Source organism: Dasypus novemcinctus, chromosome 13, assembly GCF_030445035.2.
Source record: "Dasypus novemcinctus isolate mDasNov1 chromosome 13, mDasNov1.1.hap2, whole genome shotgun sequence".
NCBI classification, from domain to species: Eukaryota; Metazoa; Chordata; class Mammalia; order Cingulata; family Dasypodidae; genus Dasypus; species Dasypus novemcinctus.
Window position 1 is genome coordinate 34,813,934 of NC_080685.1, and position 72,089 is coordinate 34,886,022.

The 72,089-nt window shown below is 39.0% G+C and overlaps 1 protein-coding gene and 1 pseudogene across 1 annotated transcript; both read right to left on the reverse strand.

Annotated features, from left to right (window-relative positions):
* Window positions 1–1,244: 1,244 nt before the first annotated feature.
* LOC105745464 (olfactory receptor 6P1) lies at window positions 1,245–9,973 on the reverse strand. Its single transcript, XM_071207294.1, is given in 3 exon segments — window positions 1,245–1,276; window positions 1,710–2,563; window positions 9,921–9,973. Coding segments are annotated over 3 exon segments (939 nt in total).
* A 6,377-nt stretch (window positions 9,974–16,350) lies between these two features.
* On the reverse strand, window positions 16,351–27,617 carry LOC139436214 (zinc finger protein 181 pseudogene; annotated as a pseudogene).
* Between the last annotated feature and the right edge of the window lie 44,472 nt (window positions 27,618–72,089).

The window sequence follows — 72,089 nt, forward strand, 5'->3', positions numbered from 1 at the left end:
TATATGTGAGGTCCCATTCAACCCCACCCCCCCACCCCCCCTCTCCCCCCCCCCAACAACACTCGTTCCCATCATCATGACACATCCATTGGATTTGGTAAGTACATCTTTGGGCACCTCTGCACCTCATATACATTGGTTCACATCATGGCCCATACTCTCCTCTATTCCATCAAGTGGGCCCTGTGAGGATTTACAATGTCCGGTGATTACCTCTGAAGCACCATCCAGGGCAGCTCCATGTCCCGAAGACGCCTCCACCTCTCATCTCTTCCTGCCTTTCCCCATACCCTTTGTCCATTATGTCCACTTTTCCCAATCCAATGCCACCTCTTCTATGTGGACATTGGATTGGTTGTGTCCATTGCACCTCTATGTCAAGAGGAGGCTCAGATTCCACCTGGATGCTGGATGCAATCCTCCCATTTTCAGTTGTAATCACTCTAGGCTCCATGGTGTGGTGGTTGTCCTTCTTCAACTCCATCTTAGCTGAGTGTGGTAAGTCCAATAAATCAGATTGTAGGTGCTGGAGTCTGTTGAGGCTCAGGACCTGGCTATCACATTGTCAGTCCAGAGATTCAAATCCCCTAAATATATCTTAAACCCCAACATTAACTGCACCTCCAGCACATTGGCATGAAAGTCTTATGAAGGGAGATCCCATCTGAGTCCAGATTCATCACACATAAACACCATTTCCAAAGAGGGGCCATCTGCCCTGGTAGTTAACCCCATCGGCCATGACCATAACTCCCATGGGTCTCTTTAGCCCTCAAAGGAACCAATATCTGGGGGTTGTATCTGCTTTATCTGTCTCTCTGACTCTGCTCAGTTGTGCATGAGGGCAAACCTTCTGCCAGCCTCCAGACTCTTTTTTAGAAACTCGTAGCCATATAAACTCATTTCTCCTTTCCATTTCCCCCTTACTTTAGGTCAAACAGCATTTTAAAGTCATGGTATTTTATGTAGACATGGATATTCTGCTGATCCGCATTGAACCTTCCGTATAAGGTCATTTTCCAGTTGCATCATCAGTTGGTAGTTGATAGTGGTCCCTCGTTGCCAGGGAGGCTCATCCCCGGGTGTCATGTCCCGCGCTGGGGGGAAGGCATTGCATTTACATGCTGAGTTTGGCTTCGAGACTGGCCACATTTGAGTAACATGAAGGCTGACAGAAGGAAATTCCCAGGCACAAAGTTGCTCTAGGCCTTGTTCTTATTTTGCCTACCAAGCTCTGTTGCACATCAGTCTGGAACATCCCTAGGATAGTAACATCCTAGTCTAGTACTGTTTTCTTTTCTTTTCTTTTTTTTAAATGATTTAATACACGTCAAGTACATTTATTTATTTATTTTTTTTAAAAAAGATTTGTTTATTTAATTCCACCCCTCCCCCGGTTGTCTGTTCTCAGTGTCTATTTGCTGCGTCTTGTTTCTTTGTCCGCTTCTGTTGTCGTCAGCGGCACGGGAAGTGTGGGTGGCGCCATTCCTGGGCAGGCTGCACTTTGTTTCGCGCTGGCTGTCCTTACGGGGCACGCTCCTTGTGCGTGGGGCTCCCCTACGGGGGGGACACCCCTGCGTGGCAGGGCACTCCTTGCGCGCATCAGCATTGCGCATGGGCCAGCTGCACACGGGTCAAGGAGGCCCGGGGTTTGAACCGCGGACCTCCCATGTGGTAGACAGACGCCCTAACCACTGGGCCAAGTCCGTTTCCCAGCACTGTTTTCTTGAAGGCATCCTTCACCTCCTTGTTCCTCAGGCAGTAGATGGCTGTGTTGAGGAAAGATAAAATGACAGTACAGAGCACAGAGATAATCTTGTTGTGGTTGAAGGTGTACATGGCCCAGGTTGATGTATAGGTGAAGAGAGGGGAAGAGTAGAAGATGACAATCCCACCCAGGTGAGAGGCACAAGTGGAGAAAGTTTTTTGTGGCATCCCTGGGCAGTAAGTTTCTTCTGTGGCAGTGTATGATGAAACCACAGCCGAAAGAGGGAGTAGAATCATCACCAGATCCAGGAGGAAATCTACTACCTCTGCTTGTTCCTTATCAGAGCAGGTGAGGTTGAGGAGTGGAGAAATATTACAGAAAAAGTGGATGATGATATTGGGCCCAAAATAGGACACTCAGGAAATGAAAATAAGCTTCATCATGGAACTGAAGAAACTGCTTTCCCAAGAGGCAACAGCAAGATGAGTGGCCAGGCTGGAAGAAATGAGGCTACAGTAATGGAGGGGTTCACAGATGGCCAGGTGGGGGCCATAGGCCATAACTGCCAAAATGACACATTCAGTGCAGGTCAAGGCAATAAAGAAGTAGTGTTGGGTCATGCAGCCAATACAGAAGACCTGATGATCCTGGATAAGAAAGGCTCCCAAGAGCTGGGGAATGGTGACATTAATGTACCATAGCTCCAGGAAGAAGAGATGGCCAAGGAAAAATTACATGGTGTGGTGAAGCCTAGAAGTGAGCTAGATCATGGAGACAATGAGTGCATCCTCCAACAATGTCAACAGATAAATTGCAAGAAAGAAGTCAAAGGAAAGGACCTGGAGGTCCTCCACTCTGATTTCTCATGATTTCTGTTCATTAGACTGTCTGAAAAAATAACACAAAGAGAGGTTAAAAGACAGATAGACCAACCATTCACACGTTATAGATTTCTGAAGCCCCTCAGTGATTTATTATCATTTATTTATTTTCATGTCATTTTATTTCTTCACTTTGCTGCTTTATCTCCCATCTTAAGGGACAAGTACTTAGACTTGAGGATTGTCCTTAACAGCTAAGCAACCTTAACTACAACGGGTATTTGGTAAATGTGTACTCAGCAATTTCAGAATCAGCCTTGGTATTTTGATTCTTGATTTCTTATCCATAACGCTCTCTTCCCTTGAAATTCTTGGAAACATCCCCAGGCTCCTAAGCCCCATAACACCTTTACTCAGTATTTGTGTAATGAATGAATAAAATAATAAGTGACAGCAAAATGGAGCCTGAAGGTGTATCTTGCAAGGGAAATTGGATTAAGAGGATGTAGTAGCTCAAAGGGATTTCTTGAGCTCTAACATAGGCAGCACAATGGGTTTAGTTGGTTTAGAAAGTGTTCATTCAATTAAAGAAACTACTCAGTACGGAAGAAATAAAAAATCTCTACTGTCCTAAAGAAGAATCATTCTCTTACTCATTTTTCAAGTATTTTTGAGTATATTCTCATGCCTGAGTTAGTCAATTTATTCCCAAGGCTGGTGTGTCATTGGCCAAAAAAATCATCCTCCAAAAGATTGCCACATCCTAATCCCTGGAACCCAAAATTTTTATCTTATCTGGCAAAACTTTGCAGATAAGATTAAGATAAGAATTTTGAGATGGAGAGATTATCCTGAATTATCTGGGTGGGCCTTAAAGCTAATCATAAGTATCTTTATAGAGTGGCAGTGGGAGATATGACACAGATGAAGAGGAGAAAGTAATGTGAAAGTGGAGCAGAGAGATACCTGAAGATGCTGACTTTGAGAACTGGAGTATGGCATCCATAAACCAAGGAATGCTGACAGCCTCCAGGAGTTGGAGGAGAATCTCAGGAGGGAGTGTGGCCCTACCAACCTAGCTTTCAGCCCAGTTGTGCTCATTTCAGACTTCTGGCGTTCAGAATAAATCTGTGCTGGTTAACCCAACAAATTTGTGATCATTTGTTATAGCAGCCACAGGAAATTAATACAGCTGGTGAGGCATCAAGGTGGAGGAGGCAAGCATCTGCCTCTCATCCATTCTACTATACCTCTCTAGTCTCCTGCCAATATTGTCAATGGCCTGGTAACTCCAGAGGGAGTCTGGTAAAATTACAAATCTGATTTGAGATTGAGTCACATATTAAATACCGTCAGGTATTTTCATCTTTAATAATACTTAAAGTAGTTATCTTCACATATTTTTCCCTCAGTACACAAGCTTGCATATTTTTGACTTGACATCTGTTTTATCATATATTTAAATAGTTGTAGGAACTCTAATTTGTGAGTACCGCTAGTATTTGTAATACTTCCTTGTGAGTTTTGGCACTTTAAATGAAACTATTACATCATTCTTTTATATACCCAATGAAATCTAAATAACAATACTATGATACCAGCTAATATTTGTTTAAAAAAAAGATAGAAATTTTATATAATTTTAGTCACTGAACTCATAATTCATTGTATTGTAATATATTTTTTTATACTTGCAAGTCTTTTCTTTCTCTGTGTGTTGTTTGTATATTTATGTAATGTTTTGCATTTCCTGTAATCTGAGACTTTAAGTGTTTTTTTAAACTATTTTATTCTAGATATTATTATTATTTTAAAGATTTATTTATTTATATATTCACCCCCCCCCCCCCACGGCTGTCTGCTCTCTGTGTCTATTCGCTGTGTGTTCTTCTGTGACTGCTTCTATCCTTATCAGCAGTACCGGGAATCTGTTTTCTTTTTGTTGCATCATCTTGTTGTGTCAGCTCTCCGTGTGTGTGGTGCCATTCTTGGGCAGGCTGCACTTTCTTTCGCTCTGGGCGGTTCTCCTTAAGGGGTGCAGTCCTTGCGCGTGGGGCTCCCCTACACGGGGGGCACCCCTGCATGGCACGGCACTCCTTGCGCATATCAGCACTGCGCATGGGCCAGCTCCACATGGGTCAAGGAGGCCCCAGGTTTGAACCGTGGACCTCCCATGCGATAGGCGGACACCCTATCCATTGGACCAAGTCCGCTTCCCTCTAGATATTATTGTATGATTATTATGAGCAATGTATTACCTAACCAAAGCAATGTATTTATAGGACAAATTTTGAAAAAAAAAAGACATATTTTAAAAATTTATTGGAAAATCATCTTAATATTATGGATTGCAATTTTTTTCAGTTTCTGTATTCATCCATGACAAGTGCCAATTACCGTAATGAGAAAGTTTTCAGCAACAATTCAATTCTTACTTTTAATAGTGGAAATATAAACATGAGAAAATTAGTTCACATAAATAAGTGAAATTGATGTATCATAACTCTAGGAAGAGAAGGTGTTTTTTCCTATAGTAATTACACTAAATCACATGAACTTTTACTAGCTATGTGCCAGAAATTATACAGTAATATATCATAAAATTATTTTTATTGACCTATTAGCTGGCAACTCTATTAACTTCTATTTCAAGTATGTTGAAATAAACAAATTTGGAAACCACTGACTTACAAAAGGATTTGTTACCTAGTTATTAGAGTCACTCACTTTTTCAGCACTGACGTTGGCACTGGCACTAACTTACATTTTGGGAAATATCACACAGTAAGTTTCAGTTATTCTTTTTTTTTTTTTTTTAAAGATTTATTTTTATTTATTTAATTCCCCTCCCCTCCCCCCAGTTGTCTGTTTTCTGTGTCTTTCTGCTGCGTCTTGTTTCTTTGTCCGCTTCTGTTGTCCTTAGCGGCACGGGAATTGTGGGCGGCGCCATTCCTCGGCAGGCTGCTCCCTCCTTCGTGCTGGGCGGCTCTCCTTATGGGTGCACTCTTTGCGCGTGGGGCTCCCCTACGCGGGGGACACCCCTGTGTAGCACGGCACTCCTTGCGCGCATCGGCACTGCGCATGGGCCAGCTCCACACGGGTCAAGGAGGCCCGGGGCTTGAACCGCGGACCTCCCATGTGGTAGACGGACGCCCTAACCACTGGGCCAAAGTCTGTTTCCCAGTTATTCTTTTCTTTGGAAAGTGGGAAAAAGAGTTTTGAAAAGGGAAATGGGAAAAGAAAAGAAGCACTTTCTGAAGCAGATCAATTTTAGGAGGAGCTCATAAAGGAATCTGGAGATCAAGGAATGATTACCTTGGAACTCTTTGTGCCTGAACCAAAAAGTCTTGTGTGCCTCCAGGTATCCACAAATCTCGTTTTGAAAAGCTGTGATTTAATGTGTCAGATACTTTCCTGAGAGTTTGGAAAGGAGGTACTGATGTGAGAGTGAAGGCAGGGTAAGAAAGAAGAACAACATGGCTTGGGGAAAGGTAATAATGGAAAATGGGAAAAATCCAAAAATGATGGTTGGAAACTCCCTAGATTCAAGGCTGGGGAATTCATATGCTGTACTAGACTGAGTAATGGCAGAAACTCTGGAAAAGGACTTGTCTTCACTCCTCCAGTCTCAGTTCAGAGAGCTAGAACACACTAGGCACTTAGTAGATATTAAGTGTCATGATTTTCAGTCCTAATTTGTATAATCTAAAATAATTTACTTCATTCAGATACATATTTTAAAAATTTAGATAATTCAATGGAATATCAACTGAGTTTCTTTCCTATTCTAGCACTATGTGAAATTCAGTTGAAATTCCAACTTAACCCAGGATAAGTCCTTAGGGATAGAGAAGAGGTGTAGTTGGAAAATGGAGAAGAGAGTGAGAGCAACCTAGAAAACTGACTGCCTGCTTCACAAGTTTGTCAGAAGCCAGTCTTGCTCTGTAGCCCAATGTGGCTCATATTGTCTGCTGATTCAAACACAGATCCTTAAATAGGGTGTCTTGGATCCAGAGGTGCCTATAATGCCAACTCCCGCTAACTCTCCTAGTTGGAAAATGGAGAAGAGAGTGAGAGCAACCTAGAAAACTGACTGCCTGCTTCACAAGTTTGTCAGAAGCCAGTCTTGCTCTGTAGCCCAATGTGGCTCATATTGTCTGCTGATTCAAACACAGATCCTTAAATAGGGTGTCTTGGATCCAGAGGTGCCTATAATGCCAACTCCCGCTAACTCTCCAAAATAATTTTACATCATCCTCATGAATTCTCAGGTCAGTTGGTTGAAAATAGAATCTTGTTTGATATTCAAAATGGCCTGCTCTTGCCATTGAGTTTCTTCTCAATCCAAGGCAACCCTGGCTCTGACAGCTATTGTTCTTCCCTTTTTTCCTGCTCCTAACTTGTCCTTCCGTCTTGAGCAGGTTGTCCCAGATTGACTACTTCTAATAGCTGTGCTCACATCCTTCCTCTAGAGCTGTTTATATCAAGGCATCATGTACACTGAACTCTTGTTTTAATTGTTCTTTTTCTCCTGTCCATTCTAACTTCTTGGCTCTGGCCTTCCCCCTTCATAAGTCTAGGAACTGCCTTCCTCCCATATTGGTACTTCAGGATTTTTATGATGTCATAACAGCATAAGCTGCAGTTTCAGCATTCATACAGGGCTAAGATGCTAAAACACACCCTTCTCATTTGACAGCTTAGTTTTCAGAAAACAATTAATGAAGAGGATCCCAGGATTTCTCCCATTACATTTCCCCTCAGAACCATGGGCAGATCTTTACCTATAGGTTTTCTCAGGACTAACTGTTCTTGATGTTATTGTGGAATCCAGTCTATTACCTGCTCTTTTTTTTTTAACAAATTTTTTATTGTTTTTTTATAAAAGATACATAGATCACACAAAATGTTACATTAAAAAATATGAGGTTCCCATATACCCCACCCCACACACGCCCACACATTCTTCCCACATCAACAACCTCTTTCAGCAGTGAGGCACATTCATTGCATTTGATGAATACATTTTGGAGCACTGCTACACTGCATGGATTATAGTTTACATTGTAGTTTACACACTCTCCCAGTTCATTCAGTGGGTTATGGCAGGATTTATAATGTCCTGCACCTGTCCCTGCAATATCATTCAGGACAACTCCAAGTCTCAAAAATGCTGCAATATCACATCTCTTCTTCCCTCTCCCTGCCCTCTGCAATGCTTTTGGCCATTATCTCCACATCAATGATACAATTTCTTTCATTGCTAGAGTCATAATAGTTCTATAGTAGAATACCAGTAAGTCCACTCTAATCCATACTTTATTCCTCCATTATGCAGATGCTGGGATGGCAATCTCCACTCCACCTCTAAATCAAGAGGAGGCTTAGATCTCACATGACTGATGGATGTGATTCTCCTGCTTGCAGTTGTAGATACTCTCGGTTCCCTCATGTGGTGATTGACCATCCTCACCTCCCTGTTAGTTGACCTGGGTAAGTCCAACGAACCAGAGAGTAGGATTTGCAACTCTGCTGAGGCTCAGGGCCCAGCTGGGACAGGGACAGCCCAGAGATTCAAGTCTCCTGAGTATACACCAACCCCAGCACCAATCACAGGTTCAGTAAAAGTGACAGAAGAGGCATGTGTAGAGAGGTCACATCTGAGTCCAACTCCATCACACTCAGGAGCACAAATTCCAAAGTAGGGCCCACTGGGAAGGCACTGAACTCCATAGCCATCTGCCATTACTGTAGAACCTGTGTGTCTCTGTAGCCCTCAAGAGCACCACTACCTGGGGTTGTATTTACTTTGGCTGTCTCTGAGATCTTGCTGAGACGTGCATAAACACAACCCCTCTGATAACCTCCCAACTCATTTTGAAATCTATTAGCCATATAAACTCCTTTGTCTTTACCATTTCCACCTTTTATTCAAGGTCTTTTTCTAGTTACATCACCAGCTGGTGATTGGTATTAATCCCTCAGCACCAGGGAGGCTCATCCATGGGAGTCATATCCCATCCTGGGAGGAATTTAATGCATTTTCATGCTGCATTTGTCTTAGAGAGGGGCCATATTTGAGCAACATGGAGACTCTCAGGAGGTAACTGTTAGGCATCCTACAGCTCTAGGCCTAGTTGAAATTTCAAGCAACAGGCTCATAAGCATAGTCATCAGTATCAAGTGCCCATCATTGGACCATCCTACTTCACTGGTCTTTGCCCGTGCACTTGGGTAGATTGTTGCTATTCCACTGGGGATGCAACAGAGCTCTCCTGGATGGAAACTCAGCACTCCCTCAGTTGTCATGTGTAACTCTACCTACTATGACAATACCCAATGATTACCCAAACATATTTATTTACCCTATATACATGCCCTGGAGAATTCCCTCCCACCCATGCTTTCCCCATCAATGACATCCCACACCAGTGCTCCTCCCCCGCCATAGTTGATTCCACCTGTGATCCAAAAATTCATCAAAAATGAAGCCGAATATATTGCCAAATTCAATTGTAGGAAAATGAAATAGTAATGATAGGTTTAAAGATTAGAAATAGAATACATAATAATGAAAAAAACTAAAATAAAGTAAAAAATAGATTGGGGAATTAAAAAATGAAAAATATCATAAAACTTTTTTTTTCTGTTTTGCCTTTCATCACTATAGTAGATGTCACCCTGTATGTACAGTGGCAAGGCAATCTTCCTTCCTCAGTGTCTATATCCTTTTTTTTTTTTTTAAAGATTTTTATTATGTCTTCAAAAATGTTTTAGATCACAGTAAAGTCACATATATAATATAGGGGACTCCCATATACCCAACATCAAACCCTTTTCCCTCTTCCCCAGCAATGATCTTTTTACATGTGGATTATTACCTGCTCTTGAAAGTTGTCTTTTGCTCTAACTATCCCCTCCACACCCATCACCAACACCTCTTCTTTAACCCTGTAACCACATTAGAGTTCTTCAAGATGACACTCTGATTTCTATGTGTGGTCTTTTATGTATGAATAAACATCATAAATATCAGTTCTTCTGTGAAGATTTTGTTCATTTGCTATATTGTATCAATAGATCCTTCACATCTTCTAGTGTGAATGCAACTCTATTATCAAATCTATAGGGTAATTATGTTTTTATCTGGATTTCTCCTTAAATTAAAATCTCCTCAAGAGCAGGAACTCACACTCATTTCTCTATTCTAGTTAAGTACATTGATTTACACAAAAAACAGGTACCCAATCAGACTTTATTGAATGAATTAATAAATAAACTAGGTTATAATTTAGGAGTCTGGGAATTACCACTCCTTCTCTGTTTCGGGGTTGTAATTGTTTCATTTTCTGTCAAATAGGGCTGTTGCTGCTGCTATCTGTCATTCCTACCTCATAAGTCTGAAGTGAAAATCAGACAATTTAGGTGGAGATGTTTTGACCATTGTGGCAGTTTGAGATTATTTATGAATCCATAAAAGAGAAAGATTATGCTCATAAACTAATCTATTCCTCTGGGTGTGATATGCTTTGGTTGTATTAAATTCAAAGGATTTAAGTTTACTTGATAAAATCAATTTAGGGCTTTTGATTTTAGTACATCAGTAGGGCATGACTCTGGTTAAGTTTCTTCCCCTTTGATGGGTCTATACAAACAGACACTCACTCAAAAAGACACAAAAGAAGAGAGAGCAAGCTCTGTCGTATTTGATCCTGGGGCCCCAGGGAGAGATTAGTCATTTGCCTGATATTTTGCAGCTGAAGAGAACAGAATAGGTAAGCAGATGAGTAGGCCCAGAAAGAAACCATTCCTAGGCCAGAGACTGATAAAAGAAGCCCTGAGAGAATAGGCAGAGATTATTAGTGACCATCTTGCTTCAACAAATGGCAATTGACTTTGGTGAGAAAGCGACCTTTAGGGCCTATTAACTATAAGCTTCTACCCCAAATAAATAACCTTTATAAAAGTCAACAGATTTCTGATACTTTTCATTGGCACCCCACTGGCAGACCAATACAGAATTTGGTACCATGAGAGTGGCTTACAGTCTGATGCAATTACCAAAAATGCTGGAATGGTTTTATAAATGGGTAAGGGGTATTTTTTGGAGGAATTGTGAGATGCTTGACAGAAAGGCCTAGATTGCTTTAAAGAGACTGTTGGTAGGAAGATGGAGGCTAAAGTTACTTCTGATAAGGCCTTAGAAAGAAATGATGACACTATCTTTGGAAACTGGAGGAAAGGCCATCTGTGTTTTAAAGTTGTAGAGAATTTAGCAAGATTAACTCCTGATGTTATATGGAAAGCAGAATTGAAAATGATGAGGCTGGACATTTAGCTGAGGAACTTTTTGAAGTAAATTTGGAGAATGTGGCTTGGTTTCTCCTTAGCAAAATGCTAGATGAAAGAGATAAGCTCAGAAGTGAATTTTTGGGCACAAAGAAACCAGAAACTGATTCTGGAAATCCCAAGCCTCTGGAAATCAAGCCCCCAGATGATAATACCTAATTTGAGGAATTAATTAAACTTGGAACTTGTAAGTCAGGACTGAAAATGCAATTATCCAGGAAGACTTGTGGAAAGTCTTACTGATTGATAGCTTGGACCTCTGCTTCCTGCATGCTAGACCAACAAGCTTTTTGTGAGATCTGTATGAACAAAACTACTATCAGCCTGGATTAAAAGGACATGGAGGGGAGAGATGGAAGGGAAAAAGGCTTTAAGAGGAAAACTGTGGGAGCTGAGGTCTGGAATTAAGATATCTTCTTGGGCCTAGAAGGAGTTCCCACACATGTGTATGGTGAAAATGAGTTTGCCCCAGCATTTGAAGAGATTGGATGTTCCAGCCCACTGTTCAGAGAGTTTTGCCACCCCAGGCAAAACCATGAAGTGAAACATGGTTATTATTTTAAAATTCATTGGTACTTCCATGGATCTGTGAAGCTTAAAATAAGTAGACATCACCTAAATCAACTAAATTGGCTATTTACATTGGCATAATTGCTCCCATACCTTTCTAATCTTTACATCCTGGATGCTAAAATAAACAAAATCTGAAAAGTACATTTCCTGGTCTCCAATGGCCCTCCTCAAGAAACAATTCAACCCTTAGTCCAGAAACACATTGGAAAAATCCTGTCCATAGGTAAATCTCACATCCAGACACAATTGTTTTCTCTTTTGTTTTGCTACCCTTGAATTCTTCATTCCATCATCACAAACCAAACAATCTTAATTCACTCAGCAAAGAATTTGGTGGATCAACAACTGAGGCTCATCTGCAGACCAAGATATTGTCTTGGTCTATGTTCACATGGCATGTGGAGAAGACAACATCAACTACTATGTGCTAGGCACTGCGTGCTTTTCACATACTAACTTTCTTAATACTCACAGAAATCCAATGAGTTCAAGAAATCAAAGTTAGGAGCAGTGAATGCTTATCTTTAATATCACACATCTAGTAACTTGCAGAACTGGCATAAATTCAGTTAATCTGGCTACACACTATGCTATGCATCCTCCATGGAAATAAATAGGTCTCCATTGGCATAACCAGATGTACTTACTCAAGAAAAAAATTTTTTTTTGTTTCATCTGTGCATGGCAGTCAAATTCAACCAAAAGTTTTAAAAATCTCATTTGAATTTGGGATGGGTAGATGTGGATTGAATGTGGTAGACTCTGGGTCTGGCTTTAGGGCAAAAAGAGTGCTCCTCTTTAAACATACTAAGATTAGCCTCTGCCTCTCTTACTATTGACCTCTGTTTTTCTATTGTTCCCCTTCCCATACATAATTTCCTAGATGGGATGATGCCCTGTCTACCATCTTCATAGAGCTCCATAACAGGAATGTAACCACACCGAAACTAAAAAACATCCCTTACACCTGTGAGCATTAAAAATGTATTTCTTAGGCACTGTCTCCATAATCATAAACATATGGATAGAGGGTGAAGTAGCAGAGTACTCAGCCTGAGATGTTTGGATGACTAAAACTTCAGATTTTAAGCACATTGAACATTTCAGGAAGTCTCAAGATTATGAGGGATCTGAGAACTATAGGGAATGAATGAAGGAGCTAAGGGGAACCTGAATGAGGGCACAGTTTCTCACAGAGGTTCAAGTGGCTCTTGTCTTGCCTCTTTTCCACATTTACTTGCATGTCTTGTCTTTGGATGTTTCCCAATAGTATGTTTATCTTTTATTTCTGGGCAAGTGCTGTCAGTCCCAGTCACTCTTTAATAAAGCTGATACTTCACTCTTTAATAAAGTCTTTTGTAGCATGACAAGACAGAGGCTTGGCAGATGGGGCCCAGAAGCAAGCAGGGGCAGCAGTAGCCAGGCCTTATCACCTCACCATCAGGGACAAAGTTCCTTAGGATGCCTTGTCACGGTGACCTATTTCTCCCTAACAAGATTATGTCCAAGTCACTTCAGGAACCATTCATTCTAGAAAATACATGATTCAATGAAAGAGTTAGACCTGGAGGAACACAGGACTAGAGTGAATTGGAATAAAGTCCTTGAGTTCATTGCCTGAATGCCATCCCTGTAGTGCTTCTGCACACGCTATTTTTAGAGGTGCTGAAGAGGCTATTTGTCTAGCTGGGTAAATAGATATTCTGATAATTCAAGTGTGAAACTCTATTAAGGAAATAAAACCATAAAGGAGTGTGGATAAATTGATTCTGATACACTCTTTGAACCAGACAATTTTCTGAGAAAATGTTCATCTGTCAAACTCTGTCCATCTTTGCATCTGTATCACTTGTTTGTGTTTATGTGGGGAAGAGAGATGTTTTATCCTACCCAGAGGTCTACAAGCTCCATGAAGAAAGCAACTTTTCCTGTTCAGCCTTGTTTATATCCCTTTGTGAATAGAATTGGGTTAGGAGTATGCACAGGAAGACCTCAGGATAACTAGAGTGAGGAAGGCACAGAGGTGATTACAGATTCTTGATTCTTGGCTCAGGTCTGTATCTGTTTTTGAAAAAACAGAGTTTTCTCTCTCTTACAACTCTGGTTTTCCTGACTACCAGGTTGCTCCTCTGCTTCTTGGTCTATTGGATCAGTCACAAATGGAGTAGTCTACCTCTTAGGGGATGTGCTGAACTCCCAATCACTGGAAACGCTTAAGCAGAATGTAAATGACCTCCTGTCTAGGATGCAGCATGAGGTAGGCACTATAATAGAAACAATTGCTCACTCCTTCCTGAAATAATGAAAATTTGATGTTACTGCAGAGTAAAAGTTAAAAATGATAATACTTTTCAGAAGATTAGATTATAAGAAGTTGGAAAATAACAATTATATGAGTTTTTAGCCTGAGGTGGTAGATGGTAACTCGTAGGAAACATGAAAGGAAGAAACATATCAGGAAGCTGATATGAATTGAGTATTGATGTATTAAGCCAGAGGAAGAGGCAGACATATACTGCAGAAAATTAGAAATGTCATCCTGGATCTTAAGTCTGCTCTCAGATTATAAATTGGAAGTCATCAAAATTGATAAATATGATAGAAGCAGAGGTGACAGATTTAACAAGAGGAACTTAATCTAATAAAAAGGGATAGATCAACAAGAAATGCTTGAGAAATGACATACCAAAGATGGAAAAAGGCTAAAAGGTGGCCAAGAGAGAAATCACAAAAGTTAAGAGATTGGACAGTTTCAGGAAAGAGCATGGTGAAGAAACAGGCAGAAGTATATTTTTATTAGAGAAATTGTAAGCTTACAAATCAATGAGCAAAACAATGAGCAAACAACAAGAAAAACAAGCAAATAACAAGCAAATACAATTAGCAAACAGATGAGGGAGCCAACTCAGTAGAGCTGATGTGGCTGAGTGATTGAGCACTGACCTCCCACATATTTCAATTCCCCAGTGCCTGTATGTGAAAACAAAACAAAACAAGACAATCAATGGTACAATCTAAGCTACCAAGTCCAAATTATAATCACTTAAATAAGAATTTTATTTCTCTCTCACATAACACCACAGACATAAGCAGTAACAGTTGGTAGGGCTAGCAGGGCAGTTAAGCTTCCTAAGGTTATACAGCCTGCTTGTAGGTGGGCTGGTTCTGACATCCTCCAAATAAGACTTCCATTGCTGAGTCCAAGGTAACTTCCCCTTGTAGAAAGCAGAAAGAGAGAAATTGTTCTTAAGGCCAAAAAATAGCAGTTGCCCTCATCATTTCCACTACATCTCATTGGCAAGAACTTAGCCAAACTTAGCTGCAAAAAAAGCTAAGAAATGTAATACTTACCTGGGTGGCTGTGTGCCCTGATAAAATTCCAGAGGGTTCTATTACTATAAATATGGAGAAAATTAAATATAGGGAGCAATTAGCAGTTTCTGACACAAGTAATTAATAATCCCATTTAAAGAAGAAAAAAAAAAGAGGCTTTGAGAATGTAAATCATTTTCCCAAACTCACACCCTTAGAATGTGGCAGAGAAAGGACTTAAATTCAGATCATATTGATATCAACTAGCACTTATATTTAACTCAACTTTTTATTTTGAGATGATTGTGGATTCACATACAATTGTGAGAAATAATATAGAAAGAATCATGAATCCTTTAACCAGTTTCCTCCAGGGGGAACATCTTGCAGGAATTTAGTACAATAGCACAACCAGGAATTGACACTGGCAGTCAAGATGCAGTGCATTTCCATTCCCCAAGGATTTCTCATCTTGTGCTTTTATAGCCACATCCATTTCTTTCCTACACATTCCCCTTTATTAACCCTTGGCAGTCACTAATCTTGCCTCCATTTCTATAGTTTTTGTCACTTGAAGAATGTTCTATGAGTGGAATCATACAGTAATTAACATTTAGGTGTTTTTTTTTTTCACTCAGCACAAATTTCTAGAGATTCATTTAAGCTCTTGGGTCTATCAATGGCTCATTATTGCTGAGTACCTTCATTGCAAGGATATATTACAGCTTGTTTAGTCATTCACTCTTTGATGGAAATCTTGGTAGTTTCTAGTTTTTAGCTCTTACAATTGAGCTGCTATAGGCATGCAAAGTTTTTTGATAGATAATACATTTTTTCTTTTTTTTGTATACAAAATTATTTTATTAGAGATCAAGAATTTTACTTACATTTCTTTTGCAGCTGTGGTTTTCAACTGTATCATATTTACTGATTCCAATTGAGTGACTGAATACATTTACATGCTCATTAGCTAAAAATAATTTCTATGTAGAAGTCATGTTGAGTAAAACAGCTGTTGCTGTAAGAAATGCATATTCATTTACATGCTGGTTGGCTCTCCAGGGGATTTCTATGCTTATTGAAAACTAAATGGCAAAGATTTCTCCACAATTTCCACATCCGTCAGGTCATTCTAGCATTAATCTCCTGATGTCTAACAAGACCCCTTAGCGAAACTGCTACATTTCTTACATAAGATTTTTCTCTGATGTGAGTTCATTGACATAAAATGAAGGATGGACTTGAACTAAGAGATGTCCCCAAATTATTACATTTATAGGACTTCTTTCATATATGAGTTAGTACATTCTTTATAAGGGATTCTTATTGTCTTGGCTCTTTCTCACACTTGTTACATGCATAAGGCTTTCTCCAGTGTGGATTTACTTATTCCAGTTAAGAATTCATACTGGTTAAAGGCTTTCCCAGGATGACTGCATAAGTAGGGTTTCTCTCCAGGCTGAACCCTGGATGGGCAGTTTAAGGTTTGCGCTATTATTAAAGACCATCCCATATTCACTACATTCATAGGACTTTCCTATAATATAAGTTTTCTGATGGGTAAAATTACTTTGACAAATTCTGTAGTCATTTGTTTTCTCTCCGGTATGATATCTCACATGTAATTTGATTCATATGATCTAAAGTCTTTTCCATTCTTACTGGGCTATTAAGTTTCTCTCCATTATATATTCTCTGATGGACAACAAGATTTGAGACTTTACTAGAAGCTTTTAGGAGCTGGTTTAGCTCAGTGGTTGATAACTGACTTCTAATATATGAGGTCCCAGGTTCAGTCCCCTCTTCCAGTACCTACTTAAAAAAACAAACAAACAAAAACACAAACATTTCCATTATTCAATAGATTATATAGTCAGTATGGACCCTCTGATATATGTAAAGTTTGCACTACAACTGAGGTTTTCTCACGTTAAATACATTCATAGGGTTTTTCTCCAGTATGAATTCTATGATGCTGAAACAGGGATGACCTATGACTGAAAGCTTTAATGCAGAATCAATGATTCAGGCTGGTTGAAAGTTTTCCTGCATATTTGACATTCAAAAGGTTTTTCTTCAGTACGAATAGTCTGGTGTTGAAGAAGAAATGAAAGGCTACTAAAGACTTTCAGACATTTCTTGAATTCATATTACTTCTCTACAGTCTGACTTCTTTGATGTTAAGTAAGGTATGAGTTGCATCAAAAGGCTTTCCCACATTCACTACATCCATAAGGTTTCTTTCCAGCATGACTTTTTTGATGGTGAATGAAAGATGAACTATGAATGAAAGTCTTCTCACATAAATGAGACTCAGACTTTTTCTTGACTATGAATTCTCAGATGCTTAATGAGATATGTAACAGGACTAAAGGATTTTCCACATTCTTCTTTTTTTCTTCCAAATTCTACTCAATTTATTCATTTTTAAAAAATTATTACATTCAAAAAATATGAGGTCCCCATTCACCCCACCACCCCTCCCCCATCATCATGACACATCCATTGCATCTGGTGAGTACATCTCTGGGCATCACTGCACCCATGTCCTGTGGTCCACACCATAGCCCACACTCTCCCACGTTCCATCCAGTGGGCCATGGGAGGACATATAATGTCCGGCAATTGTCCCTGGAGCACCAACCAGGACAACTGCAAGTCCCAAAATGCCTCCACATCGCATCTCTTCCTCCCATTCCCTGCACCCAGCAGCCACCATGGCCACTTTTTCCACACCAATGCCACATTTTCTCGATATTAACCACAATAGTGGATTATATCATGAAGTCCACTCTAATCCTTACTGTATTCCTCCTTCCTGTGGACCTTGGCTTGGTTGTGTCCATTCCACATCTATATCAAGAGGGGGTTTAGATTCCACGTGGATACTGGATGCAATCCTCCTGCTTTCAGTTGTAGGCACTCTAGGCTCCATGGTGTGGTGGTTGACATTCTTCAACTCCACGTTAGCTGAGTGGGGTAAGTCCAACAAATCAGAGTGTAGGAGCTGAAGTCTGTTGAGGCTCAGGGCCTGGCTATCATATTGTCAGTCCAGAGATTCAAATCCCCTAGATATATCTTAAACCCCAGCACCAACTACAATTCCAGTAAAGTAGCATGAAAGGCTTGTGAAAAGAGATCCTATCTGAGTCCAGCTCCATCACGCAGAAACACCAGCTCCAAAGAAGGGCCAACTGGCATGGCAGTGAACCCCATCTGCCATGACCATAGAACCTGTGGGTCTCTTTAGCCCTCAAAAGGACCAATACCTGGGGTTGTATCTACTTTATCTGTCTCTGAGACTCTGCTCAGGTGTGCATAAGGGCAATTCTTTTGACAACCTCCCGACTCTTTTTAGAGACTCATAGCCATATGAACTCATTTGTCCTTTCCATTTCCCTCTTACTTTAGGTCCAACAGCATTTTTAACTCCTGTTATTATATGTAGACAGGGATATTCTGCTGGTCCGCATTGAAGCTTTAATTCAAGGTCATTTTCTAATTATGTCATCAGCTGGTACTTGGTAGTGATCCCTCGGTGCCAGGGAGGCTCATCCCTGGGTGTCATGTCCCATGCTGGGGGGAAGGCATTGCATTTACATGCTGAGTTTGGCTTTGCGACTGGCCTCATTTGAGTAACACGGAGGCTGTCAGGAGGGAACTCTTAGGCACAGTGCTGCTCTAGGCCTTGTTCTTATTTCAGGTGTATAGGCTCATAAGCATAGTCATTAGTATCAGGGGCTCACTGTTCGACCCTCATTCCTTCCTGGTCCTTGCCGTTGTACCTGGGGAACTGCCACTGCTTCCCTAGGGATCACGACAGAGTCCCCCCCAGCCAGGAACCCAGCACCCCCCAGCTGTTGTTTTAATTGTTTCCACTATGAGTATATCCAAACATTTCCATGCACCCCAGACACATGCCCTGTATAACTCCCTGTCAACATATATTGCCTGTCAATAACATCCCATAACAGTATTCCTCCACTGCCATTGTTGAACCACTCTGTGATCCAAAACTTCCTGAAAAGTGAAGCCCAATATAATGTCAGGTTCCCTTAGTAGTAAAATGGAATATAGCAATGAGTTTAAAGGTTAGATATAGAATACATATTGATTTGGAAAAATTCTACATCCTATCTTTTTCTTTTCTTTTTTCCTAATTATTGAGCTTCTCTTCACAAGAGCTTTAGATCACAGTAATTCATATACAAAATATACAGTATTCCCACATATCCATTATAAAACCTTTTCCCTTCCACAGCGATAATCTTTTAAATTATTCATATCATATTTACTGAAACTGATGTACAGATATTGAGACAATAGTTTTCAAACAAGGTAACATTTGTGTTTACATTGAGGTTTATACTTTAGGCTATACAGTTTTCTGAATTTTTTTTAGTTATGCCCTGTTTTACAATACAGTTTACATTATTAGTCATGTATGCCCTATATGTTTTTGGGGTAATATTACATGTTTTATGTCCATCCTTGTGTACTCTTGTGAAACACTTCTTTTGCCCTCATATTTACTTTGGTTCCATCTATTCAACATCTATTTCCCCCTCCTCTTGGGCCCCACAGTGAGAGTCAATCTTCATTTCTTGAGGAGCCATGTTCTGAGATACTTGAAACAGTGATGAGGGCTTGGCTTGCTCAACTGCCCTAATGCCCTGGGAGACACCCTTTCTCTTGAGAGATACAGTTCCCTCTATTTGATGGCATTAGTCCTCCCCAGGATGTGGGTCTACCTTCACTCTCATTATATGGGTCTCTACCCAATGGTATAACCCACTCTGGCAAAATGAGCATTCAGATATTCCCTAGGGGTCTGTCCTGCGTCAGATTATCCCCTTTGAGTATCTTAAACAGGTAACTTTCCTAATTATATTTTGAAAAGGTTTTCTCAGCATTATAGTCTCAACCAACACCTGATAATCTCCTATGTTCATGTGATGCCCCAACCTCCCCCCAATTTCTTGGGCTATATTACCCATCCACCCATCCCTAGGCCCCCTCAAACCCCCAAAGACCCACCCAAATGTAAACCTATGCCCCCATTTTATCCCTTCCTTGTACACATACTTACCTCCAGCTTATCATAGATTTCACCCATGTAGATGTCAGCTTACATCCTTCCTCTACACCCCGATTTCCTGTAAGCCTATCTTCCAGTCTCTAGCTCTCTGAGGCAGCTTGCTTATTTCATATCATTGAGGTCATGTAGTATTTGTCCTTCAATGCCTGGGTTGCTTCACTCAACATAAGGTTCTCAAGATTCATCCATGTTATCACGTGTGTTTGTAGTGTATTTGTTCTTAAAGCCGAGTAGTATTCCATTGTATGTATACACCACATTTTATTGATCCACTCATCTGTTGATGGGTATTTGGGTCGATACCAACTTTTGGTGATAGTGAACAATGCTGCTATGAACATTGGTGTGCATATATTGGTTTGTGTCTTTGTTTTCAGTTCTGCTGGGTATATACCCAGCAGTGGTATTGCTGGGTCATATGGCAAATCTATGGTTAGTTTTTTTGAGAAACTGCCAAACTGTCCTCCAGAATGGTTGGATCCTTCTGCATTCCCAGCAGCAGTGGATGAGCGTTCCCATTTCTTCACATCCTCTACAGCATTTGTATTATTCTGTTTTTTTCATAGCTGCCAATCTTATGGGAGTAAGATGGTATCTCACTGTAGTTTTGATTTGCATTTCCCTGATAGCTAAAGATTTGGAGGATTTTTTCATGTGCTTTTTAGACATTTGTATTTCTTCTTTGGAGAAGTGTCTGTTTAAATCTTTTCCCCAATTTTAACTGGGTTATCTTTTTATTTTCAAGATATAGCAGTTCTTTATATATGCAAGTTATAAGTCTCTTATCAGATATATGGTTGCCAAATATTTTCTCCCATTGTGTAGGTTCCCTTTTTACTTTCTTGGCAAACTCCTTTGAGGTGAAGAAGGCTTTAATTTTGAGGAAGTCCCATTTATGTATTTGTTCTTTTGCTGCTCGTGCTTTTGGTGTGATGTTCATGGAGCCATTTCCTATTACAAGGTCTTGTAGATGTTTCCCTACACTGCTTTCCAAGGTCTTTATGGTCTTGGCTCTTATATTTAGGTCTTTGATCCATCTTGAGTTGATCTTTATATAAGGTGTGAGATGGTAATCCTCTTTCATTTTTCTACATATGGATATCCAGTTCTCCAGGCACCATTTGTTGAATAGGCCATTCTCTCCCAGGTGAGAGGGTTTGGTGCCTTTATCGAATATTATATGGCTATATATATGAGGTTCTATATCAGAACTTTCAATTTGATTCCATTGGTCTGTGTGTCTCTCCTTATGCCAATACCATGCTGTTTTCACTACTGTAGCTTTGTAGTATGTTTTGAAGTCAGGTAGCGTGATTCCTCCAAATTCGTTGGTCTTTTTCAATATGTCTTTGGCTATTTGGGGCCTCTTTCCTTTCCAAATAAATTTCATAGTTAGTTTTTGTAGTTCCTTAAAGAAGGCTGTGTTGATTTTTATTGGGATTGCATTGAATGTGTAGATCAGTTTTGGTAGGATAGACATCTTAATAATATTTAGTCTTCCTATCCATGAACAGGGAATATTCTTCCATTTATTTAGGTCTTCTTTGATTTCCTTCAACAGTCTTGTATAGTTCTCAGTGTATAAGTTTTTTACGTCTTTAGTTAAATTTTTTCCTAAATATTTGATTTTTTAATTTACTATTGTGAATGGTATTTGTTTCTTCATTTCCTCCTGATCTTGCTCATTATTGGTGTACAGAAATGCTACTGATTTTTGTGCATTGATTTTATAACCTGTGAGTTTACTAAACTCATTTATGAGTTCTAGAAGCTTTGTTTTAGACCTCTCAGGGTTTTCTATGTACAGGATCATGTCATCTGCAAATAATGAAATTTTGCCTTCTCTCTTTCCAATTTGAATGCCTTTTATATCTGGTTCTTGCCACAGTGCTCGAACAAGTACTTCTAAGACAATGTTAAATAGAAGGGAGAGAGTGGGTGGGCATCCTTGTCTTGTTCATGACTTTAGAGGGAAGGGTTTTAGGATTTTTCCATTGTAAACAATGTTGGCTGTAGGTTTTTCATATATACTCTTTATCATGTTCAAAAAATTTCCTTGTATTCCAATCTTTTGGAGTGTTTTTATCAAGAAAGTGTGCTGTATTCTGTCAAATGCTGTTTCTGCATCTATAGATATAATTACGTGTTTTTTTCCTTCATTCTGTTTGTATGGTGTATTACATTGATTGATTTTCTTATGTTGAACCATCCTTGCATACCTGGAATGAATCCTGCTTGGTCGTGGTGTATAATACATTTAATGTGTTGTTGAATACGATTAGCAAGTATCTTGTTAAGTATTTTTGCATCTAGGTTTATGAGAGAAATTGGTCTGTAATTTTCCTTTCTCATGGTGTCTTTGTTTGGCTTTGGTACTAGGGTAATTTTGGCATCATAGAAGGAGTTAGGCAATGTTCCTTCTGTTTCAATTTTTGGAAGAGTTTCAGCAGGATTGGTGTTACTTCTTTCTGGAAAGTTCTGTAGAATTCACCTGTGAAGCCATCTGGCCCTGGGCTCTTCTTAGTTGGGAGGTTTTTAATGACTGATTCTATCTCTTTACTTGTGATTGGTTTGTTGAGATCATCAGTTTCTTCTTTCATCAATATAGGCTGCTTATGTGTTTCTAGGAATTTGTCCATTTCCTCTGAATTGTCATTTTTATTGGAATATAGTTTTTCAAAGTATCCTGTTATGATAGTCTTTATTTCCATGGGGTCAGTGGTGATATCTCCTTTCTCATTTCTTATTTTGTGTATTTGCATCTTCTCTCTTTTTTTCTTTGTTAGTCTCCCTAAAGGTTTGTCAATTTTATTGATCTTCTCAAAAAACCAGCTCTTGGTCTTGTTCACCTTTTCAAGTGCTTTCTTATTTTCTATTTCATTTAGTTCTGCTCTTATCTTTGTTATTTCCTTGTTATTTACTTTGTTGTTTTTTTCTAATTCCTCCAAATGTTTGTTTGTTCTTCAATTTTTGCTCTTTCTTCTTTCTTGATGTATGAATTTATGGCTATAAATTTCCCTCTCAGTACTGCTTTTGCTGCATCCCATAAATTTTGGTATGTTGTTTTATCATTATCATTTGTTTCAAGGTAGTTATTGATTTCTTTTGAGATTTCCTCATTGACCCACTGTTTTTCTAAGAGTGTGCTGTTTAATTTCCATATCTTGGTGTGAAATCTGGGCCCCTGGTCCTTGCAGATTTCCAGCTTCACTCCACTGTGGTCAGAGATATTATTTTGTATGATTTCGATCTTTCTGAATTCATTAAGCCTTTCTTTGTGGCCTAGCATAAAGTCTATCTTAGAGAATGATCCATGTGCACTTGAGAAAAATGTATATCCTGCTGTGTTTGGTGCAATGATCTGTATATGTCTATTAGATCCATCTGCTCTAATATACTGTTCTTTAGTGATTCTCTTTTGAGATGTTCTGTTCAGAGTTGATAATGGTGTATTAAAATCCTCCACTATAATTGTAGATGCATCTATTCTTTCACTTAGTTTTTCCAGCATTTGCCTCACATATTTAGAGGTGCCCTTGTTAGGAGCATAAATATTTATGATTGTTCATTCTTCTTGAGAGATTGTCCCTTTCACTAATATGTAGTATCCTTCTTTGTCTCTCACAGTTGTTTCGCATTTAAAGTCTATTTTGTCTGATATTAATATAGCTACTCCTGCCTTTTTTTTGGTTATTGTTTGCTTGCAAGATTGTTTTCCAACCATTCACTTTCAGCCTCCATAAGTCTCTGGGTCTAAGATGTGTCTCTTGTAGACAGCATATAGATGTTTCATATTTCCTTATCCAGTGTCCCAGTCTGAATCTTTTGATAGGTGAGTTTAATCCGTTGACATTCAGTGTTATTACTTTCAAGGAATTATTTATATTAGCCATATTTTGATTGGACTTGTGTGTGTCATATTTTGTTTGTTTGGTTGTTTTTTCTTCTCTTTTTGTCTTTTTGGCTGCTCTTACACTCTCCTCAACTCTGCCTGTCCTGTTTTTTTCCTTTCTTCCTGCAGAACTCCCTTTAGAATTTCTTGAAGGGGAGGTTCCTTGTTGGCATTCTCTTTCGATTTCTGTTTATCTGTGAATATTTTGAACTCTCCATCATTTTTGATTGCTAGTTTAGCTGGATATAGTATCTTGGTTGGACATTTTTTTCTTTTAGTACCTTGACTATACCGTACCACTGCCTTCTTGCCTCCATGGTTTCAGATGAGAAATCAGCACTTAATCTTATGGAGCTTCCCTTGTATGTGATGGTTTTCTTTTCTCTTGCTGCCTTTAGAATTTTCTCTTTGTCTTGAGCATTGGATAATTTGACAAGTATATGTCTTGGGGGGGCCTGTTGGAGTTTATGATGATTGGGGTGTGCTGTGCTTCTTGGTTATGTACATCTGTCTCTTTCAGTAGATTTGGGAAGTTTTCAGCCATTTCCTGCAACACTCTTTCTGACCCCTTTCCCTTCTCTTCTCCTTCTGGCCTGCTTATAATACATATGTTTGTGCATTTTGCATTGTCATTCCGGTCCCTACGTCCTAGCTGGAATTTTTCTGTCTTTTTATTGATCAATTCTACTATCTGTTTGATTTCTGATGTACTGTCTTCCACATCACTAATTCTCTGCTCTGTCTCTTCTAATCTGCTGTTTTTTGCTGCTAGTGTATTTTTGATTTCTTGAACTGTGGTGTTCATTCCCATCATATCTGTTATCTTTTTGCATATGTCTGCAATTTCCCCTCCAAGTGTTGTCTTCATATTGTTAACCTCTTCCTTTACTTCATTAAATTTGTCTGTGATATATGTTCTGAGATCTTTAATTACTTGTGCGAAGTTCTGCTCCCCTTCCTGGTTTTTAGTTTGTTCATTTGGATTCAGCCATGTTTTCCTGATTACTGGTTTGGTTTGTAGATGTTTGTTGCTGTCTGGTCATCATTACATTTTGACGGGTTTAATCAGTTACTTAGTTTCTTTGTCTAGTCTTGGGGATTAATTAGCTGTTGTTTTTGCGTAAGTGTTATATCTTCTCTTTGTCACTTTGTTGTTCTTATTCTAATTTCCTATTGCTGGCTGAGTTCACTTTGAAGAAAAGTATTAGGGCCAGGGAAAGGCAATTGTGTAAGCAAGGAAAATGTGTAAAGTAGTATTGGTAATATATGTTAACAGAGCAACAGTATGAGATCTGGGAGGATGGATATTAGATTCATGTAAGTTGTGTAGAGTTATAGCAGTAGGTAGAGTACCTATAATGAGGTAGTCGACTGAATATGGTAGGAATATGGTATGAATTAAAAAGCTAGTGTTTTCATGAGAGAGGAAAAGAGAAAAGAAAGGCAATACTTTCAAGAGTGGATAAAAGACAGAAAACAAAACAGAGGTATTAGAAATTAAGAGTTAGACACTTTGTGGATCAAAGAAAGGGAGATGGAATATAGGAGAGACAGTAGATGATGGAGGATATCAAGATGTGGGGGAGAGGGGATAGTGTAGGTAGCCAAAATTAATTCACACAGAAATGAGGCAATGGAGGATAAGGAAACCCAGCAAATGTGAGGTGTTCCCTGCAGCACCTATAGTATAATTAAGATAAAATAAAATAAGAAGAAAATGAGGGATGAGAGAAAAAAAGAGAGAAGAAAGAAAGAAAGAAAAAAGGGGGTTGGGTAAAGGGAGGGAACAAGTAAGGAAAAGAAAAAAAGATATAGAACAACCACAACAGCAACAACAAAAATAACCCCTAAATAACTTTAAAAAAAAAAAAAAAGACTTTGGGGGATACGATGGGAGAAAAGACTGGGAGATAATGCAATGTTAGCAATCAGGACAATAAAAAATAAAAAAATAAAATAAAACAAAACAAATAGAAAAAACACAAATGTTGAGGGCCAGGACATTCAAGGACCTCAGATGGACCTCAGGGCGTGATTGATTCAGGGATGGAAAATCTGTGATATTGCAGACTCAAGTGGTGTGAGTCTCTCGGGTGTGGGCCACCAGGGTTTAGGGGACTCAGACCTGGCAACCTCAAATCTGGTTAACAGTGAGCCTGGGAGCACTGCAGTGCAACACAGCCTCCAGGCATCCCCGCAGCTGGGTGCCAGCCCTATGGGGGAGGTCACATCCGCAAACTCTGACCTATGTGTCTGAACCCCTCCATTCACCCTCTCACTTGGGTCTCTTCTGTGGTTGTATAATCAATTCAACTTCACAACACCTCCTGCCCTGTAAGCCCTCAAAATGGCCACCTGGGGGCGCCTTTACACTGCAGCCAATTTAATGATGAAGATCAATAGCCAGGCCCAGGGGGTGGGGCTCCAGCCGGAAATGCAGATATCAGAGTCTAAACCCAAAATTCTCATGCTTTGCAAAATATTTCCCTAATCGGCTTCCAGACATCTCCCACCCTGCCAGTCCCTGAAATAGCCTCCTGGTGACATCTCTTTATTGCGAGCAATTTAAGGCCACTGCAGATCAGCAGCTGGCCTTGGGGGCAGGGCTCTAGCCGGAAGCGTTATTATTTGTGTCCGCAATCAAAAATTCCCCTGCCTCACAATAAAACTCCCGTTTGTCTCCCCAAATTGGTCTGCAAAGGCCTCCTGCCCTGTTAGTCCCCCAATAGCCCGCTCAAGGCTTATGAATTCCCCAGGACCGCAGAGCCTCCAGGAATCGCCGCTGCAGCTCTGGTGCCACGGCTCCACCCACCCCAGGAGGGAGTGTCAGGCATGCAGCCCCCACCTCTGTGTAATAGAGCCTCAATTTTATCTTATACATGAATTTTCTCTGTTACCTTCCCACCAAATCGATGTCCAGACACCTCCTGCCCTGCAAAATCCTGAAACAGCCTGGTCCCGAAGAATTTCCAATGCTGCTCCAGCCACTTCTTTGCAGGAGAGATTATCAGATGCGCTCACTCAGCCACCATCATGCCCCGCCCCGCCTTAGATTTTCAACATTCTATGCATTCATATATTTTTTCTCCATGGTGAGTTCTTTGATGAATAGTAAGTGATGAGAGATGCTTAAAGGCTCCATATTCAATGCATTTGTAAGATAGCTCTCTACCCTGACTTACCTGATATCAATAAAGGCTAAATGTTTTCCCACATACATGATATTCATAGGGTTTCTCTCCAGTATGAATTCTCCAAGGACAATTAAGGCTTGATTGATTGTCAAAGGCTTTTCCACATTCACTGCATATAAAGATTTTTTTCTCTATTGTAAGTCTGGTAATGGGTAAGAGATTTGCTCTGGCTGAAGGCTGCTACACTTTCATTAGAATTCAAGTTTCCATCATTGATTTTCTCATTTTGTGTAATTGACTTTTTAGGTAAACTCTTCTCAAACATAGCATATTTATGTGATTTTCCTTCAGAAGACATTCTCTGTGGTTCAGAAGGAATAGCCTATAAGTGGAAGATGCTACTAAACATATTGTATTCATAAACACTTTATAGGAAGTGATCTGAAATGTTCTACTTGATTTCCATGCTTCCTCTCCAATCCTTGTTAAAATTTGAACATTCAAGATATTCTTTTATAATTTTTTCTATGATGGCCCTTTGCGATGAATCCTATTCCTTCTCTTTTGTTGATAATTCCTTGTTTTCTCATCATGATTCCCAGTCCAGGACATGACTTTGCAATTTCCAACAGCCAACACAGTTCTCTTTCCAAGTTCCTGTCTTAGAGAAGGAAGGGCAGTGTCTGGAATGGTCTGTGGTCAGGACACCACCCGTACCACAGGATTCCATCCAAGGCCTGATGCAGTCTCTCCCTGAACCCGTGGTGGTCCAGAGCCGGCACCTCCATGTACCTGCTGCGCAGGACCCTTGTGAGCAGCTGTAGCCACTGCCCTCCTGGGAACAGCACCCAAAACATACTTATTCAGTTCTCTGGGATAAATTTCCAGGACTGCAATTGGTAGCTGATATGGTCATTGTGTGTTTATTACTTTCAGGACTGCTAAACTGTTTTCAAGAATGGGAATATAACATTTGACATTCCAGCAGCAAAGTTTGAGTAATAGTGTTTCTCCTGCATCTTTGACAAGATTTGATGTAGTCACTATTTTGTCTTTTAGCTCTTCTGATAGGTAAGTAGTGAAATCTTATTTTTCCTTTAATTTTCTTTTCCCTAATGCTAATGATATTGAAGATCTTTTCATATGCGTATTTGCCATCCCTCTATTTTCTTTGGTAAAAGGTCTTTTTATGTCTTTTTCCCAATTGTTAAGTGGACTGTTTTGTACTTTTAATTTTTAAAAAATTCACATACTGTATATAGTTCACAATAGGGCAATCATAGAGTATTTGTCTTTTTGTGTCAGGCTTGCTTCACTCAACATAATGTCCTCCAGTTTCATCCACATTGTCATGTGTTTAATGAGTTTATTTCTTCTTACCACTGCATAATATTCCATCATGTGTATACTACATAATTTGTTTATCCATTGATCAGTTGATGGACACCTGGATTGTTTCCAACTTTTGGCTGTCATGAATAATGCTGCTATGAACATTAGTGTGAAGATATCTATTTGTGCCATTGCTCTCACTTCTCTGGGTATATACCTAGGCTGTGTATATACCCATGGCAAGTCTATGTTCAACTTCCTTAGGAACTGTCAAACCATCTTTCACAAGGGCTGTAAATTCCATTCCTATCTCTCTACATCCTCTCTAAATGTATAGTTTTCTGACTTTTTAATAGTGGCCAGTCTAATAGGTGTGAAATGATATTTCATTTTTTAATAGTTTTTTTTTAATAGTTTTTTCTTCCCCTCCCCTGCCCTGCTGTTTTTGCTGTCTGTGTCCATTCACTGTTTTTTCTTCTGTATCTATTTTCTCTTTTTGTCTTCTTATCTTTCTCCTCTAGGATTCACTGAGATTAGATCCTGGGGACCTCTTACGTGGAGATAGGTTCCCTATCAGTTGTGCCACCTGAGTTCCTGGTCTCTGCTGTGCTTCACCTTGTCTCTCTCCTTTGTCTCTCTTTTGTTGCATCATCATCTTGCTGCATGACTCACTTGCAGAAGCACTGGTTCACTGCATGGGCACTTGGCTCACCACGCAGGCATGGGCTTACCATACAGGCACTTGCTCACCACATGGGCATTCACACGGACACTTGGCTTGTCATGCAGACACTTAGCTCACCTTGTAACCACTTGTGCTAGCACTAGGCTCACTATGTGGACACTGGCTAACTGTGCAGGCACTGGCTCACCAAATGGGCACTCACGTGAGCACTTGGCTCACCATGTGGGCATTTGGCTCACCACACGGGCACTCACATGGGCACTTGGCTCGCCGTGTGGGCACTTGGCTCACCATGTGAGCACTGGCTTGCCAAACAGGCACACTTTCTCTTCTTCTTTTTTACCAGGAGGGCCCAGGCATCAAACCCAGGTCCTCCCATATAGTAGGCAGACGCCCTATCACTTGAGCCACATCTGCTTCCCTCATTGCAGTTTTGATTTGCATTTCCTTAATCGCTCGTGATGTTGAACGTTTTGTCATGCGTTTCTTCACTGTTTGTATTTTTTACTTGGACAGTTGTCTTTTCAAGTCCTTTGCCCGTTTTTTAATTGAATACTTTGTCTTTATATTTTGGAGTTGCGTGATCTCCTTATGTATTAATGAATACTAAACCCTTCTCAGATGTGTAATTGCCAAATATTTTCTCCCATTGAGTTGGCTGCCTTTTCACCCTTTTGACAAAGTCCTTTGAGGTGCAAAAGTGTTGAAATTTGAGAAGGTTCCATTTATCTATTTTTTCTTTTGCTACTGGTGCTTTGGGCATAAGGTTTAAGAAACTACCACTTACCAGAAGATCTTGCAGATGTTTTCTTACATTTTCTTTTAGGAGTTTTATGATTGTTTTTATATTTAGGCCCTTGAACAATTTTGAGTTAATTTTTATATAGGGTATGAGATAGGGGTCCTCTTTCTTTCTTTTGGATATGGCTATCCAGTTCTCCCAGCACCATTTGTTGAATAGACTACTCTGGTCGAGCTGGGTGGGCTTAACAGTCTTGTTAAAAATCACTTGACTATAGATGTGAAGGTCAATTTCTAAGTTCTCAATTCAGTTCCATTGGTCAATCCGTCTGTCCTTATGTCAGTACCATGCTGTTTTTACCACTGTAGCTAAGTAATATGCTTTAAATTCAGGAAGTGAAAGTCCTCTAACTCATTCTTCTTTTTAAAGATAATTTTTGCTATTGGGAGCTCCTTATTCTACTAAATACATTTGATTATTGGCTTTTTGATTTCTGCAAAAAAGGTTGTTGGGATTTTTATTGGAATTGCATTGAATATCTATTCAGTTTGGGTAAAATTGCCATCTTAATGGTATTTAGTGTTCCAATACATGAGCATGGAATGTCTTTCCATTTATTTAAGTCTTGTTCAGTATCTTTTAGCAATGTTTTGTAGTTTTCTGATCACAGGTCCTTTATGTCCTTGGTTAAGTTTATTCTTAAATATTTGATTGTTTTAGCTGCTATTATAAATGGAATTTTTTTTCCGATTTCCTCCTCAGATTGCACAAAGTAGTGCATAGAAATACTATTGATATTTGCGTATTAATCTTGTATCCTGCCACTTTACCAAACTTGTCTGTTAATTCTAGTGGATTTTTCAGGATTTTCTAGATATAGGATTATGTTATCAGTGAATAGTGAAAGATTTAATTCTTCCTGTCCTATTTGGGAGCCTTTTGTTTCTTCGTAGAGCCTAATTGTTCTACTAGAACTTCTAGCACAATACTGAATAACAGTGGTGACAGTGAGCATTCTTGTCTTGTTCCTGATCTCAGTGGGAAAGATTTCAGTCTTTCAGCATTGTTTACAATGCAGCTGTAGGTTTTTCATATATGCACTTTACCATATTGAGAAAGCTTCCATCTATTTCTATCTTTTCGATAGGATTGATCCCTTTTCTGCATTAATTGAGAGGGTCATGTGATTTTTCTTCTTCAATTTGTTAACATGGTTTATTATACTTATTGATTTTCTTGTGTTGAACCACCCCTGCATATCTGTGATAAACCAACTTGATTGTGGTGTATAATTCTTTTAAAGTGCTTTTGGATTCTGTTTGCGAGTATTTTGTTGAGGATTTTTGCATCTATATTCATTAGAGATATTGGTCTGTGTTTTCGTTTTTTTTTTCATAGTATCTTTATCTCATTTTGGTATTAGGGTGATGCTGGCTTCATAGAATGAGTTTTTTAGCATTCTTTCCTGTTCAATGTTTTGGAAGAGCTTGAGCAAGATAGGCATTAGTTCATCTTTGAATGAATGGTAAAATTCACCTGTGAAACCATCTTGTCCCAGGTTTTTCATTTTGGGGAGCTTTTTGATTACTGTTTCAAACTCTTTATTTGTGATTGGTTTGTTGAGGTCTTCTATTTCTTCTAAAGTCAGTGTAGGCAGTTCATGTGTTTCCAGGAATTTGTCCATCTCATCTAGTTGTTTTGGCATACAGTTGATCATAGTATCCTCTTAGGATCTCTCTTATTTCTACGGGGTCAATAGTAATGTCCCCCCATCATGCCCGATTTTATTTATTTGCGTCTTCTCTCTTTTTTTCTTTGTCAGTCTAGCTAAAGGTTTGTCAATTTTGATGATCCTGTCAAAGAACCAACTTTTGGTTTTGTTGGTTCTATTGTTTTCTTGTTCTCAATTTCATTTATTTCTGCTCTGGTCTTTACTAATTGTTCCCTTCTGCTTCACTTGAGATTAGTTTGCTGTTCTTTTTCTAGTTCTTTCAGGTATGCAGTTAGATGATCAATTTTAGCTCTTTCTTCTTTTTGAATGAAAGCATTAATGGCTATACATTTCCCTTTCAGCACTGCCTTTGTGGTGTCCCATAGGTTTTGATATGTTGTGTTCTCATTTTCATTCATCTCAAGATATTTGCTGACTTCTCTTGCAATTTCTTCTTTGACCCACTGTTTAAGAGTGTATTTTTTAGTCTCCATATATTTATGATTTTTCCCTTTTCCTGTCCATTATTGATTTCCAGCTTTATTCTGTTATGATCAGAGAAAGTGGTTTGCATAATTTCAATCTTTTAAAATTTATTGAGACTTGTCTTGTGACCAAACATATGTTCTATCTTGGAAAAGGATCCATGAGCACTTGAAAACAATGTGAACCTTGGTGTTTTGGGGTTCAATGCTCTGTAGATGTCTGTTAGGTTCTACTTTATTTTCCTTATTATTGAAGGTCTCTGTTTTATTTTTCCTATGTCCAGACGTTCTGTCCAATACTGAGACATCTGTATTATTGTATATTATTGTAGAGACATGTATTTCTCCCTTCAGCTTTGCCAGTGAGTGCCTCATGCATCTTGTGGCACTGAGATTAGGTGCATTAATATTTAGAACAGCTATTTCTTCTTGTTAAATTGCCCCTTTTACTAATACATAATGACCTGCTCCATCCCATATAATAGTTTCACATTTAAAATCTGTTTTGCCCAATATTAGTGTCACAACTCTAGCTCTTTTTTGGTTACTATTTGCATGGAATATCTTTTCCCAATCTTTCTCTTTTAACCTGGTTGTGTCCTTACATCTGAGATGAGTCTCTTGTAGACAAAGTACAGATGGCTCATATTTTTTCAATCCATTCTATTGGTCTATTTCTTTTGATTGGGGAGTCCAAGTCATTAATATTCAATGTTATAACTGTAAAAGCATTACTTACTTCATCCATTTTGACCTTTGGCTTTCTGTTGTCATATCATACTATAGTCTATCTTTTTTACCCTTTCTAATATTCTTTGTTTCTATGCTCCTCCCCCTCCCCCCCCACCACCAAGTCTCTTACCCTTTTTTTATCCTTTCAGGCTGCAGTGCTCTCTTTAGTATCTGTTGTAATTCTGGTCTTTTGATAACATACTCTATTGGTTTTTGTTTGTGAAGACTTTGAACTCCCCTTCATTTTTTGAAGGACAGCTTCGCCAGATACAGAATTCTTGGCTGGCAATTTTTTTCTTTCAAAAATTTAAATACATCATACCACTTTCTTCTCTTCTCCATGGTTTCTGATGAGAACTTGGCACTTAATCTTATGGAGTTTCCCTTGTATGTGATGCTTTGTTTTTCTCTTGCTGCTTTCAGAATCTTCTTTTAACTCTGATATTTATCATTCTTAATAGTAGGTGTCTTGGGATAAGTCCATTCATGTTCATTCTGTTTGGGGTGCACTGTCTTTTTTAGATTTTGATGTTTATGCCTTTTCATAAGTGTAAGGAATTTTTCAGTCATTATTTCCTTTAATATTCTTTCTGCTCCTTTTCCATTTTCTTCTCCTTCTGGAAACTGGTACACTGAAAATGCATATGTTCTTGCATTTCACATTGTCATTCAATTCCCTGAGACCCTGTTCCATTTTTCCCATTCTCCTCTCTTTCTGTTCTCTTGTCTTTTCCAGTTCAGTTGTTCTGTCTTTGAAATCATTAATTCTGCCTTCGAGCAGTTCAAATCTGCTCTTATGTGCCTCTAATGTGTTTTTAATCTCATCCATCATGTCTTTCATTCCCATAAGGTTTGTTACTTTTCCTTGCAGACTTTCAAATTATTCTTTATACTTACCCAGTGTCTTCTTAATATTCTTTCTCTCCTTCATCATATTTTCTTTCAATTTTTAAAAGTGATTTATGAGACTTGTTTGATTATCATTTATTAATTGTCTTAAATCCTGAATTTCTTCAGGATATTTGGTTTGTTCCTTTGGTTTGTTCCTTCCCCTTTCCTAGTATGGCTAGTAAATTTTTGCTGATGTTTAGATATTTGATATGTTGGTGAGTTTACTGTGATGGCCAATATCTCTCTCCTGCCTATTGATATTATTTTTTCACAACTCTTCTTTTACTGTATATTTTTTATTGAAGTTTATCATTCATACAAGAACATGCATGAACAATAAGTGTATAGTAAAGGTTGTGAACTTACAAAATAAACATGCATAACATCATACAGGAGCCTTATACATCACTCTTCCACCAACATTTTGCATTGTTGTGAACCATTTGTTACAAACTGTGCAATGGCATTGTTAATATTACTACTAACTATATTCCCTATTTTACATTTGATATTTTTTACCCCACTCCACCCTATTTTTAAAATATATGTTTTTATTACAGGAGTTCTGAACTTACAAGACAGCCTTATACATATGTAGAATTCCCATACAACATGCTTTCATCAACACTCCACGCTGCCACTGTATATTTGCTATGTATTATGAGATATCAGACAATGTGATGGTTAGGCTAATGTGTCAACTTGGCCAGGTAATTGTGCCATTGTTTGATCAAGCAAGCAATGGGCTAAGTGTAATACAAGGGCATTTATGGACTTTAGTCACCATTGACTTTACTCCAGTTGTAAATCTTAGGTAGCTGATTACAATTACATCAGTCAGGGAGATTGCCTTCAACAACAAATGACACTTTATCCAATCAGTTGAATTCCTTAAAAGGGGAAATGATTCCTGCATTGAGTGAGAACTTCCCAGCTTGTCTTTGGGCAGCTTTGGTTTGCTAAGCCAAACTCAGCAAGGTTTCAGAATTCATCAAAAAACTTCATTGGACTTTCATTGGAGCCCCTGGTTGCAGCCTGCCTGCAGAACCTGGACTTGTGCATCCCCACAGTCATGTGAGTGACTCTGATAAAATCTCTTGCTATTGACTGATATCTATTTTTGATTCTGTTTCCCTAGAGGACCCTGACTAATACAGACTATTACCACCAACCATAGTTCATATTGTGCATTTGTCACACTTTTTTCCATAGCCCCCAATGTCAATATAATACATCTTTAGATTGATGCAAGAATATTATAATATTGCTCTTAACCACAGTCCATAGGTCTCACCAGTTATATTTTTCCCATGTTCCTTCACATTCCCACCACCCTGCAATAGTTACGTATATCTGCACTAGCTCACAGAAGGATACTCTTCCCACAACTGAAATTCTCATTCATCTCTGGGTTCATTGTGTTCTTCAGTCCCTAGATTATTCTGTAGCTTTCTTTCAATTGACATTTACTTCCCCAACTACCATTTTCAGCCACAATCTCATTTATAAATCAGCTTCTCCTCTCTGTAATGTGTTACCATCAACTCCACATTTTTACAGTCAAGTTAATTAAAATTTCTACATACATTAAGCATCAGTAGTTCTTCTCAACCTTTCCCTTATCTCCTAATAACAAATACTCTAGGTTTACCTCCATGCATTTAATCTTTGTATTTAACTCATATTAATATCACTGTGCAATATTTGCCCTTTTGTGTCTGACTTACTTAGCTTAGCACAATGTCTTCAAGTTCATCCTTTGGGGCAATGGAATTGTTCTATATGACACTACAGTGATTGATACAGACCATGTCACTCTTCATCAAAATCTATAAAAGTGTACAGTCAAAAATGTAAACCATAATGTAAAGCATTGACTATGGTTAGTAGCAATGTTTCAATATGTATACATCTATTGTAACAAATGACCATCCATATGTAAAATGCTATTAAAGGGGGAAAAAGGAGGATGTTGGGTACATGGGAATATGCATATTCTATGCATAATTTTTCTGTAAGCTAAAGCTTCTTTAAGGCAAAATGAAAAAATAAGGGGGAATAAATGGAAGAAAATGTCACTGTATATGCAAGCCAACAAATCTTACAGTTATGAAAGATATAATGTCAAAATTTTAAAAATATTAAATTTTAAAATATTTTTATTATAAAAATTTGTATTTTAATTATTTTTAAAACTATCATCATTATATCATTTTCTTATTAATTGTATTTGGTTATTTTGTTGGCATCAATTTTGAAGAAGTTTTGAATCATAGAAGGGTTATAACTGTGGTAGGGTAGGATCATTGGTGCAGGGTGACAGGGATGGGGGATGCATGGAAGGAGGTGCAACTGGGATATACCTATAAGGCATATGAATGTTTTCAAATGTTCATGGGGCATTGTCACGTTGGGTGGAAATTCATATAATAACCAAAGGAATATCAAATTCCCATTCTTTGAAACTCTGCCACATTCTCTAATGGGACCTCAGGAATCTTCTGAGTACAAGGACAGTGACTAGTGAAGGAGAATGGACAATTGATGGGCCCTTGATAGTGACAACTGTACTTATGAAACTTTACTTCTGAAATGGATATTTGGCATTACTTCCTGAGAGCCACCTTGTTGCTCAAATGTGGCCTCTCTCTAAGCCAAACTCAGCATATGAATGCTTTACTAACCCCCAACGTGGGACATGACTCCTGGGGATAAGCCTCCCCACCACTGCCACTGGGGGATTACTAATAAGTACCAACTAGAAGTGCAACTGGAAAAAGACCTTGACCAAAAGGGGGAAAGGATAAATACAAATGAGTTTATATGGCTAACAGACTTCAAAATGAGTCAGAAGGTCATTCTGAGGTTACAATTATACACACCTAAGCAGGATCTCATTGAATGCCAAAGTAAATATTGCTTCAAATAGTGGGGCTCCTGAGGGCTCTGGAACATCCAGATGCTATAGGCAGGGCAGACAGCTCAGGAGTTTGGCACCCTGCTAGTGGGCCCTACTTTGGAATTTATGCTCCCCAGTGTGACAGAGTTGGACTCAGTTGTGATTTCCCTACACATGGCTCTTCTGCCCCTTCTATTTGAACATATAGTTAGTACTAGAGTTGATAAGTGTATGTTCAAGAGACTTAAATCTTTGAGCGATCAATGTACTAGTTGGGCCCTGAATTTCAACAGATTTGCAACACCTACTCTCCAGTTCATTGGACTGGCTCAGGACAACAACCGAGGAGATTTGAACTGCTTGAAGACAGAGCTCCAAGATGTGCTCATTAATTTTGGCAAACGTAACAAACTAATGAAGGATTTTTAAAAAAGTATAGTTTTTTAAATTTTTGAGAGTTATTTAAATTACATAAATATTACATAAAAAATATAGAAGTTTCCCATATGCCCCACTCCCATCTCCTCCCATATTTCCCACATTAACAACATTTTTCATTAGTAAGCTCTGGAATGACGTCCTGACTCACTTTGAAGTCTCTTAGCCATATAAACTCATTTGTCTTTACTCTTTCCCCCTTTTGGTCAGTCTTTTTCCAGTTGCATTGCTGGTTGATGCTTGTTAGTAATCATTCAATGCCAGGGAGGCTTATCCCTGGGAGTCATGTCCCATGTTGGGGGGAAGGTAATAAATATTATATGCTGAGTTCAGGTTAGAGAAAGGCCATGTTTGAGCAACAAGGAGGCTCTCAGGAGGTAACTCTCAGGCACCCTATAGTACTAGGCTAAGTTTCAATTTCAAAAGTAAAGGTTCATGGGCATCTTCATCAATATCAAGGGCCCAAAATAGTTCTCACTCCTTCACTTGTCACTGCCCCTGTACTTGGGAGACTCTTGCTGTCCCCTTAGAGAATGTGACAGAGCTCCTGAGGATAGGAATTCAATATTCTTTTGGTTATAGTGTGAATCTCCACCCACCATGACAATGCTTTTTAGGTATACCCCATGTGAACCTCCTCTCATGCAACCCCCATCACTAACATCTCATGCCAATGATCCTTCCCTGCCACAGCTGTACTCCTCTGTCATCCAAAACTTCTCCAAAAATGAAGCTAAGGAAATAACCAAATACAATTAAGAAAGTGAAATAGAGCTAGGAGGCGGGGCAAGATGGTGGTTGAGTGAGTGCACCTGATAGTCTCTCCTGCAAAGAAGCAGCTGAGCAGTGTTAGAAATTCTTCAGGACCAGGCTGTTTTGGGATTTTGCAGGGCAGGAGGAGTCTGGACATTGATTTGGTGGGAAGGTAACAGAGAAAGTTTGTGTAAAAGATAAAATTGAGGCTCCCTTACATGGAGTTAGGGGATGCACGTGGGATGATCCCCCCTGGGGCAGGTGGAACCATGGCACCAGCACTGTGGTGGTGATTCCTGGAGGCTCTGTGGTACTGGGGAATTCATAAGCCCTGAGCGGGCTATTAAGGGGCTAACAGGGCAGGAAGCCTTCGCAAACCGATTTGGTGAGACAGATGGCACATTTTTGCAAGGAGGGGAATTTTTGATTTCTAACACAAATAATAGCACTTCCAGCTAGAGCGCCGCCCCCCAAGGATGGCTGCCGATCTGCAGCGGCCTTAATCACTTGCAGTAAAGAGACGTCACCAGGAGGCTATTTCTGGGGCGTGCAGGGTGGGAGGCATCTGGAAGCCGATTAGGGAAATCTTTTGTGAGGTGTGGGATTTTCAGTTTCAGACACTGATACAGCACTTCCAGCTAGAGCCCTGCCCCCTGGGCCTGGCTGCGTATCTGCAGCATCCTTAAATTGGCTGCAATATAGAGGCACCCCCAACTGGCTGTTTCGGGGGCTTGCAGGGTGGGAGGTGTCCTGAAGTCAAATTGGCAATACAGCCACAGAAGAGACCCTAGTGAGAGGGGGAATTGTGGGTTTCGGACATATAGGTCAGAGTTTGTGGATGTGACCTCTCCCATAGGGCTGGCACCCAGCTGCAGGGATCCCTGAAGGCTGTGTTGCACTGAGGTGCTCCCAGGCTCCCTGTTAACCGGATTTGAGGTTGCCGGGTCTCTGTCCCCTAAATCCTGGTGGCCCATACCCCAGAGACTCACACCTCTTAAGTCCCTGAATTCTCCATGCCCTGAGGCCCATCTGAGGTCCTTGATTGTCCAAGCCCTCAATGTTTGCATTTTTTTAATTTTAATTTTAATTTTTAATATTTAATTTTTTATTGTCCTGGTTCCTAACATTGCATTTATTTTTTTTATTGACTTTGTAATAATATTACATTAAAAATATATATATATGTGAGGTCCCATTCAACCCCACCCCCCACCCCCCCTCTCCCCCCCCAACAACACTCGTTCCCATCATCATGACACATCCATTGGATTTGGTAAGTACATCTTTGGGCACCTCTGCACCTCATAGACAATGGTCCACATCATGGCCCATACTCTCCTTCATTCCATCCAGTGGGCCCTGTGAGGATTTACAATGTCCGGTGATTACCTCTGAGGCACCATCCAGGGCAACTCCATGTCCCAAAGATGCCTCTACCTCTCATCTCTTCCTGCCTTTCCCCATACCCATCGTCCACCATGTCCACTTTTCCCAATCCAATGCCACCTCTTCTATGTGGACATTGGATTGGTTGTGTCCATTGCACCTCTATGTCAAGAGGAGGCTCAGATTCCACATGGATGCTGGATGCAATCCTCCCATTTTCAGTTGTAATCACTCTAGGCTCCATGGTGTGGTGATTGTCCTTCTTCAACTCCATCTTAGCTGAGTGTGGTAAGTCCAATAAATCAGATTGTAGGTGCTGGAGTCTGTTGAGGCTCAGGACCTGGCTATCACATTGTCAGTCCAGAGATTCAAATCCCCTAAATATATCTTAAACCCCAACATTAACTGCACCTCCAGCACATTAGCATGAAAGTCTTATGAAGGGAGATCCCATCTGAGTCCAGATTCATCACACATAAACACCATTTCCAAAGAGGGGCCATCTGCCCTGGTAGTTAACCCCATCGGCCATGACCATAACTCTCATGGGTCTCTTTAGCCTTCAAAGGAACCAATATCTGGGGGTTGTATCTGCTTTATCTGTCTCTCTGACTCTGCTCAGTTGTGCATGAGGGCAATCCTTCTGCCAGCCTCCAGACTCTTTTTTAGAAACTCGTAGCCATATAAACTCATTTCTCCTTTCCATTTCCCCCTTACTTTAGGTCAAACAGCATTTTAAAGTCATGGTATTTTATGTAGACATGGATATTCTGCTGATCCGCATTGAACCTTCCATATAAGGTCCTTTTCCAGTTGCATCATCAGTTGGTAGTTGATAGTGGTCCCTCGTTGCCAGGGAGGCTCATCCCCGGGTGTCATGTCCAACGCTGGAGGGAAGGCATTGCATTTACATGCTGAGTTTGGCTTCGAGACTGGCCACATTTGAGTAACATGAAGGCTGACAGGAGGAAATTCCCAGGCACAATGTTGCTCTAGGCCTTGTTCTTATTTTAGGTTTATCAGCTCACAAGTATAGTCATTAGCATCAGGGGCTCATTGTTGAACCCTCACTCCCTCCCGGTCCCCGCCACTGTACCTGGGAGACTGTCGCTGCTCCCCTAGGGACCACGACAGAGCACCACTGGCCAGGAACCCAGTACCCCCCCTGCTGTGGTTTTTAATTGTTGCCACTATGAGTATATCCAATCATTACCATGCACCCTGGACATATGTTCTGTACAGCTCCCTGTCAGCCATATATCACCTGTCATTGGTATCCCATACCAGTATCCCTTCATTGCCATTGTTGAAACACTCTGTGATCCAGAACTCCCTGAAATTTGAAGCCCAATATAATGTCATGGTCCCTTACTAGGGAATGGCATATAGCGATGGGTTTAAAGGATAGATAAAGAACTTGGATAAAGTTAGATAAAGAACTTAGATAAAGAATGTTGACTTGAAAAAATTCCACATCCTATCCTTTTTTTTTTTTTCCCCCCTAATTATTCAGCATTTCTTCACAGGAGTCCTAGACCACAGCAATGCATATATATAATATACAGCACTCCCACACATCCACCAGAAAACCTTTTCCCTTCCACAGTGATACTCTTACGCCCTATTCATATCATATTTACTTAAGGTGATGTACAGAGTCTGAGATATTAGCTTTCTAACAAGGTAACATCTGTGCTTACATTATGGTGCATACTTTAGGATACACAGTTCTTTACATTTTTAGTTATCCTATGTTTTACATTATGGTTTACATTATCAGTCTGTCATCTCCTTTATGTTATGGTGTAATATTACATGTTTTATATCCATCCTTGTGTACTCTCAAGAAACTCCTCTCTTGCCCCCCATTTACTTTGGTTCCACACATTTAACGTCCATTTTCCCTTCCACCTTGGTGCCCACAGTGACAGCCAACCTCCGTTTCCTGAGGAGCCACTTCCAGAGATAGACGGAATAGTGTTCAGGGCCTAACTTGCTCAACTGCCCCAATGCCCTGGGAGCCACCCTTTCTCTCGAGGGATACAGTTCCCTCTATTTGATGGCATTAGTCCTACCCAGGATGTGGGTCCACCCCCACTCTCACTACTTGGGATTCCACCCCATGGTGTCACCCACTCTGGCAGAATGAGCATTTAGACATTCCCCAGGAGCCCGTCCTGCATCAGACCCTCCCCTCCGAGCATTCTAAACAGGTAACCCTCTTTATTATATTTTGATATGATTTTCTTGGCATTTTACTCTCCACCACCTCCTGACCCTCTCCTGTGTTCGTATGCTACCCCTCCCTTCCCCCACTTTTGGGCAACGTTACCCATCCGTCCCTCCCCAGCCACCCTCAAACCCGTAAAGCCCCAACCAAAGGCAACCCCTTGCCCCCCTTTTATCTCTTCTTTGTGTTCATACTTACCACCATCTCGTCTTAAATTCCACCCATGCAGACATCGGCTCATATCCTTCCTCCACCCTCCGATTTCCTGTAAGCCTATCATTCAGTCTTTTGCTATCTAGGGCAGCTTGTTTATTTCATATCATTGAGGTCATGTAGTATTTGTCCTTCAATGTCTGGGTTGCTTCACTCAACATAAGGTTCTCAAGATTCATCCATGTTATCACATGTGTTTGTAGTGTGTTTGTTTTTACAGCCGAGTAGTATTCCATTGTGTGTATATACCACATTTTATTGATCCACTCATCTGTTGATGGGCATTTGGGTTGATTCCACCTTTTGGCAATAGTGAACAATGCTGCTATGAACATTGGTGTACATATATCGGTTTGTGTCCTTGTTTTCAGTTCTGCTAGGTATATACCCAGCAGTGGTATTGCTGGGTCATATGGCAAATCTATGGCTAGTTTTTTGAGAAACTGCCATACTGTCCTCCAGAATGGTTGGATCCTTCTGCATTCCCACCAGCAGTGGATGAGTGTTCCCCTTCCTTCACATCCTCTCCAGCACTTGTATTCTTCTGTTTTTTTCATAGCTGCCAATCTTATGGGTGTAAGATGGTATCTCATTGTAGTTTTGATTTGCATTTCCCTGATAGCTAGAGATTTGGAACATTTTTTCATGTGCTTTCTTGCCATTTGTATTTCTTCTTCGGAGAAGTGTCTGTTTAAGTCTTTTTCCCATTTTTTAAATGGGTTGTTTATGTTTTTATTTTCAAGATATAGGAGTTCTTTATATATGCAAGTTATAAGTTTCTTATCAGATATATGATTGCCAAATATTTTCTCCCACTGTGTGGGCTCCCTTTTTACTTTCTTGACAAACTCCTTTGAGGTGCAGAAGGCTTTAATTTTGAGGAAGTCCCATTTATCTATTAGTTCTTTTGCTGCTCGTGCTTTTGGTGAGATATTCATAAATCCATTTCCTATTACAAGGTCCTGTAGATGTTTCCCTACACTGCTTTCTAAGGTTTTAATGGTCTTGGCTCTTATATTTAGGTCTTTGATCCATCTTGAGTTGATCTTTGTATAAGGTGTGAGATGGTAATCCTCTTTCATTCTTCTACATATGGCTATCCAGTTCTCCAGCACCATTTGTTGAATAGGCCACTCTCTCCCAATTGAGAGGGTTTGGTGGCTTTATCGAATATTATGTGGCTGTATATGTGAGGTTCTATATCAGAGCTTTCAATTCGATTCCATTGGTCTATGTGTCTCTCCTTATGCCAATACCATGCTGTTTTCACCACCGTAGCTTTATAGTACCTAACATTGCATTATTTCCTAGTCTTTCCTCCCATTGTATCCCCCAAGGTCTTTTTTTTTTTTTTTCATTTATTTAGGGTTTTCTTGTTGTTGCTGTTGTTGGTGTTCTATATCTTCTTTTCATTTTCTTACTTGTTCCCCTCCTTTTTCTTTACCCACCTCCTCTTTTTATTTCTTTTTCTTCTCTCTCTCTTTTTTTCTCTTTTCTCTTGTCCCTCATTTTCTTCTTATTTTACTTTGTCTTATTTATGCAATAGGTGCTGCAGGGAACACCTCACATTTTCTGGGTTTCCTTATCCTCCCTTGACTCATTTCTGTGTGAATTGATTTGGGCTACCTACACTATTCCCTTTCCCCCACATCTTGATATCCTCCATCATCAACTGTCTCTCCTATATTCCACCTCCCTTCTTTGATCCCCAAAGTGTCTAACTCTTAATTTCTAATACATTTGTTTTGTTTTCTGTCTTTTATCCACTCTTGAAAGTATTCCTTTCTTTTCTCTTTCCCTCTCTCAAGAAAACACTAGCTTCATAATTCACCATATTCCTCCCATATTCAGTCGACTATCTCACTATACGTACTCTACTTACTGCTATAACTCTACACAACTTACATGAATCTAATATCCATCCTCCCAGATTTCATATTGTTGCTCTGTTAACATTTATTACCAATACTGCTTTACACATTTTCCTTGCTTACACAATTGCCTTTCCCTGGCCCTAATACTTTCCTTCAAAGTGAATTCAGTCAGGAATAGGAAATTAGAATAAGAAGAATAAAATAACAAAGAGAAGATATAACACTTACGCAAAAAAACAGCTAATTAATCCCCAAGACTAGACAAAGAAGCTAAGGAACTCATTAAAACTGTCAAATTAAATGATGACCAGACAGCAACAAAAATCTACAAACCAAACCAGTAATCAGGAAAACATGGCTGAATCCAATGAACAAATTAAAAACTAGGAATGGGAGCAGAACTTTGCACAAGTAATTAAAGATCTCAGAACATATATCACAGACAAATTTAATGAAGTAAAGGAAGAGGTTAACAATATGAAGACAACACTTGGAGGGGAAATTGCAGACATACGCAAAAAGATAACAGATGTGATGGGAATGAACACCACAGTTCAAGAAATCAAAAATACACTTGCAGCAAATAACAGCAGATTAGAAGAGGCAGAGCAGAGAATTAGTGATGTGGAAGACAGTACATCAGAAATCAAACAGATAGTAGAATTGATCAATAAAAAGATAGAAAAAATCCAGCTAGGACTTAGGGACCTGAATGACAAATGCAAAATGCACAAACATACGTATTATAGGCATCCCAGAAGGAGAAGAGAAGGGAAAGGGGTCAGAAGGAGTGTTGCAAGAAATAATGGCTGAAAACTTCCCAAATCTACTGAAAGAGACAGATGTACATATCCAAGAAGCACAGCACACCCCAAATATCATAAATCCCAACAGGTCCACCCCAAGATGTATACTTGTCAAATTATCCAATGCTCAAGACAAAGAGAAAATTCTAAAGGCAGCAAGAGAAAAGAAAACCATCACATACAAGGGAAGCTCCATAAGATTAAGTGCTGATTTCTCATCTGAAACCATGGAGGCAAGAAGGCAGTGGTATGGTATAGTCAAGGTAATAAAAGAAAAAAATTTCCAACCAAGAATACTCTATCCAGCTAAACTAGCAATCAAAAATGATGGAGAGTTCAAAATATTCACAGATAAACAGAAACTGAAAGAGTATGCCAACAAGAAACCTCCCCTTCAAGAAATTCTAAAGGGAGTTCTGCAGGAAGAAAGGAAAAAACAGGACAGGCAGAGTTGGAGGAGAGTGTAAGAGCAACAAAAAAGACAAAGAAAGAAGAAAAAAAAAAACCAAACAAAATATGACAAACATGTTTTCAATCAAAACATGGCTAGCATAAATAATTCCTTGAAAGTAATAACACTGAATGTCAACGGATTAAACTCACCTATCAAAAGATTCAGACTGGGACATTGGATAAGGAAATATGACCTATCTATATGCTGTCTACAAGAGACACATCTTAGACCCAGAGATTCATGGAGGCTGAAAGTGAATGGTTGGAAAACAATCTTACAAACAAACAATAACAAAAAAAAAAGGCAGAAGTAGCTATATTAATATCAGACAAAATAGACTTTAAATGCAAAACAATTCGGAGAGAAAAAGAAGGATACTACATATTAGTGAAAGGGACAATCTTTCAAGAAGAACAAACAATCATAAATATTTATGCTCCTAACAAGGGTTCCTCTAAATATGTGAGGCAAATGCTGGAAAAACTAAGTGAAAAAATAGATGCATCTACAATTATAGTGGGGGATTTTAACACACCACTATCAGCTCTGGACAGAACATCTCAAAAAAGAATCACTAAAGAAACAAAATATTTGAACAGTATATTAGAGGAGCTGGATCTAATAGACATATATAGATCATTACACCCAAACACAGCAGGATACACATTTTTCTCAAGTGCACGTGGATCATTCTCCAAGATAGACTTTATGCTAGGCCACAAAGAAAGGCTTAATGAATTCAGAAAGATCAAAATCATACAAAATAATATCTCTGACCACAGTGGAGTGAAGCTGGAAATCTGCAAGGGCCAGGGGCCCAGATTTCACACCAAGATATGGAAATTAAAGAGCACACTCTTAGAAAAACAGTGGGTTAATGATGAAATCTCAAAAGAAATCAATAACTACCTTGAAAGAACTGATAATGAAAATACAACATACCAAAATTTATGGGATGCAGCAAAAGCAGTACTGAGAGGGAAATTTATAGCCATAAATTCACGTATCAAAAAAGAAGAAAGAGCAAAAATTGAAGAACTAACTGCACATTTGGAGGAATTAGTAAAAAAACAACAAAGTAATCCACAGGAAGAAGAAAGAAAGAAATAACAAAGAAAAGAGCAGAACTAAATGAAATTGAAAATAAGAAAGTACTTGAAAAGATAAACAAGACCAAGAGCTGGTTTTTTGAGAAGATCAATAAAATTGACAAATCTTTAGGGAGACTAACAAAGAAAAAAAGAGAGAAGATGCAAATACACAAAATAAGAAATGAGAAAGGAGATATCACCACAAACCCCACAGATATAAAGACTATCATAAGAGGATACTTTGATAAACTATATTCCAACAAAAATGACAATTCAGAGGAAATGGACAAATTCCTAGAAACACATAAGCAGCCGATATTGATGAAAGAAAAATTTGATGATCTCAACAAACCAATCACAAGTAAAGAGAACCAGTCATTATAAACCTCCCAACTTAGAAGAACACAGGGCCAGACACCTTCACAGGTGAATTCTACAAAACATTCCAGAAAGAACTAACACCAATCCTGATGAAACTCTTCAAAAAATTGAAACAGAAGGAACATTGCCTAACTCATTCTATGATGCCAACATTACCCTAGTACCAAAGCCAAACAAAGACACCATGAGAAAGGAAAATTACAGACCAATTTCTCTCATAAACCTAGACGCAAAAATACTTAACAAAACACTTGCTAATCGTATTCAACAACACATTAGATGAATTATACACCACGACCAAGTGGGTTTCATTCCAGGTATGCAAGGATGGTTCAACATAAGGAAATCAATGTAATACACAATATAAACAGACTGAAGGAAAAAAATCACATGATTATATCTATAGATGCAGAAAAAGCAATTGAAAAAATACAGTACCCTTTCTTGATAAAAACACTCCAAAAGATTGGAATACAAGGACATTTTTTGTACATGATAAAGAGTATATATGAAAAACCCACAGCCAACATCATTTACAATGGAGAAATCCTAAAATTCTTCCCTCTAAAGTCAGGCACAAGACAAGGATGCCCACTCTCTCCCCTTCTATTTAACATTGTCTTAGAAGTACTTGCTCAAGCACTGAGGCAAGAACCAGATATAAAAGGCATTCAAATTGGAAAGAAGAAGTCAAAATTTCATTATTTGCAGATGACATGATCCTATACATAGAAAACCCTGAGAGCTCTACAACAAAGCTTCTAGAACTCATAAATGAGGTTAGTAAAGTTGCAGGCTATAAGATCAATGCACAAAAATCAGTAGCATTTCTGTACACCAATAATGAGCAAGATCAGGAGGAAATCAAGAAACAAATACCATTCACAATAGTAAATTAGAAAATCAAATATTTAGGAATAAATTTAACTAAAGATGTAAAAAACTTATACACCAAGAACTATACAAGACTGTTGAAGGAAATCAAAGAAGACCTAAATAAATGGAAGAATATTCCCTGTTCATGGATAGGAAGACTAAATATTATTAAGATGTCTATCCTACCAAAACTGATCTACACATTCAATGCAATCCCAATAAAAAACAACACAGCCTTCTTTAAGGAACTACAAAAACTAACTATGAAATTTATTTGGAAAGGAAAGAGGCCCTAAATAGCCAAGGACATGTTGAAAAAGAAAAACAAAATTGGAGGAATCACACTTCCTGACTTCAAAACATACTACAAAGCTACAGTAGTGAAAACAGCATGGTATTGGCATAAGGAGAGACACACAGACCAATGGAATCGAATTGAAAGTTCTGATATAGAACCTCATATATATAGCCATATAATATTCGATAAAGCCACCAAACCCTCTCATCTGGGAGAGAATGGCCTAAACAAATGGTGCCTGGAGAACTGGATATCCATATGTAGAAGAATGATAGCGGATTACCATCTCACACCTTATACAAAGATCAACTCAAGATGGATCAAAAACCTAAATATAAGAGCCAAGACCATAAAGACCTTGGAAAGCAGTGTAGGGAAACATCTACAAGACCTTGTAATAGGAAATGGCTTCATGAACATCATACCAAAAGCACGAGCAGCAAAAGAACAAATACATAAATGGGACTTCCTCAAAATTAAAGCCGTCTGCACCTCAAAGGAGTTTGTCAAGAAAGTAAAAGGGGAACCTACACAATGGGAGAAAATATTTGGCAGCCATATATCTGATAAGAGACTTATAACTTGTATATATAAAGAACTCCTATATCTTGAAAATTAAAAGATAAACAACCCATTTAAAAAATGGGAAAAAGATTTAAACAGACACTTCTCCAAAGAAGAAATACAAATGGCTAAAAAACACATGAAAAAAATGCTCCAAATCTCTAGCTATCAGGGAAATGCAAATCAAAACTACAATGAGATACCATTCTCCTCCCATAAGATTGGCAACTATGAAAAAAACAGAAGAATACAAATGCTGGAGAGGATGTGGAGAAATGGGAACACTCATCCACTACTGGTGGGAATGCAGAAGGATCCAACCATTCTGGAGGACAGTTTGGTGGTTTCCCAAAAATCTAACCATAGATTTGCCATATGACCCAGCAATACCACTGCTGGGTATATACCCAGCAGAACTGAAAACAAGGATACAAATCGATATATGCACACCAATGTTCATAGCAGCATTGTTCGCTATCACCAAAAGTTGGAATCGACCCAAATGCCCATCAACAGATGAGTGGATCAATAAAATGTGATATATACGTACAATGGAATACTACTCGGCTTTAAGAACAAATACACTACAAACACACGTGATAACATGGATGAATCTTGAGAACCTTATTTTGAGTGAAGCAACCCAGGCATTGAAGGACAAATACTACATGACCTCAATGATATGAAATAAGCAAGCTGCCTCAGAGAGCTAGAGACTGGAAGATAGGCTTACAGGAAATCGGGGGGTAGAGGAAGGATGTAAGCTGACATCTACATGGGTGAAATCTATGATAAGCGGGAGGTAAGTATGTGTACAAGGAAGGGATAAAATGGGGGCATAGGGTTATGTTTGGGTGGGGCTTTGGGTGTTTGAGAGGGGCTAGGGATTGGCGAATGGTTATTATTGCCCAAGAAATTGGGGGGATGAAGGGTCAACATATGAACATAGGAGATTGTCAGGTGTAGGTTGAGAGTATAATGCTGAGAAAACCTTTTCAAAATATAATTAGGAAAGTTACCTGTTTAAGATACTCAATGGAGATAATCTGATGCAGGACAGACTCCTAGAGAATATCTGAATGCTCATTTTGCCAGAGTGGTTATACCATTGGGTAGAGACCCATATAATGAGAGTGAAGGTAGACCCACATCTTGGGGAGGACTAATGCCATCAAATAGAGGGAACTGTATTTCTCAAGAGAAAGGGTGGCTCCCAGGACATTAGGGCAGTTGAGCAAGTCAAGCCCTCAACACCATTGCAAGTATCTCTGAACATGGCTCCTCAAGAAATGAAGATTGACTGTCACTGTGAGCCCCAAGGGGAGGGGGAAATAGATATTGAATAGATGGAACCAAAGTAACTGTGAGGGCAAAAGAAGTGTTTCACAAGAGTACACAAGGATGGATATAAAGCATGTAGTATTACTAAAAACATATAGGGGATGACAGACTAATAATGTAAACCATAATGTAAAACATAGGATAACTAAAAAATTTAGAAAACTATATAGCATAAAGTATAAAACACAACATAAACACAAATGTTATCTTGTTTGAAAGCTATTGTCTCAATATCTGTACATCAGTTTCAGTAAATGTGATATGAATAAGTTAAAAGATTATCGCTGTGGAAGGGAATAGGTTTTATAATGGATATGTGGGAGTACTGTATATTGTATATATGAATTACTGTGATCTATGGCTCTTGTGAAGAGAAGCTCAATAAATAGGAAAAAAGAAAAGAAAAATAGGATGTAGAATTTTTCCAAATCAATATGTATTCTATATCTAACCTTTAAACTCATCGGTATATGCCATTTTACTATTAAGGGAATCTGGCATTATATTGGGCTTCACTTTTCAGGAAGTTTTGGATCACAGAGTGGTTCAACAATGGCAGTGGAGGACTACTGTTATGGGATGTTATTGACAGGGGACATATGGTTGACAGGGAGTTATACAGGGCGTGTGTCTGGGGTGCATGGAAATGTTTGAATATACTCATAGTGGAAAAAATTAAAAACAACAGCTGGGGGAGTACTGGGTTCCTGGCTGGGGGGGCTCTGTCATGATCCCTAGGGGAGCAGTGGCAGTCCCCTGGGTGCAACGGCAAGGCCCAGGAAGGAATGAGGGTACAACAGTGAGCCCCTGATACTAATGACTATGCTTGTGAGCCTATACACCTGAAATAAGAACAAGGCCTAGAGCAGCACTGTGCCTAGGAGTTCCCTCCTGACAGCCTCAGTGTTACTCAAATGTGGCCAGTCTCGAAGCCAAACTCAGTATGTAAATGCAATGCCTTCCCCCCAGCATGGGACATGACACCCGGGGATGAGCCTCCCTGGCACCGAGGGATCACTACCAAGTACCAGTTGATGACATAACTAGAAAATGACCTTGAATTAAAGGTTCAACGTGGAGCAGCAGAATATCCCTGTCTACATATAATAACAGGAGTTAAAAATGCTGTTTGATCTAAAGGAAGGGGAAATGGAAAGGCCAAATGAGTTCATATGGCTATGAGTCTCTAAAAAAGAGTCTGGAGGTTGTCAGAAGGATTGCCCTTATGCACACCTGAGCAGAGTCTCAGAGACAGATAAAGTAGATACAACCCCAGGTATTGGTTCTCTTGAGGGCTAAAGAGTCCCACAGGTTCTATGGTCATGGCAGATGGAGTTCACTGTCATGTCAGTTGGCCCTTCTTTGGAGCTGGTGTTTCTGCATGATGGAGCTGGACTCAGATGGGATCTCTTTTCACAAGCCTTTCATGGTACCTTACTGGAATTGTAGTTGGTGCTGGGGTTTAAGATATATCTAGGGGATTTGAATCTCTGGACTGACAATATTATAGCCAGGCCCTGAGCCTCAACAGACTTCAGCTCCTACACTCTGATTTGTTGGACTTACCCCACTTAGCTAACATGGAGTTGAAGAATGTCAACCACCACACCATGGAGCCTAGAGTGCCTACAACTGAAAGCAGGAGGATTGCATCCAGTATCCATGTGAAATCTAAGCCCCCTCTTGACATAGATGTGGAATGGACACAACCAAGCCAAGGTCCACAGGAAAGAGGAATACAGTAAGGATTAGAGTGGACTTAATGATATTTTATTCAGGAATTATTGTGGTTAATAATCGAGAAAATGTGGCATTGGTGTGGAAAAAGTGGCCATGGTGGCTGCTGGGTGTGGGGAATGGGAGGAAGAGATGAGATGTGGAGGCATTATTGGGACTTGGAGTTGTCCTGGGTGGTGCTGCAGGGACAATTGCCAGATATTTTATGTCCTCCCATTGTGCACTGGATGGAATGTGGGAGAGTGTGGGCTATGGTGGACCACTGGCCATGGGGTGCAGTGATGCCCAGAGATGTACTCACCAGATGCAGTGGATGTGTCATGATGATGGGGGAGAGTGTTACTTTGGGGGGAGTGGTGGGGTGGGGGTGGTGGGGATGAATGGGGACCTCATATTTTTTTAATGTAATATATTTTTAAAAATGAATAAATAAAATAATATAAGAAAGTGAAATAATAATGATAGTTTTAAAAATAAATAAATTACAAAAAACTAAAAAAAATTTAGAATAAAACAATTAAAATTAGAAAATAATTTTTTTGACATGTCTTTCATCACTCTAAGTTCTTTTATCTTATATGTATAGTGATATTTTCTTCTTTATTACCCCAGTGTCTTTTTTTTTTCCATTTTGTCTTCAAAGAAGCTTTAGGTGACAGAACAGTCATGTACAGAAAAGAGGGGATACTTATATACCCAACATACTCCCCCTTTTCCCCTTTCCCCTATAATAACATTTTAGAAGTCGATGTTACTTTTGTTATAATAGATAAATAAATATTGAAACATTGATACTAACCATGGTCAATGATTTACATTATGGTTTACATTCTGGGCCATACATTTTTATAAATTTTAATGAAATTTAACATGACTTGTATCCATCATTGCAAGATCATGTAGAACACTTCCATTGCCCCCAAAATGTCCCATATTCCGTCTATTCTATTCCTCGGTCCTCCTGCCCTTGGAACCCATGCCTTAAAGAACAAGATGCATAGTTACTTGCAACAACACTGAGGTCTTGACATACTGTCCTGTCCTTGCCTACTGGGCACTGCCTATACTCTCAAAATACTACCATACCTAAATTTAAGAACATAGCAGAACTCCTCAGGATGGGAATCCAAAATGTTCCTAACCATTATGTGGGCCTCCATCCACTGGTACAACACACTAGGACAAGATGAGCACTCACAGATTCCCTAGAAGCCTGCCCCAGATGTGCTCTGTCCTGAATGCCCTCCACATCCAACAACCTAAACCAGTAACCCTCCCCTGCCATATTGCCAAAAGAATATTCCCAATGTTGTCATTTTAACCACATACCTGCAAATCTCCAGCATTCACCTGCTCCCTCTCCCATCATGCCCCACAGTTCCATTGACAGCCCAGCCCATCCTCCCCACCCACCCCCTCACAACCCAGCACAGCACAATGCAAGTATCACTGCACCACTTTCATGCCCATCCACTACACAACTTCACAAATCCACCTTATCATAGATTTTGCCCATTTGGGCACTGGCTCACAAACCTCTTCTCCCTTTTTGTCTCCTCTAAGCCTATCTTCCAAACTCTAGCTCTGTGAGTTTACTCAATCTGCTTAATTCTTAACAGTGAGGATATGTAATATTTGTCCTTCAGTGACTGGCTTACTTCACTCAACATAAGGTCTTCAAGGTTCATCCATGTTATCCCATATGTTAATACTGTATACCTTCTTACAACTGAATAATATTCCATTGTATGTATATACCACAACGCACTTATTCATTCATCTGTTGATGAACATTTGGGTTCTTTCCAACTTTTGGCAATAGTGAATAATGCCACTATGAACACTGGTGTGCATATATCTGTTTGTGTCCCTGCTTTCAGTCCTTCTGGATATATACCCAGCAGTGGAATTGCTGGATCATATGGCATATGGTTTTATAGTTAGCTTCCTGAGGAACTGCCAAACTGTCGTCCACAGTGGCTGCACCATTCTACATCCCCACTAGCAGTGGATAAGGATTCCCACTCCTCCACATCCTCTGTTTTTTTAATAGCTGCCAGTCTAATGAGTGTAAGATTATATCTCATTGTAGTTTTGATGAATTCCTGCGGCGGCTTGCTCAGTCGGTAGAGGTGGGGTCTGGCTGCGGACGAGGGGTCGGTCCAGCTCTGGACGAGGGGTCGGTCCCGCTTGGGACGAGGGGTCGGTCCGGCAGCAGACGAGGGATCGGTCTCACAAGGGGTTGCGCGGTTCGGCTCACGGGGTCGCCCGGCGAAGCCGGCGACGAAGGGGTCACCCGGAGAAGCAGGCGACGAACTGGGGACAAGGGAGGCCAGGCCCTTGTCGGGGGCTCTCAGGACTGGAGGGCGCACGGCAGAAGAACTACTGCGGAGACAAGGTAAACACGCAAGTCCACTTTACTGAGGGAGAGGCAACAGTTTTATAGGGGCTGGGGAAGGCTGATTGGTTGAAGCCACGCCCTGTTCTGATTGGTTGCCGGTGAAAGGTCAGTGGGCGGTACTGGACGGGGGAGGGGTGGTGGTTAGGGATTGGCTGTCGCTGTTGCTGGGGGAAGGGGCAGGGTTTAGGGATTGGTGGCTGCTGTTGCTGGGGTGGAGGGCAGGCTTGAGTTTCCCGCCCACGCCTGGCTGTTGCTGCTGTCGGGGGAGGGGAAAAGGGCAGACTGGAATTTTCCGCCCTGCGCCTGCGCAGGGAGAAAGAAGAAGAAGGGTGCCGCCCTACAGGCATCGTGTGGCGCCATCCGGGAGGAGGGGCGGCCATGGAAGCATGGCTGCCGAGAAGGGGAGACCCGAGGGCACTCTGCACCCATGCCGAGCTCCCTTCAGGGGTGGCGGTGAGTCCAACCAGCCACCCTATTATGGGGGCAGCGGCTTGGCCTGCCGCGGCTGCTCCCCCGCCAGGCCAGCAAACCACACTTCAGCCCGAGGGGTGACCGCAAATTCCCTAATAGCTAGTGACATTAAGTATCTTTTCATGTGCTTTTTGGTCATTTGTATTTCTTCTTTGGAGAAGTGTCTATTCAAATCACTTGCCCATTTTAAAAATGGGTTGTTTGTCTTTTTATTTTCCAAGTGTAGGATTTCTTTATATATGCTGGATATTAGGCCCTTATCTGATATATGGTTACCACATATTTTCTCCCATTGAGTAGGTTGCCTTTTCAGTTTTCTTGACAAATTCTTTTACTATGAAAATTTTTTAATTTTGAGGATGCCCCATTTACCTATTTTTTCTTTCATTGCTTGTGTTTTGGAAGTAAAGTTCATGAAACCATTTCCTAATACAAGATCTTGCAGATGTTTCCCTACATGATCCTCCAAGATCTATAAAGGTCTTGGCTCTTATATTTAGATCTTTGATCCATCTTGTGTTAATTTTTTTCATTATCTTTTTTTAAACATACATAGATCACACAAAATGTTACATTAAAAAATATAAGAGGTTCCCATATACCCCATTCCCCATACCCCCCACTCCTCCCACATCGACAACTTCTTTCATTAGTGTGGTACATTCATTGCATTTCATGAGTACATTTTGGAGCATTGGTACACAGCACAGATTATAGTTTATGTTGTAGTTTACATACTCTCTCAGTCCATTCAGTGGGTTATGGCAGGATATATAATGTCCTGCATCTGTCCCTGCGATACCATTCAGGACAACTCCAAGTCCCAAAAAAGCCCCAATATCACACCTCTTTTTCCCTCTCCCTGCCTTCATCAACTGTCTCCACATCAATGACATAATTTCCTCCATTGCTAGAGTCACAATAATTCTATAGTAGAATAAGAGTAAGTCCACTCTTATCCATATTTTATTCCTCCATCCTGAGGACCCTGGGATGGTGATATCCACTCCACCTCTAAATTGAGAGGGGGCTTAGATCCCACATGGCTGATAGATGGAATTATCCTGCTTGCAACTGTAGACTCTCTTGGTTCCCTGGTGCAGTGGTTGACCATCTTCACTTCCCTGTTAGCTGACCTGGATAAGTCCAATGAACTAGAGAGTAGGTGTTGCAACTCTGATGAGGCTCAGGACCCAGCTGGCACATGGCCAATCCAGAGATTCAAGTGTCCTGAGCATACACCAACCCCAGCACCAACCACACATTCAGTAAAAGTGACAGAAGAAGCATGTGTAGAGAGGTCACATCTGAGTTCAACTCCATCACACTTAGGAGCACAAATTCCAAAGTAGGGCCCTCTGGCAAGGCACTGAACTCCAGAGTGATCTGCAATGACTTTAAGACCTGGGTGTCTCTGTAGTCCTAGGAGCACCACTACCTGGAGTTGTATCTACTTTGGCTGTCTCTGTGTTACTGCTCATTTGTCTTTACCATTTCCCCTTTTTATTCAAGGTCTTTTTCTAGTTGCATCATCAGCTGGTGTTTGGTAGTAATTCCCTGGTGCCAGGGAGTCATGTCCCATGCTGGGGGGGGGGGGGGGGGATAATGCATTTACTTGCTGAGTTTGGCTTAGAGAGTGGCCACATTTGAACAACATGGAGGCTCTCAGGAGGTATATCTTAGGCACCCTGCAGCTCTAGGCCTAGTTGAAATTTCAAGCACACAGCCTCATAAGCATAGTCATCAGTATCAAGGTGTGAGATGACATTCCTCTATCATTCTTTTGGATATTGGTTCTCTAAGCTTGAAGAGGCCATTCTCTCCCAGTTCAGGGAGTTTAGTGGCCTTGTTGAATATCAGTTTACTGCATATGTGAGGATCCATATCAGAATTCTCAGTTTGGTTCCATTGTTCAGTATGTATATACTTGTGCTAATACCATGCAGTTTTGATCACTGTAGTTTTGTAATATGTTATAAAGCCAGATAGTGTGATTCCTCTGATTTTCTTTTTCTTTTTCAATACGTCTTTGGCAACTTGGGACCCTTTGCCCTTCCAAATAAATGTCATAGTTAGCTTTTCCAATTTGGTGAAAAATGCTGTGATAATTTTTTATTGGGATTGCATTAAATATGTAAATCAGTTTGGGTAGGATAGACATTTAATGATATTTAGTCTTCCCATTCATGAACGGAGAATATTATTCCATTTATTTAGGTCTTCAACAGTTTTGTATAGTTTTCTGTGGACAAGTCATTTACATGTATAGTTAAATTTATTCCTAGGTATTTAATTCTTTTAGTTGGTATTGTAAAGGGGATCTTTTCTTGATTTCCTCCTCAGATTGTTCATTGGTGGTGTCCAGAAATGTTACTGATTTTTGCACGTTAATCTTATAACTTGCCACTTTACCAAACTCATTTATAAGCTCTAAACTCTTTGTTGCGGATTTATCAGGGCTTTCTGTATATAGGATCATGTCATCTGCAAAGAGTGAAAATTTTACCTTTCCCTTTCTAATTTGGATGCCTTTTATATCTTTTTCTTGCATAAGTGCTCAAGCCAGTACTTCTAACACAATATTAAATAGGAGTGGTGACAGTGGGCATCCTTGTTTTTTCAGATTTTAGTGGGAAAGCTTTTAGGATTTCACCATTGAACAGGATGTTAACTGTGGGTTTTTCATATGTACCATTTATCACGTTGAGGAAATTTCCTTCTATTCCTATTTTTTAAATGTTTTTATCAGGGAAGTGTGCTGTACTTCATTGAATGTTTTACTGCATCTATACAGATTATCATGTGGTTTTTCCTTTCAATCTGTTTGTGTGGTGTATTACATTGGTTGATTTTCTTATGTTGAACCATACTTGAATACCAGGGGTGAAGCCTACTTGGTCATGGTGTATAATCCATTTGATGTGCTGTTGAATATGATTAGGAAGTATTTTGTTGAGGATTTTAGCATCTAGATTCATTAGAGGGATTGATCTATAATTTTCTTTTCTCATGGAATCTTTGTTTGGCTTTGGTATTAGAGTGATGTTGCCATCATAGAATGTGTTTGACAATGTTCCCTCCATGTCTATATTTTGTAAGAGTTTAAGCAGGACTAGTGCCAGTTCTTTTTGGAATGCTTGGTAGAATTAACCTGTGAGGCCATCTGGTCCTGGGCTCTTCTTAGTTGAGAGGTTTTTGATGCCTAATTCAATCTTGTTATTTGTGATTGGCCTGTTGAGTTCATCAATTTTTTATCACTGTAGACTGCTTGTGTGTTTCTAGGAATTTGTCCATTTCTTCTAAATTATCCCTTTTGTTGGCATACAATTTTTCAAAGTATCCTCTTAAATACTCTTTATTTCAGTGGGGTTAGTGGTGATACATCCTTCCTCATTTTTATTTTATGTATTTGCATCTTCTCTCTTTTTGTTGTTGTTGTTAGTCTAATTAAAGGGTTTGCCAATTTTAATCTTCTCACTGAAACAGCTTTTGGTTTTGTTTATTTTTTCTAGTGCTTTTTTATTTTCAATTTAATTTCTGCTTTGATCTTTGTTATTTCCTTCTTTCTACTTCTCTTGGGGTAAGTTTGTTGTTCTTTTTCTAGTTCCTCCAGGTGTGCAGTTAGGTCTTTGATTTTAGCTTTTTCTTCTTTATTAATATAGACATTTATAGCTATGAATTTCCCTCTCTTTATAGCCTTTGCTACATCCCATAGGTTTTGATACATTGTGCTGACATTTTCATTCATTTTAAGGCAGTTAGTGATTTCTTTTCCAATTTCCTCCTCAACCCTCTGTCTAAGAGTCTATTGTTTTACTTCCATATATTTTTGCCTAAGCTGCTTCTCTGCTTCTTATTGACTTCCAGATTCATTCTCTTGTGGTCAGAGAAACTACTTTGTATACTTTCAATCTTTCTGAATTCATTTAGAGTTGTTCTGTGGCCTAGCCTGTGGCCTATCTTGGAGAATGATCCTTTTGCACTCAAGAGGAATGTATGTTTCATGTATTTCTGTGTAATACATATGTTCTGCATATGTCTATTAGGTCCACATCCTCTAATGTGTTATTCAAGGTTGTTCTTTCTTTATTAATTCTCTGTCAAGATATTCTGGCTAATGGTGATAATTGTGTATTAAAGTTCCCCACAATAATTGTGGAGACATCCATTTCTCCACTTAGTTTTTCCAATGTTTGCCTCATATATTTTGAGATGTCCTGGCTAGGTGCATAAATGTTTATGATTGTTCTTTCTTCTTGATAGATTTCCCCTTTTATTCATATATAGTGTGTTTCTTTGTATCTTACAAAAAGTTTTGCATTTAAAGTCTATTTTGTCCAATATTAGTATAGGCACTCCCACTCTTTTTTGGTTATTTTTTGCACATAAAATTGTTTTCCAGCCATTCACTTTTAGTCTCTGTGCATTCCTGGGTCTAAGGTGAATTTCTTGTAGTCAGCAAATTGATGGGTCTTATTGCCGTATACATTTTGTCAATCTGAGTCTCATGATTGGAGATTTTAAGCCACTAACATTCAGTGTTATTACTGTCAAGCTATTACTTATATTAGCCATATTTTCTTTAGGTTTAGGTTTATTTTGCCATATGTTGTTTTTATCTCTCTTTTTACCTTGCACTCTCCTCCAACTCTTTCTTTCCTGTTTTTTTCTTTCATCTTGCAGAACTCCCTTTGGTATTTCTTAATATCAAGTTTCTTACTGGCAGACTCTCTTTATTTCTGTTTATCTGTGAATATACAGAACTCTCCCTCCTTTTCAAATGCCGTTGCTGTACAGAGAATCCTTGGCCAGAAATTTTTTCTTTTAGCACCTTAACTATATCATACCACTGCCTTCTTGCCTCCATGGTTTCAGATGAGAAATCAGCATTTAATCCTATTGAGCTTCCCTTGTATATGATGGATCTCTTTTCTCTTGCTGCTCTCAGTATTCTCTTTGTTTTGAGCATTGAACAATTTGACAAATATATGCCTTGGGGTAGGTCTCTTCAAATTTATACTGTTTGTGGTGTGCTGTGCTTCCTGAACAGGTATGTCCATGTTCCTCAATAGAGTTGGGAAATTTTCAGCCTATTTCCTACATTGCTCCTTTTGCTCCCTTTCCCTTCTCTTCTCCCTCTGGGAGACCTATAATGCAAATGTTTGTGCATTTTGTATTGCCTTTCAAGTCCCTAAGTCCTTGCTGGATTTTTCCCATCTTTTTATTTATCTGTTCTACTATATGACTGATTCCAGATGTACTGTCTTCCACATCACTGATTCTTTCCTCTGCTTTTTCAAATCTGCTGTTATGTGCTTCCAGTGTATTTTTGATTTGTTACATTGTACCATTTATCACCATCATATCCATTATCTTTTTGGACATGTTTAGAATTTCTTCAGTATGTTCTCCCAGTGTGTTGTTCATATCCTTAGTCTCTTCATTCACTTCATTAAGTTGATTCATGATATTTGTTTGGACATCTCTGATTAGTTCTTTCCTGTCTGCATCTCTCCCTGGTTTTTAATGTGTTCATTAGACTGGGCCATGTCTTCCTGTTTCTTAGTATGGCTTGTAATTTTTTTGTTGTTGTCTAGGCATCTGTTTATCTTGATAGGTTTATTCAGTTGTTTAGCTTCTCTTTCTATCCTAGGGTTTTGTTTTGTTTTGTTTTGTTTTTTTTGTCTTGTAAGGTTTTACTTTGTCACTTTGTTCCTCTTATTCTATTTATTTGCTGTTGTCTATATTCCCTTGGGAAAAAAAAATTAGGACCAGAGACAAGGGAAGAGATAAGAAAAGAAAAAGAATTATACTAGTAATAATAATAATAAAAGGTAAAAGAGGAACTATATATGCTCTAGGAAAGTAAATAATTAATATGAGTGAAAAATCCAAGAAGTACAGACAAATAAGATTTAAAGAGTAGAATGGAAAAAAATGAAATGAAAGACAAAATAGAGAAAAATATATAGAATGTATTAAAAGGTCAGAATGAGAAGAAAGGAAAAGAAAAAAGAAGAAAAGAAATAAAAGAAAAAGTAAAAAAATAAGGAAAGAAAACAGAAAAAAGGGTGAGAGAGAGAAATAAAATTTTGAAAAAAATTGAAGGCCAACTAAAAAGTGGGATAAGTGAAAAACAATAGAAAACAGAAGTTAGAAAAGTGAAGGAAAGAAATGAAATAATGTAGGTAGAAAAAAATGGTATAAGGAAAAAAATGGAGGACAAAGAAAAGGGAAACACAACAAACAAGAAACAAAATAGCAGGCACAAAAACAACAACAAAAACAGTGAAGGAAAAACAGCCTTCCTTTTAGGCCCCTATGGAGGTTCTCATGTTGCTGGTGTTCATTAATCAATCCCTGTGCAACCTACCCTCTGCAGATGACATACCAGATTTTAGTGATAAAAATTTTAAAAATTAAAATAAAAAAGAATCCTTTGAAAAAATAACAGATCCAAGAAAGTCTAAAACAGAAAGAAAGTCTATATATTCTCTCTCATAAAGTATAAGCTGGATGCCTGAAAACCAGGTGAATCATGCTTTGGAACAATCCAGAAATTGTATTTACAAGCCAGGAATTCCTCCACTGAGCTAAATTTTCTCCTTAGATTAATTGGTCTTCAGAGAGTTATCTGCCCCCTTCCTCCCAGGCATTTTTAGAATTCTATAGCTTCCTAGAGTTCTGCTGATTCAGTGCTTGTTGCAGCCCCCTCTCTAATCTAATTGCTTTCTCTCCCCAGGGGGGCAGCTGAGCATGACAGCCTGCCTGAGCAGATCCCCTTCCCCTCTCCCAATCAGGTTGGGGTCCCTTCTGTGATTCAAATGGTGCTCAGCTGGCCAAACTCACCACAAAGAAACTGCTATCCAGCCTCTGCTAGATCCCTCTTTCTACCAGGGAAAGCCCCTTTCCAGTCCCATGGCAGCAGCAAGTCATGGGCACTACAGCTGCTTGCCATGAGTTTGAGGATTATGTGCCATTTCCAGTCATGGGAGTGAGCAACTCATGGTTTTCTTCATCTTTCCAGTACCCTTCTAGATGACTCAGAGGACCTTTCTGTTCTATATATATCCAAAGCAACTTCTTTAGATAGTTGCCTTCCTTCTCTCTCTCTCTCTTCTTTTTTTTTTTTTTTTTTTTTGTGGGAGAGTCTCTGCTTAACTACTCCATCACCATTTTCCTGGAAGTCCCAGATGTTGATGTGGGAAAATGTGGGAGGGCTGGGGGACAGGACATATGGGAATCCCCTTTATTTTTTATGTAACATTTATGTAATCTTAGTTTCTTTTTTAAAAAAATTATAAGTATATTAAAAAACAAAAAAGATTCATCCATGCTATCATATGTGTCCTAATTACATTTCTTCTTATTGCAGCATAGTATATATACTATATATACATATATATATGTATATACCACATTTTGTTTATCCATTCATTGGTTGATGGACACTTGGGTTGTTTCCATCTTTTGGTAGTTGCAAATAACACTGCTATGAACATCAGTGGGCAGATGTCTGTTCATGTCATAGTTTTTAGTTTTTAGTTCTTCTGGATATATTCCTAGTAGAGGAATTGCTGGATCATATGGCAGTTCTATGTTTAGCTTCCTGAGAAACCACCACATTTTTTCCACAGAGGCTGCACCATTTTACAGTCCCACCAACATTGAAGGATATTTCTCCACATCCTCTCCAGCACTTACAGTTGTCTATTTTTTTAAAAAAGTGTTCATTCTGTGTGGTGTTAGATGATATGCCATTGTTGTTTTGATTTGCATTTCCCTAATAGCTAGTGATATGAAACATTTTTATATGTTTTTTTTTTGCCATTTTTATGTCCTCATTGGAGAAATGTCTATTTCCCATTTTTTAATTGGATTGGTGGCTCTTTTATTGTTGAGTTGCATGATCTCTTTGTATAGAATAGAAATCAAACCCTTATAGCATATGTGGTTTCCAAATATTTTCTTCCATTGAGTGGGCTGACTTCTCACCTTCTTGATGAGGTCCTTTGAGTCACATAAATGTTTAAGTTTGAGGAGGTTCCATTTTTCCATGTTTTCTTTTGTTGTTTGTGTTTTTGGTGTAAGGTTTAAGAACCCACCACCTACCACCAGGTCTTGATGATTTTTCCCTATATTTTCTCCTAGGAGGTTTATGTAATTTGCTTTAATATTTAGGTCTTTGATCCACTTTGAGTTAATTTTTGTATAAGGTGTGAGATAGAGGTCTTTCTTTTGGCTATGGATATCCAGTTCTCCCAGGATTATTTGTTGAATAAACTGTTCTGCCCCAGCTGGATGGTTTGAAAGATTTGTCAAAATTCACTTGGCCATAGGTGTGAGGGTTTGTTTCTGGACCATCAATTCAGTTCTGTAGGTCTATGTATCTATTCTTATGCCAATATCGTGTTGTTTTTATCAATGTAGTTATTTAATATGATTTAAAGTCTGGAAATGAGAGTCCTTCAACTTCACTTTTCCTTTTTAAGATGTTTCTGGCTATTTGGGGCCTCTTAATTTTCCAGATAAATTTGATAATTGTGTTTCCCATTTGTAGACTTGACATCTTAATAATATTTAGTCTTCCAATCCATGAGCATGAAATCCTTTTCCAATTATTTGTCTTTTTTAAAATTTCTTTTAGCAATGCACTGCAGTTTTCTGAATACAAGTTATTATACATCATTGGTCAAGTTTATTCCTAAATATTTAATTCTTTTAATTGCTATTATAAATGGAATTTTTTTCCTGACTACATCCTCACATTGTTCATTACAATCGTATAGAAACACCATTGATTTTTGCATAGTGATCTTTTATCCTAACACTCTACTGAAATAGTTTTTTTAGCTCTAGGAGCTTTGTTGTAGATTTTTTTGAGACTGTCTAGATATAGGATCATTTCATCTGTGAAAAGTGAAAGTTTTACTTCTTCATCTCTGATTTGGATACCACTTATTTCTTTTTATTGACAGATTGCTCTAGTTAGATCCTCTAGCGCTATGTTGAACAGTAATGATACTGGGCATCCTTGTCTTGTCCCTGATCTCAGCAGGAAAGCTTTTGGGCTTTCACCACTGAGTACAATGTTAGCAGTGAGTTTTTCATATATGGCCTTTACCATGTTGAGAAAGTTTCCTTCAATTCCTACCTTTTATAGTATTTTTATCAATAAAGGATGCGTATTTTGTCAAATGCATTTTCTGCATCCTTCAATATAATCATGTGATTTTTCTACTTTGATTTGTTAATGTGATGTATTATCCTGATTGCAACCAGACTTGCAAGCCTTGTATAACACCCACTTGATCATGATAAATAATTCTTTTAATATGTTGTTGGATTCATTTAGCAAGTATTTGTTTAGGATTTTTGCATCCATATTCATTAGAGAAATGGATCTGTAATTTTTTTTTCATATGTTTATCTGGCTTTGATATTAGGATGATATTGACTTCATAGAATTAGTTTGGTAGTGTTCCTTTTTATTCAATTTTTTGGAAGAACTTGAGTAAGATTGGTATTAAATTTTCTTTGAATGCTTGGTAGAACTTACCTGTGAAATCATCTGTTCCTGGGCTTTTCATTTGGGGGAGCTCTTTGATGACTGTTTAATTCTCTTTACTTGTGATTGGTTTGTTGAGGTCTTCTATTTCTTCCAGGGTCAATATAGGTTGTACGTTCCTAGGAATCTTTTTATTTCAGTCACTGTTGTGGGAAACTGGCTTACCTATTAGTAGCTTCCTGTTATTGTAGAAGATGTTGTAATAAGTTGCTTCCTGTTATTGTAAATTACCTTATTGTAGATGTGGCAAGTTCCTTCCTGCTATTGTAGAAGATATTGCAAGTTGCTTCCTGCTATTATAGAAGATGTTGCAAGTTGCTTCCTGCTATTGTAGAAGATGTTGTAAGTTCCTTCCTGTAGCAAACAGCTGCCCTTTAGCTTTCAAATAAATACAATGTGGAAACTAGGGTTGAGGCTCTCAGTTTCAGAAGCTGTGAAGTCCCCTGGTCCCATCTCTGTTTCCTCTCTTGTGTCTTTCTTTCTGTCATTTTATTTCTTCAGTTCTGCATCCCCTTCCCTTCATGCAGACCTATTGCTGAGCTGGTCTCAGCAAGCTACATTGTCTAATTTTTTGGCATAAAGTTGTTCAGAGTATCCTCTAATGATCTCTCTCATTTCTGTGGGGTTGTAGTAATATTTCCATTTTCATTTTTTATTTCACTTATTTGCATCTTATCTTTTTTTTTTTTCTTAGTCAGTCTAACTAAGGGTTTGTCAACTTTGTTAATCTTCTTGAAGAATCAACTTTTGGTTTTGCTAGTTCTATTGTTGCTTTTTTTCTTCTCAATTTCATTTATTTCTGTTCTAATCTTTGTTATTTCATTCCTTTTACTTGATTTGGGATTAGTTTGCTGTTATTTTTCTAATTCCTCCAGCTGTGTAGTTGTCATTGAATTTAGCTCTTCTTTTTAAATGCAAGCATTGAGGGCTATAAATTTCCTTCTCAGCACGGCCTTTGCTGCATCCCATAGCTTCTAATATGTGCCATTCTCATTGTCATTCATCCTGAGATATTTACTGATTTCTCAAATTTCTTCTTTGACCCACTGATTATATAAGAGTGATTGTTGTTATGGGGGGAGGAGTGGGGTGAGGGGGGGTGGGGGTATATGGGGATCTCATATTTTTTGAATGTAATATTAAAAAAATAAAAGACAAAAATTTTTGAAAAAGAGTATTGTTTAATCTCCATATGTATGTGAATTTTCCCTTTTTCTGCTGCTTGTTGATTTCCAACTTTATTCCATTATGATCAGGGAAAGTGCTTTGTATAATTTTGATCTTGTTGAATTTATTGAGATCTGCTTTGTGACCCAACATATCATCTATCCTGGAGAAAGATCCACAAGCACTTGAAAAGAATGTATATCCTGCTGTTTTGGGGTGCAACACTCTGTATATGTCTATTGGATTTAGTTCATTTACCATACTATTCAAGGCTCTTGAAATCTTCAACTATTATTGTAGACTTGTCTATTTCTTCCTTCAGTTTTGCCAGTGTTTGTCTCATATATTTTGGGGCATCCTGGCTAGGTGCATATATATTTATGACTATTATGTCTTCCTGGTGAATCATCCCTTTTATTAATATGTTATGCCCTTCCTTGTCTCTAATAATAGTTTTGCTTTTAAAGTCTATATCATCTTATATGAATATAGCTACCTCAGCTTATTTTTGGTTACTGCATGCATGGAATATCTTTTTCCAACCTTTCACTTTCAATATATTGGTATCCTTGGGTCTAAGGTTAGTCTTTTGAGGACAGCATATAGATGGCTCATATTTTCTTATCCATTTCACCAGTCTGTGTCTTTTGATTGGGGGGGGTTATCTATTAATATTCAATGTTATTACTATAAAGGCAGTTCTTATTTCATCTATTTTGATCTTTGGGTTTTATCTGTCATTTTATTTTCACCACTCTTTTGGCATTCTTAGTTACTCTTACTGGTACAGTCATCATTGCTAGACTCCCTTCCAAGCCTCTCTCTCCTGTATTTTCTTTTCAGGCTGTAACACTCCTTTTAGTATTTCCTGCAAAGCCAGTCTTTTTGTTATAAACTTTCTCAGTTTCTGTTTATCTGTGAATATTCTAAATTCACCCTCATTTTTGAAAGATAATCTTGCTGGATATAAAATTCTTGGCTGACAGATTTTCTCTTACAGTATCTTAAATATATCATATCACTGCCTTCTTGTTTCCATGGTTTCTGATGAGAAATTGGCACTTAATCTTATTGGGTATCCCTTATATGTTATGCATTGCTTTTCTTTTACTTTTCTTTTTTTTTTTATCTGCTTGCATCATCATCTTTTTGGTGCATTGCTTTGCCACATGGGGCCTGCACTCCTCCATGCTGTGCAGAGGCCTGCATATCTCCATGCCATGTGGGGACCTGTACCTCTCCATGCCACATGGTGGCCTTGCTTCAATGCACAGGTCTGGGATGCCTTTTTTCTTTTTCTTTTACCAGGAGGCCCCAGGGATCAAACCTGGGTCCTCCATATAGTAAATGAGAGCTCATTTATTTGAATTATAGTCACTTCTCTCGGAATTCTTTCTTTGTCTTTGGCATTTCTCATTCTGATTAGCATGTGTCTTGGAGTTTGTCTACTCAGATTTATTTGGATGACAGTATGATGTGCTTCTTGGACATGGATATCCATATCCTTCAATAGAGTTGGGAAATTTTCAACATTCCTTCTGCTCCCTTTCTCTTCTTTCCTCCTTCTTGGATATCCATGACATGTATGCTGCCCATCTCTTGCTGTCATTTAGTTCCCTGAGACTGTGTTCAATTTTTTTCTATTCTTTTCTTCCTCTGTTCTTTTGTATGTTCACATTTGGAAGTCATGTCTTCAAGCTCACTGATCCTTTCTTCAGCCTCCTCAAATCTGCTGTATTTTAAATTTCACTTATTGCACCTTTCTTTCCCACAAGGTCTGCTGTTTTTCTATGTATGCTTTCAAATTCTTCATTGTGCTCACCTAGGGGCTTCTTAATATCCTTAATCTCTTTAGTCATCTCATTGAATTTATTAAAATTTGTTTAAACATCTGTGATTAGTTGTCTCAATTCCTTTATATCATCTGCAAGCTAATCTTTTTCCTTTAACTGAGCTATATCTTCCTGGTTCTTGGTATAGATTGTACTTTTTGTTGGTGTCTTTGTATCCGGCTTACTAGATATATTTATTCTGGGTGTAGTTTCTCCTTTTAGTTTAGGACTTTCTTGTCTTTTCTCCCTTGTTGTTTGTGTAGTAGGAGTTGAGGATATAGTTAGTGCTGTAAGCTATGGAAGCTGAAGCTGTCCAAGTTGCCCCAGGAATTGATGAAGTTTCTCCCACCATTGTCCTCTGTTAGAGGTAGGGGCAGAACTGTAGCCATGTGTAACAATCCAAATTGTGCAGGTAAGACTGTCTGTAGTTGCCTGGAGAGAGTGATTTTGAAACTTCACACCCCTTTCTTTCCTATCTTGGACACGGTTGGAGGGTTGTAGTAGTGGGCAGCCTCTATACCATGTGAGTTCAAAATTACCACAGTTGCCTAGGTAGACTGATGTAGCACCAGACCCCCTCCCTGACAGTGGTGGGGATGAACTCTTTGGAGTGCCCAATAATCTAATACGTGTGGGCCAAATACATCTGCAGTTGCCCTGAAAGGCTGAGGGAATACTGTCCCTTCTGCCTTTTAGCAGGTGAGAACAGAACCAGTGATGCCCAACAGTTAAGGCCTTGTAGGCTGAAAGTACCCACCATTGCCCAGAAAGACTGAGAAAACACCAGCCCCCTTCTATCCTATTAGGGCATGGGGTTGGCTCCACAGGTATCCAACAGTTTAGGTCCTGTAGGCCAAAAGTACCCATTATTTCCTGGAGAGGTGTGGAGACACCAGACTACTCCTGTCTTACTGGTGGTGGAGATGGACTCAAAGGCACTCAATAAACTCGTTTTTGTTTTGTTTTTTTTTTTGAGCTGAAAATGCCTGCAGTTGCCCAGAGTGGCTGAGGAAACCCAGCTCCTCTCCTATCTTATTGAGATGCAGGGATGCAGACCCATGTGTTCAACTATTCAGTCTGTGTGAACCAAAAGCACCTGCAGTTGCCTAGAGATCCTGGTGCAAGTCTGCTAGGCTCCTCTCTGCTGGAGGTCAGGCTGCAGTTTAGAATAGAGCTGCAATCTGATCTGGGTGAACGACCATCTCTTCCTCCCCATTTATGGGAAATGGAGCTTCTAATCTAGCCACAGAATAGCTCCTGAGGTGACTTGCACCACAGGCACCTGCTTCTGCAGCATGGAGGGCTCTACTCATGAATCTTCTCTGCAGATGGGCAGTCTTCTCCTTCCATAATTTAAAGGATATTGCAAGATACTCTTCTGGTCACCTGGGGCCCCCAAACAGGTTCTTTAGATAGCTCTGGCTTATTACTAACTGCCCTTTAGGATGAGCTGACTCTGCCTCCATCTTGGATTCCTCTTTTCACAGTTCCTTTGTTCAACTTATCCTAAGTCTTTAAAATTGCCCAGCTTAAGTTACCAAAATCATTCCAGGGGCTCACTAATGGGGTGCAGACTTCCTCCCAGGGGTTGGGAAAAGAGAGCTCTAAAAACAGCTTTTGTCCATGTATTAATAGTTTCCAGACCAGTGAGAAGTTGGCACTCATTGGCGCACCTTCCACAAAGGTGTTTCTCTCTCAGTTTTTCTTTGTTTTCATCTGCCCAGAGCCAAAATTCAAAGTGAGCTCTCTGGTGGAATTCTCTGAAGAAAAGCTTCCCAACTCCCCTCCCTTTCCCCTTGTAACAGATGGCAGAAGGGAAGACGTCTGCTCCCCTCTCAGTCAGCTGCAATGAGCCAAGAGTTATATCCTTGTTGAATATCTCAGGGTTAGGGAAAGGGAGCCCTTCCTGGCAACTGGGAAGTTTAGTTTTTTTGGCTTCTTTGTGTTTTTGTCCCTCCTGGGAGTTATGAAACATTATCCTGGTCTGCTGACCCCCAAAGTAGGTCCTCCGGAGAGCTTTTGGCTCTTTCTCCATTATTTGTGAGAGCACTGAGCCTTATCTTCCTAATCTGATGCTGTCTTCCCACAATCTTTTTTTTGCAGTTTCTTTAACTTTGTGAGATATGTATTTTGCTATTATTTTTCCGTGTGTAGCTTCTGAATTCATCCTCTTTACATTATTTTTAGCAGAGCCATTTTTTTTTAATTTGATGAACTGAAATTAATTAATTGTTTCCTTTTATGGTTCATGCTCTGGTATCAAGTCTGAGATCTCTTTGCCTAGTCCTAGATTCCAGAGATTTTCCTGATTTTTCCCCTAAAAGATTTTTATGGTTTACATTTAAGTTCATGATCCATTTTGAGCTAATTTTGTAAAGGTGTAAGGTTAAGTCTATGGGCTTTTTTTTTTTTTTTTCCTTTTTTTTTTTTCTTTTTTTGCTTATGTATGTCCAATTCCTCCAGCACCATTTGTTGAAAAGACTATCTTTCCTTCACTGAATTATTGTTTTGCATCTTTGTCAATAATTGGGCATAGGTGTTCCAGTCTATTTCTATTTCTGGGCTCCCTATTCTGCTGCATTGATCTGTGTATCTATCCTTTGCTAATATACACAGTCTTGATTAGTGTAGCTATCTGATGTCTTCAAATCAGCAGGTTGATTCCTCCCACTTTATTCTTTTTCTATTTCACTGCACTAATTTTGAATCATAAAATTTCCCTTTCTATAAGCTCAGAATGTTGAATATTAGCAGTCTCTCATGGTTAAATAAATTAAAATCTCGGTAAGGTATTGCCAAAGCTTTAATAATTATTTCCGAAATATTTGTGCTCCCACTTAGAACAGAGTTGATAGTTGAAAAGATGGTTAAAATTTCACTCCTGGGATATGGAGTAGGCATGTTTTCCCCTATTTCTCCCACTAAGGATAACTGGGCTTATATAAAACAAACATAAAAAGACTCCAAAAGGCATAGAGAATACAGACAGCTAGGGACCTAGGGATGCACAGTAGTGGGTTCCCTGGTGCTGGTCAGATGAGAAAGACACTTACTACCACTTCAAAGGAAGGAGTCTCACCACAAGGAGGGTAGAAAGAGTGTACAGTGCTTATCACCAGGAAGAGCAGTCCTAGGAGTCCAACCTGCTCCATGGTTTGCAGATGTCAAGGTCACCTGTGAAGGCTTGACTCACACAGATGTGCACAAGTGAAGCTGCCCTTGCTTGTCTCTGCTGTGTGTGAGTGAATGTTGTTCCATCCAGTGCCTGTGTGACACTGATATCTAATATTTTGTGTTCATACGTATAATATGTAAAAATAAAAGAGGAAGAAAATCATGTGTCATTTTCTATAGAAAGGTTAGAAAAAGGCTTTCCTGCTGTGGAAGTGTAATGAAGGCAGAGAACGATAGCACATGAAGATGTGCCTTATAACCATAGTAACAACGATGGCATTGCTACAAGTGCATTACTTTTCTTTTATTTTTCATTAAGAGAATATATATATATGGATATGGTATACTCATTCTAATTATACAGCTGATTGAAGTACTATGTATTCCATGTAACCACTATCTAAAAAAGATATAAAATATTTTTATACCCAGAAGTTTTCATCTTGCCCTGATCAATAATCCAATAGATATCCCTATTCTGATATCTATTACTAGTAATTAGCTTTGCCTGTTATTGAAGTTCATGTGAATGGCATCATATGGCACATACTTTTTTGTGACTGGCTTCTTTCTGCCTAATGTCTGTGATATTCATCCATGTCATTAAGTATATCAGTAGAAGGTTCTATTTTTATTACTGCATAGATTTCCATTATATGGAACACAAAAATTATCCATTATTTTGTTGATGGACATTTGGGTTTGATTCTAGTTATTATTATTGTTGTTGTTGTTATTTGTTACAATGTCTTTTGATGGGTTTGTGAATATATTTAATTTTGGTATGTACCTAGAAATAGAACTGCTGGGTAGTAAAGTATGTATATGTTTAGTTTTAGGATATATTAGAAATACATTTTTAAAGTGGTTGTGTCAATATAAGAATTTCTTCACATTCTTTAATGTACTTGATATCTTCTATCATTTTAATTTTAGCCACCCTAGAGTTTGTTTTCATTTTTTAATTGATTTGTTAAGAATTCCTTATATATTCTGGGCATGAGATATTTTTGAAACATTTTACAAATATTTTATACATCTGAGGCTTGTATTTTAAATTTCTTGATTATATTGTTTAATGAACATACATTACAAATTAATTGCCATTGAAAAGTTTTAACTGAGAAGTGGGAACTGGGAAATCAATTAGAGACACTTTGAATTATAAGTTGATGGTGGTTTAGCGGTTTGGAAAGCAGAGATTATGGTGCAAACAGTCAGAGAGGTCAGATTTTAAATATATTTTGAAAGCACAGTACACAATTTTCAGATAAACTGAAAAAATTATGAGAGAGAGGATACAGTGATGGCACAGTGGTTTATGGCTTGGACAATTGTTAGAACTGAAATATAGAATGATGAGGCAGTAGCAAATATTGAGAGAAAGATTAGGAATTTGATTTGGAACATGTTAAGTTTAAGATACCTGTAGATAACTATAGCAGTTTGATATTATTGATGAATTCCAAAAATAAATATTGGATTATGTTCATAAACTAGCCTTTTCCTCTGGACATATTGGAGTGTATTGAATTCAGAGGTTATAATTTTACTTGATTAAATAATGATTAAGGCTTTGATTAGACCATGTCAGTAGCATGTCCCCACCAAGGGGATGGGGACTCACAGAGAAAACTACACCGCAGAGCAGAGGAGTTAGTTGAAGTTTTGAGCTGGAACCCAGGAAGTAAGCACACAGAAGTGCAGAGCAGCTGAGCCTGGAGAGAATAAAGTCCAGGGCAGAGAGACAGAGCCATTGCCTGATAGTCTACAGCTGGCCTTATGGAGAGAGGCAAAACCTAGAGAACTTCATAGTCTACTGCTGACCTTGTGGAGAAAACAAAGGAGCTGAGTCTGGAGAGAAATGAGTCCTGAGAAGAGAGGAACCCAGGAACCCTGAACCCTGGCAGACATCAACAGCCATCTTGTTCCAACATGTGGCAATAGACTTTGGTGAAGAAATTAACTTATGCATTAGGGCCTGGTAACTGTAAGCTTCTACCCCAAATAAATACCCTTTATAAAAACCAACTGTTTTCTGGTATTTTGCATCAGAATCTTTTTTGGTTTTGGCTGACTAATACAGTAACCAAATGGAGGTGTGCGGTTGGCAATTAGTATAGGAATCTGTATTTCAAGGAAAGGTTTGGTAGAGCTAGAGAAAAAAAATGAGAAGATACCAGTGCATAAGTGATATTTAAAGCTACTAGAGTATATGAAGTCACATAAATAGATAAAACATAAGATACTGAGATGTGAAACATTGCAACATTTGGAGAGCAAAAAGATGGAATGCAACCAGCAAAGATACTGAGAGAGCCCAGACATAAAGTAGGATTAGAATTAGTAAGTAGAGAATAGTATTTTAGTAGCAAGTGAAGAAAGTGTTCCATTGTTACTGATAAGTTAAATAAAAGGAGGACTTAGAATTGGCTATTGGAGTTCACCAGTGACTGGCAAAGTTGTTTCACAGGATAGTTAGGGACCGTTAGCTATTTCAGGATAAATAAAATGGGTTCAAGATTATTGTACAGGAAAAGAAGAAAAGGAGAGACCAAAAGTATAATGACTAGTGAAATAAGCATTTAGAAATAGCATATTCAGTGTGGATAAGTATTTGGACATGGATAAAACTGAAGCACAATTTGTATGTTCCTCTGTGCCCTAAGG